This window comes from Vidua chalybeata, chromosome 2 (genome assembly GCF_026979565.1).
Source record: "Vidua chalybeata isolate OUT-0048 chromosome 2, bVidCha1 merged haplotype, whole genome shotgun sequence".
NCBI lineage: Eukaryota > Metazoa > Chordata > Aves > Passeriformes > Viduidae > Vidua > Vidua chalybeata.
Window position 1 is genome coordinate 75098156 of NC_071531.1, and position 60948 is coordinate 75159103.

Genomic DNA, 60948 nt, shown 5'->3' on the forward strand with positions numbered 1-60948 from the left:
CCATTCCAATCATTTGGCTGAATCAGCCCATTTCCCTGACCATAGTGTTTTTATCAGATGCTGTGCAGGGACAGTTGTGCCAACATTGCTGATTTGGAAGAACTCTTCCCTTCATCCCCCTGTCCCATTCCACACACTTCTTCTAACAGCAATCCAAGTCAAAGAACTCTGGGCCCTCAGAAAGAATGGGATATTTTCTGAAAAAGGGAAATAGATGTGCTAAAAGGAGGTTGACTGGGTTAAATATTGTGCATGAAGTGATGGTACAAGTGAGGCTGAGGAAAAGGAAGGGAAATAAGAGACATTCGCATGGAAGGAAAGTGTTCACTGCCAGCAGAAATATGTCAAAGGAGCCCTTTGTTTAAAGGCATGAAGAGGCTATGCAGTCATAAGACCCCTGTTACTAAAGAGAATTTGTTTTATTTTGTTTTTATTTTGTTATCAGGGTTGGTTAAAACCAACAAGGAAGGGTTTAGCATGAAAAAGAAGGTTTTCTGCTGGTTTTTTCAAGACCTTTCTGGAGCTGAGCCATGCTTTGTTGTGCTCAGTTTTCCCCATGAGTGCACGCTTTTCTTTACAGGAATATAGCACTTCCTGAACTCCCACCATTCCCATAATGTTCTCACAGTCACGTTCCCCTTTTCGTGTTTTTGGATCTCTCACTTGGAGAGTAGCAATCAATGGCAGGGAGGGTCACACGTTTCTAGGCTTGAGTCCAAGTTTCCAGCAAATGACTTGAACAGAGGTGGAGCAGTTAGGAAAGGTCCCTCGGAGAGTGATGCTTCAACAACAACAGCATTTTGCTGGGAAATCAAAGGTGTGAGACTCAAGTTGAAATACAGTCTAGTGAACCCCACTGAGCATGTACTTAGCTGTAAAGCAAAGGAGCCAAAGGTGTTATGTTGCCTATCCAGCATCTCCAGATGCACTTGGCTACTGTTTTTCCTTAAGGACATATCCTTGGAAGTTGTATTTGAGAAAGACATATGAGAGCACAAGTGAGGTCTGCTGATCTAATAGGAATGGATGCACTAACCTGAAGGTAGAGACAGAAATAACAAAGAAGTGGTTAACTGTTGGAACACATGAACGTTTTCTTTTGGAAATTTAAAGTTGATATTTTCTCTGAAAATCTGCTTAGGCCAATTACAATTTACTGGGCTCAGTTCAGAAGTAAGGCAGGATATACCATTGCCTAAGGAATTCCTCTGAGATGAGCAGCACAGGAACAGGCAGCTCAGGACAGTGGTGGAGTCACTAGTCCTTAAAGGGCATGAAGATGTGACATTTGGGGACATGGTTTAGTGGTGGGCTTAACAGTGTTCAGTTAATGGTTGGACTCCATCTTCTTAAAAGTATTTTCCAACATTAATGGTTCTGTGTTTCCATGAACAGGTAGAAAACCAGGGTTTGATTTCTTTTCCCTGGTGTTTCACAATAAAGAACTAGGGAAGTGCCTGATCTCACTTACCCAAAGGATGGGAACTGCCAGAGGATGGGAATGGATCTAGATGTCTAGCTGATCCTGAGTGAAGATGATCATGAGGATAAAAGGAGCACCACAGTTAGTTCTTTCTTGTAGATAATACAGGATCCATGCTGCTTGTTTTTTGGTTTTGTTTGGGTTTTTTTTTGGGGGGTTTTTTTGGGTTTTTTTGGGGTTTTTTTTTTTTTTTTTTGGTTTTTTTTTTTTTTGGTTTTTTTGTTTTTGGTTTTTTTTTTGGTTTGTTTTTTTGTTTTATTTTTTAAAAAAAGAAGGCAGTTAAGTTGCCAATCTTTTAACATAAATTTCATCTGACCATGCCAAGCAGCCATCACGGTTAAAACCTAATACAGCTCCAAGTTCTTCCCACTGTACTTGCAACAAGCAACTCTCTCACATCCCAGGGATGTGGCTACTCTGAGCCAGCACAATTCACAGTCAGTCAGGGTTTGATTTTGCAAATCCTTCTCTAACCAAAGCTTTCACACACAATGAATCCTTTGACCTCTCAGGGCTTGATGACGTGTGTCCCGGGAATTTTGATGCCTCAGCCCCTGACCTGCCAAAAGTATGGGAAAGCAAATGCTGCCCTCAAGGGCATTTCTATATAGGAAGACCAAGGGACCTTGAATGCTAGAAGAGGGCCACGATTTTAACGCTGTGAATGAAGTCTCTGTCGACCATCAGCAAAGAGCACTCTGACACTTCAGGGCTTTGCTGTCGTCAGTGTAAAATTAACAGCTTCGTCAGACAGATAGCGTATATTTGTCCCTTTTCATTTCCTTTTTTCCCCCTCTGAGTCCTCACTGAGATTTCACTAAAGCAATGTTAAACCAGGGGTGTTAGTTTGCAAGGCTGAAATAAGGTATTTGCTGTAACCTTGGCTGCCGGGCTGAAAGACACTGTGAGCATATTGTCAGAGAAATACTACATGGACTGTGGAAATTATGATTTTTCCTCTGGAAGCTGTTCTTTGTTTGCATGAGGACTTCTGGAAAGTATGTGTCTTTAATGAGCATAAATCAGGTTGGAATCTCCACATTTCACAGTGCCATGGGCAGCCTGTCTGCTGTGTGACTGATGCTTAAGAAAAGGGAAAGATGCCTGTGGGTACATTCCCACTGACTCCAAACTGGAAGCTGAGGAGGTTTAAGACCTGAGGGCATGAATGCATTGGGGCCATATTCAGGGCACACATTTTGGAAACTGGATATTCTTGACAGCCAGGGATGATGCAGACCAGACTATCTCTGTCTGCCAACTGGGGTGAAGTTAATACCTACCTGAACACCTGAAAAGGCATTCATAGTGTATTTCCACAGGCTTGTATCCACCCCTGCTTGGAGCATCAGGTTGGACTGGAACCTCCTGAGGTTCCTTGCAGCCCAAATTCTCCTATAATACTGAGGAAGGTGAGACCTTCAAGCTGAATTTCTCCCCTTCCCACAATTGGATTTAGGCATGTCCTGAAGACACCAGAAAGGGTGTCATCCACTATCAGCCTTATACAGTGAGGCAGCAAACCTGCACAGGAGCTTATTGCTAATGGTGGCTACAGAGAGGCATGAGATGACAGCTCTTCACGGCCCCCAAGGGAGTTTGGGTCATGTACTGTACATCAGCGTTGTACAGACATGAAGACAAATCCCTTCTGCACTCCTCAGGCTGCTGAGTCCACAGATGTGGGCTCCTGAAGCATCAGAACATGTGGGAACATCATCTGATGTTTCATTTAGGTTACCTTTTTGCTAAAACTTAGTTTAATTATCTTGAAAACAGGATGCAGTTATTTTGTAAAATATTCCTTCTGATATGTCTCATTTTCCTTCAAAAACACAAGTGTTTTACAGCTAAAGATACTCTGTAGGTCCATAGTTAATTCCTGGTAATTAAAGAGCTCTCTATGTTGTCATCAATAATTGAAAATGTGCTAATAATTTTTAAATTGAAGTTTTGTCTGAATTTCCCCTTGGCTTTCCAAAGGAGCAGAACCCTGGTGATACACTTTTGGTGAACTGTCCTGACAAGGCAACTGATGATTAAACAAATAGGACTTCCCAGAATGACCTTTGCAGAGGAAAAAGTCCTTGTCCCACCACTTCATCAGCAGAGCTGCCTAGCAGAAAAAACCCAGCATGCTCAGACCACTTGGAGCTTTGCAGCCTTGAGCAAAATGCTATATTTACAACCACTTTATTGTCATCTGAATCTCTGCAATACAATTGTTTGATACTCAGACATGTCATTGACCTGGCATTTATTACTTTGTAGTCAGTAGAAAGTAACTGGCGGTTCTCAGCAAAGGGAACTGGCTGCTATGCGTGACAGGCAGCTGATAAAACTGAATTTTGCTATTAGTTCAGAGATAACTCCTTTGATTACCCAAAACCCTCTGCTTTTTGACCTCTTCTCAGCTAAGGATTGGGCTATTGCTCAGTGAGACTATCACAAATTAACCTTTAATTTGCTCAGATCTCACCAAGGTACAATGTGCCTAGATGCCACCAAGAGTCATGCAAAATGAATGGGAATGTCGGTGAGAGCTTATGTGCCCCAAGCCAGGTCACCCAACCTGGAACTGGAAGGGAATACTTGGAAGTCATAGAGTCATAAAATGGTAGAATGGTTTAGGTTGGAAGGGACCATCTATTTCTAATCCCCCTGCCATGGGCAGGGTTGCCACCCACTAGATCAGGTTGACCAGGACACCCTCCAACCTGAGCTTGAACCCTTGGGGCAGCCGCAAGCTCACTGGGCAATCTGTGCCAGTGCCTCACCACCTTCACACTAAAGAATTTCCTCTTAACATCTAATCTAAATCTCCCCTCTTTCAGTTTAAAACCATCCCCCCTTCTCCAATCACTTTCTGGACATGTAAAAGTCACTCTCCATCTTTTATATATGCCCTCCCTTAGGTACTGGAACATTCCAGAATGTATCCCTTGAGCCTTCTCTTCTCCAGGCTAAATAACCCCAACCCCCTCAGCTTGTCTTCACTGGACATGACTCCCGCATCCCATCAAGCCCCAGTGTGCCACAGTTCATGTTTTAAAGTCTATCTCTTTGCTCTTTTCATGCAGAGTAGGACATTTTGGTGACTTGTCATCTAAATCCCACTTGGCATCTTGACAATTGAGGTCACAAATGCAAGGGCTGAAGATTGACAGAGGTTAACCTAGGTTGTCCTAACAGAGTTGAAGGCACGCAAACGACATGAAACACCAAATCAGCTGAATTGGAACGGGTTTGCAACATGAGCATCGCTTTATTACCCAGCTGATATAGCTGACACTGCCAGATATGGGGTGCACCAGCTACTTTAAGGCTAAAGTGAGAGCAGCAAACTTTGAAAAAAAAGTGTTTTGCATTTAATCAGAGTCAAATTAAACTACCTCCTACCTGTAGGCACCTATAGGGTAGAGGTGAAATTAATGAAGAGAAAAAGGTGCTTATTTCCAAGAGATAGAAAGGGTACATGGAGAGGAAAGCTGAGATTGTGCTGGCAAGTCAGCTTAAAAATGCCTGTTGGACTGGTAGAGTAGCTGGTGTTGCATAAAGCAGCATGATTGTACAAGACATATTTTCAGTGGAAATCTCAAAACCAAATCTTGCTTACTCATTACTTTATTTCTGTCATAAAAAACTTCTTGTTTGCCAGAGAGCCGAGGGTGTGACGCCAGCACTTTCTTATCAAAGAGTTTTATTAACTAGTCAAAATATTCTGTATATCTCTGCACCTACCTTTTTTTACCCCTTCCCTCATGACTACCCAGGTATTTGCCTGACCTTTATTCTTCTCTTACATAAGTACTTTGCAAGCGTTTACAAACTCACTGATAGTAAAATTTTATCTTGGCAGAGTGAGCACAGCAGTGATTTCACATTCTGCTTTTATCAGCTGACTTCAGTCTAGAAACTTCGCAGCTTGGGGTTAATCGTATATCTCATGAACTTCGTAATCTACAGGCCATGGGTCAGGAAAGTTCACCACCATTTTTATCGGTGTGGGTAAATGCAAAGTTCACTATTGGAAAAAAAAGCCAGCACTGAAATACAGCACATACAATAAAACAAGGCTCCTGAAACAGGTTCCTTCAGAACTGCTTAGCTACAGAGGGGGATGGAAAGGGTAGGAAGCATTTTCACACCAGGTCTTCTGATTTTACCCTGTGTCTAATGAGCCTGTAGGATTCATATCCACAGGAATCATTCAAGGATAACTACTACACCGGTATGACTAACAGGGTTCAAAGTAGGATTAGGCATTTTAAGGGAATGAGAAATGACAGAACTACAAGATTTTAATAGGGCAAAATGAAATTATACCAGAATGGTTTCAAAGGGAAAGGTGAGAGATTGAGATTATATATTAGGAACAAATTCTTTACTATAAGGGTGGTGAGGCACCAAACCATTCCATGATTGTATGAAAGTGTGAGATCAGAGATGTGCAGAAAAAAAATGTGATGGCCAAAATTTCATAAGCACCATAGGTGTTGGTACACTTTGGTCACCAGTAGCAGCCTCTTTGCCGCAGGATCTGCTCTCTGGGTAGACTGTTCTGGCAATACACTCCAACTGAGATCTTTGGAATAGCCAAAAGAGTGAGGAGGATCTTTTCCTGTGACTATTTATTCATGCACATTCCAAGATGTGAAGGTCCTGACCTATCATTGCTACCTTGAAGGTGTTCACGACATACCCCTAACCCCAATAATGGTACTTAAGAGGAAACCCCAGAGACAATCTGTACTATCTGCATTGATCTCCATGACTGCAGAAGACCACACATCTTCTCTGGGAGATGGGGCTCCATTCCCAGCCCTGCCACAAGTCTCATCTTGCCCATGGGCCTCTCATTTGCCACCAAGGCCTCCAGACATTTTCCATGCTACAAATAATAACTCAGCTCCATGCTTGCAGATGCAGACTTTCTTACTAGACCAAGTGGTGTGTGAATTACCAGTGCACCTGCAAAGATGTGTAATCACCCCAGAGTAATTTTTCTTGAGGGCATTCAGGGAAGGAAAGCATGGTTCCACCTAAAGTTTCCCCGCTTTCGGCAAATTCCCACATATTTCAAAGGGAGGAAAAAGAAATCAAAATGAGAGATTAATATTTGCTTAATGAATCTGCAGAAGTACATTTCTTTGTGGGAAACTTATTAAAAGTCCCTTCCTCGTGGATATGTGGCTGGTAAGTGGGTACTTTGTCAAGTCTGAAAGGAAAAATAACCCAGATCGGAAGTCTAATCACATTAAAACCACATGTGCAGCATATGTCAGCAGTTACAGAGAGCTTTAGAAAAAACAGCTATGAAACCTCAGCTTCCGACTTCAAAGGGGTTTGAAAAGAGCCAAAATGTTGATCACTAAATTTTTTCCCATTAGGGAAAAGTCATGAGGATTTGTGTGTGTGAGTATGTGCATGTGCACATGTGTGTGTGTGTGTGTGTGTGTGTGTGTGTGTGTCCATCATTGGGAATGGTTTTGCTACAGAAAACTAACTAGAGGTTCCTACCATAACAAAAAATCCTCCCAGAGCTGGCTTCCTCCCTGGGACCCTACAGAATCTCAGCACACACTGAGTCAGTTTTTTTCACAAGCCAGGGCTCTGTCTTAAAGCACAGTTCTGCCTCTGAAAAATGGCTTTATTCAACAACAGCACCATGGGGCTCTGTGTTTCCTGCCTCCCCTGTTTTCAATACGAAATACACATTGTTTCCTCTCACAAGGGTAAATGGTCTTTCCATCAGCTGCTGAGACCAAAGACTCATTGTGAGTTGGAGGAGTTAACACAGACACTTTCCCCTTTCATCTACAATCATCTCTCAAAACACTTCAGCATGTAGGTTGGTGGTAACGCCCCCTTCCTGGCCTTGATCCTCTTCTTTACTGCTATGGAGTACCTTTAATGAAGGAATGCATGAGTTCCCAGCACAAACTGGAGTTGTTGTACTGGGTCCTGCAGAAACAGGGGTGAAATCCCTAAGCCAAATACTTGGAGACCTAAAGGCAGAGTGGGGGCAAACACTCCTTAGCTCATGGCTTAGCTGTCATCACATGCCAGCCGTGTCTGCACTCCAAGCAGTCCTTGGCGATAAGGGTCAGGCTTAAATCCTCCATGGAAGCCTGTGGATTGCTAAAGCAGACTTGCCACTTCTGAGGCCCCAAGCAGGAGAAGGTGCATGAGGCGATCCCAGCTTCCCCATCAGCTACAAGCTTTCCCAGGGAGAAGAAAAATCCCCTTTCCAATAGGGTTTGGAGATAACAGAGATGTGAGAGACATGGGAAGGTGCCAGCACAGAGGTGTTAACAGCCCAGCAGGATGCAGCTCTTTGGGAAAACTGGTCCTACCAGGGTGGTGCAATCCCCTTAGTTCACACACAACCCTTTTTCCTCCCACCTGCTTCCACTATGAGGCTCCACTGGGCCAGTTGCATATGTCTGTGAACTGGAAAATAGCAATTAGAAACTTCTTGAAAAAGAGCTGGTGGAGAAATCAATGCAGGTACATAGTGCTTCTATGAAGCAGGCTGCCTGTGTGTGTGTGGGTGTGTGGATTCTACATCACAGAGCTGTGGCAAAGGACAGATTTGGGGGGTCACACTGGAGCAGACAGGATGGACAGGCAACAGAAACTTGCCTCCTAAGCAGTCCCACTGAAATACTTGATGGATACAATTCAAGATGGGGTTCCTTAGTACTCTGTACTGGCAAAGGGGTGCAAGGAAAGGCCATCTTCTCTCTCAGGGGACAGGGCCTGGGAAAAGAGGTTCTGTCCTTTCTCGTGTGGCAGTTCTCCAGCAAGGTCCATGCACCATTCTCTCCTCATTCAATGGCTGTCAAATATGAAACTCCCTGATGTCCCAGATAGTTTCCCTCAATGCACACCTTTTAAATCCCTACACAGCACACACCACAGGAGAACCCCATCTGATCCTTGCTTCACCTGGCCCCCAGCTTTGTTCCTCTCTAACACTGACCTCCAGCACACAGACCTAAAATATCATGAACTACTTCAGCCCAAAATAAGGACTTAGTGATGTAGGATTTTTTCTGCTGCTGTTTTCAAAGCTCTTGGGAAAGCCTTCAAGTTGAGAAGCTACATAGAAGTGTCCCTGACATGTACTACCTCACCAAAAATATTTGTAAATTCAAGCTGGTGGGAAATCTGAAGTGCTAACTCATTCAGTAAACTACATGACATTTTGTTTAGAGATCCATTTTCTTGATCATCTGCAAACATTTGCCTTACACTAGGAAAATGAAGGATATATCAACCATTGAAAACCACTGAAAAATAATTTTAAAAAAACTCTTGAGGACCCTTATGACAAGAAAGACATTGAGGTGTTGAAGTGTGTCCAGAGAAGGGCAACAGAAATGAGGAAGGGTCGGGAGCACAAGTTTGATGAGGAAAAGCTGAGAGAGTTGGGAGTCTTTAGCCTGGAGAAAATGAGGCTCAGGGGAACCTTATTGCTCTCTACAACTGCCTGAAAGGTGGGTGTACCCAGGTGGGGGTCAGTCTTTTTTTCCAAGTTACAAGTGATAGGACAAGAGGAAATGGCCTTAAGTCGTACCAGGCGAGGTTTAGATTAGCTACTAGGAAAAAATTATTCCCCAGAAGGGTTGCCAAGCACCAGAGGCGTTGATGGAATCACCATGTCTGGAGGTGTAGGTGTGGCACTTGGGAACATGGTTTAGTGGCGGTCTTGGCAGTGCTGGGTTAGTGGTTGGACTCATGACCAACCTCTTTTCCAACCTGATCAATGACATGATTCTATGGTTCAAGATCTTGGTGAAGCTTAAAAAAATAGTATCTTCTTTTCACATTCCTGTTTTTGTAAAGAAAAGCTGTAACCTGATTCATGAGCTCAATGCACTTGGGAGCTGAATACACTTCAGTTTTGGATGTGGTCTGCAAGATTGCAGAAAGAAATTTGAACCAGCCAAGGAAAATGAGTTATGGTTGTGACTCACATGAATTCTAGAAAATTATTTTGCTTGTTTAGCCTAGAGAAATAAGAGCAGATAACACCATACAATCACTTCATGTGCAGGACTGTGAGCAGAGGGAGAAGGGCTGTGCAGGTTTAGCAGTGGTGGATCGAGCAAGGAAGGGGAGATTGAATTTAGCTGGATATTAGGAACAATTTCCTGAGAGTGAAGACAATTAGGCAGTGGAACTGTTTTGCCTAGTGAGGTAATTACTGCACAAACACTAGATGGACGTAAGCCAAGATTAGATAAGTATAGTGGAAAATGTAGTACAAGGTCTCTCCTGATGAGCCCAGAGGGGCTTGCTTTGCTGGCCGTGTGCCCAGCCAAGCAGTTGCAGCAAACTTTCCCTGAAGAGTTCTTGAGACAACAGGGGCTTTACTGGGACAGGGACTGCAGGACCAGAGCTGGCCTTTTCGTTAGGGCAGAGGGCAACAGAGAGCAATGCATCAACCCCACCTGCCATAAAAGCCCACAAAATATCTGAGGAAGTTAAAAAATGAAAGTTGAAGCAAAAAAAAAAAAAAATCTAAATAGCAAGTTTTGTGAGGGAGTATGAGAGTATGAGCCTTTGTTAGGCTTTGTAAAGCCCCTTTTTGTTTCATATGGGGCTCGGATGTTTCTGCACTTGTTGGTTCATGTTGGTTTTTTTCTCTTTTCACTGACACATGCCGAGTGTTTGCTGAGTCTGGAGCTGGGACAGCTTCCAGAGAAAAGAGGCAGATTTTTGGAAGAGTCACAGGGCTGAGAGCAGAACACTTAAAATTTTGGACTCCGTTAGTATCTCTCAGAAGGAGGAAACAGCTGAGTCTTCTCCAAATTATATTTTCCTCAGCTATGACAATATAGGGTAACTCCTTCCCCTGTAACTAGGGTGAGGAGATGGGAGAAAGACCCTGACAGACAAGGCTTCATCTCAGCAGAAGATTGTACCCCACCCATGGCGCTGTACCATGGCTGAAGTCTGGAAGCAAAAGGCAATGTGGGGAAAGGAGCAAGCAAGTCATTTTGGGCTGAAAGAAGCACAGAGTGATACTCTTGGGGTACCCATGAAATCCATCTGGATACCACACCAAGGTAATCTAACCCTGGGGCTAAGCTCATTTTCACATGTCATTGAGAAGTCCCAGGAGGGCAACAGGCATTCCTCCCCTTCAAGGACTACTCTCTTATGGGAGCATTCCTGGACCATACCCTGATATAATACAGTTAGAGGTTATCCCAGCTCAAAAACTGTCTCTGTAAGACAGAGGAGATCATGAATGTATAGGACACCCACCCATACACCCCCAAAAATGGAAGCAGAGCAATGCTCAGTGTCAGCCCTGGGTTTTATTTGCCAACTATTTACTTAATGCAGTAAGTTGTCAGGTATTTCACAGTGGAAATTAGGCCACTTAGTGAAAATGCTGTGTTGTCCAGAGATGCTTAATAACAGCATATTTGCCCACTATATTGGTAATAAACCCCTTGATTTATTTACCTGCCTCATTAAATACGTGTGACCCTTCTTGGAGAGGGAAGAGAGGCAACTATTGCCCACCACTGTCACCACTATCACTTCTCTGTTTAGGAAAATTCCTCCTGAGTGGAAAAAGCAAGAGCTGAGCAAACAGGTTAAAGAATGCTGAGTGGGCCAGGAGTCAGGGAACCCTGCTTCATCATGCCTTCATCTCTTGTACAGTACCATCCCAAGATTTGCACATGGGTATTGTTCAACCTGTAGGCTGGAGCTGCAACTGGGCAACCTTCAGGTTAGAGTCTTAGAATCATTTAGGAAGGAAAAGACCTCCAAGGCAATCAAGTTCAACTATAAACCAGCACTGCCAAGCCCACCACTAAACCCTGTCCCCAACTACCACATCTACATGCATTTGAACACTTTCAGGGATGGTGACTCCCCCACTTTTCCGGGTAGCCTGTTCCAATTCCTGACGACATCTTGGGGAGGAATTTTTTCCTAATATCCAATGTAAACTGCCCTGGTACAACTTGAAGCCACTTCTTCTGGTCCTGTCACCTGTTACTTGGGAGAAGAGACCTAACCCCCACCTGGCTACAACCTTCCTTCAGGGAGGTGAAGCTTACAGAAATCTAATGTCCCTTCACTCCAGCAGGGCTGGTTACAGCAGCAACAGCATGTTGACCATGTCTAATTCCAGAGGATGCTCTTTCCCACAGTCCTGACACTCCATTACCTTCTACCTTCAAGCTCAGACAATGATTAAGAACTCCTGTCATTGCCTATGGTGCAATCACACCAAAGTGCCTGGGATGTCAAATTGCTCCTCCAAGCAGGATAGAGCACTATTTAGAGCAGTTAGCACCAAGCATCTAATGTGCAGTGTTGCCCTCAGAATGCAATACAGCTTCATCACTGCTGTCTCTTCTGCTCCTAACTAAGGCCTGTTCAGACATTTCAGGGATATTTTTACCATGATCACAAATTTCTTTCCTGGCTAGTAGCCCCTTTTGACCTTCTTCATGTAAAGCAGATGTTTCCTACTCCAGTGCATTAGTCCCAGATGCTTCAGGGGCTGGATTCATTCATTTTGTCTGTGCTGGCTTTCTGTTGATGTACATCTCTTGAAACCAGTGATGTTACTCCTCTTTAAAGTGTTTAAACAAGGCTTATGTGACTCCTATGAAGTTAAATCAGGTTGAACAGCCCAGTGTAAAATACCAGGAAAATTGGAGCTCAGCTCACAATCTCTCGAAACCCACACGGAACCTCATTTCCATGCCCTGGTATCCCCTTCCTGGGACTCTGCCATTCCCAGTCTGGGGTACCCAGGAGAGGCACTGCATGAAAGGTGAAAGATCCAAGGGACCTCTCCAGTCACCCCCTTTCCACGCACCCTGTATTTCTCCCGTGCCCCATCTCACCATGCAACTCATCCTACAAGGAAAAAAGGGACCTGCAGGGCCTGAGATTGTTCTTTAATCATTACCTCACTAACTTGTGTTTTATTTCACTCATATGACACCCATAATTTAAGTCTAGACCTAATAAACTCCTCTGGAACACGGTGATGCCACGGCCAGGCACAGTGAAGGCAAAAATGGGAAGCAAAGTTCATGCGTGCTTGAAACCATTGCAAAATGTCCTGAAACTGCTTATATAAGAAAGTAAGAGCTGCCTGTTCATTGTGGTCGTCGTTCGTCGCCACTGTCTCAGCTCTTGCCAATTTACAACCCAGGGAGACCAGATCAGGTGGGTTCAGGCAATTCATGATGTGAACTTTACCTAAGCAAATACAGGCTGGGATGAATAATTAACAGAAAGCTGTAATATTGAACTGTCCTATGAAAGGTGAAAGGGGCAGAGAGAATAATGAGAAAATGTCAGTCTTTTAAAAAAGCAGCATTTTTTCTGACCTTCACTCTAAGCCTGGACTCGACCTGTTCTGCTCTTCTCTGATCCAAGCAAAAGCTCTCCTTCAAGGATAAAATATGAGGAGAGACAGAAGAGGTGTTTCTTAGAGAAGAGCTTTGCAGGACATCCACTGTGGTCAGCATATAGCCAGGTTTCCCCTGTGCAAAGAGGCACAAAAAGGAGGTGTAAAGATTCTCAAAACTGAATTAGGCACCCAAGTTCACATTTACCAACTTCTGGTGGGGCTGAATCCTTTCTTCATTCCTCTAGAGAGCTTTTTACCTGAGCTGAAGTTCCTGTTAAGGTACAACCAGGAGGTACCTTCTGAAGTCAGCTCTGAAAGGCTATTGGCATGAGAAAAATGCTTGAGCCAAAACCACCAAGCTGAATATTCTCCTATTCTGTGCATTGTGTCTTTGCTCAGTTAACTCAGAGCCATGGTTGTCTCCCCAGCAGCAGGAGAGGTGTCTATTTACTAATTCAGAACAGCCTGAGCACTCCTGGTGAGGTGCTTGCTATGTTTTGGAGAGCCCCAAAACTTCCACAGGTGTTCATGATAGGAGACTGCTGTAGTTGAAGGAGGCACCTACCCACCCAGTTTGGCTCTAAATAGTGCTCAGATGGATGGGACTTTGAGCGATCTGGTCCATTGGAATGAGTCTCTGGTAATGGCAGGGGTTTCAGAATGAAATGATCTTGAAGATCCCTTCCAGCTCAGGCCATTCTATGATTCCACAGTTCTATGATTCTATGGCTCTATGACACAAGAGCTCATGACCTACTATCAGCCAAACCATCCAAAGGTGAGCATGTTTCCCATCTTTGGCTTCAAGGCCTGTGTCCCAAGGCCTGAGAACAGGCAGGTTTTGACTTGATGTCATCTGCAAATTTCCTGATAGTGGACTTGATCCCATCATCCATGTCATCAATAAAAACATTGAACAGAACTGGCCCCAGCACAAAGGGGCAAGTCCACCACTGAGGGACACCACTGGTGACTGTCCCCAGCTGGATGCAGCACCGTTCACCATCACTCTCTGGGCCCGGCCATCCAGCCAGTTCCTAACCCAGCGAAGAGTGCTCCTGTCCAAGCCGTGGGCTGCCAGCTTTTCCAGGAGTGTGCTGTGGGAGACAGTGTCACAGGCCTTGCTGAAGTCCAGGTACACAACATCCACAGCCTTTCCTGCATCCACCAGGCGGGTCACTTGGTCATAAAAGGAGATCAGGTTGGTCAAACACAACCTTCCCCTCCTAAACCCGTGCTGCCTGGGTCCGACACCCTGGCCATCCTGTAAGTTACGTGTGATGACACTCAGTATAAACTGTTCCATCACCTTACTGGGTACTGAGGTCAGGCTAACAGGCCTATAACTACCATGATCCTCCTTCCCACCCTTTTTGTGAATGGGTGTCACACTGGCCAGCTTCCAGTCCTCTGGAATCTCACCAGTGAGCCAGGACTGTTGGTAAATGATGGAGAGTGGCTTTGCAAGCTCATCTGCCAGCTCCCTCATCACCCTGGGATGGATCCCATCTGGGCCCATAGGTTATGGACATCCAAGTGTCTCAGCAGTTCTCTGACTGCCTCCTCATGGATAACAGGAGGCCCATTCTGCTCCCTGATACCATCTACCAACTCAGGAGCACAGTCATCCTGAGGACAACCTGTTTTTTCTGTTGAAATTCGATGTAAAGAAGGTGTTAAGTACCTCTGCCTTTTCCTCATATTTAGTTACTAAATTCCCTGCCACATCTACTAGAGATGGAGGTTGTCCTTGTCCTTCCTTTTGCGATTAATGTATTTATAAAAATATTTTTAATTGTCCTTACAAAAGTGGTCAGATTGAGTTCTAACTGGGCTTTTGCCTATCTATTTTTTTTCCTACATGACCTAGCAACTCCCTTAAACATTTCCTGAGATACCTGACCCTCCTTCCAAAGGTGATACACCCTCCTTTTTATCCTTAGTTCCTTCAAAAGCTTCTTGCCCATCCAGGCTAGTGGTTTTCCTTGACAGCTCATCTTTCAGCACATAGGGACAGTCTGTTCCTGTGCCTTCAAGATTTCTGTTTTGAAGCACACCCATTCTTCCTGGACTCCTTTGTTTTTAAGGGCAGCTTCCCAAGGTATTCTCCAAATAAGTCTCTTAAACAGGCCAAAGTCTGTCCTCTAGAATTCCAGTATGGAAGTTTTATTGATGTCCCTCCTTGTTTCACCAAATATTGAAAACTCTATATGATTTCATGACTTGACAATGAAAAGTAAAAAGCAATCAAAATACAGGAAGCAAATGAGAACTCTATACTTTCTTTGCAATGTTTTACCAAAGAGGCATATTTAACCTATTTATCTCCTTATTTCAGACAGACACTATGGGCTGGGAACCCTACACCTGCTCTAGCATTTGATGGTATATGTTTTCAGCTTGGGTACTTGAGTCTGTTTCACCACCTGAAAAAGGCAGCTTTCCTTTTGGAATGGAAGGGATCAGCCATGGCTCTTCTCAGATTTAAGAACCTAAGAATTGCAAATATTTTCTATAAAGAAAAGCAAAACCCCTGTGTAAGAATTTTCCAGTGTTTGTCTTAACACTTCTACACATGTGGAGCTGTACAGATTAGTGAAGGGTTTTGATCTTGTTTTACTCAGAGTCTGGGTGACGCAGTCAGAAGTAATAAAATCACAACTGCTTATGCTCTCTCTCTTTTCCTCCCTCCCTGCCTTCATCCATCCACCTCCGTTTCTACCTATCACTTGTGCTGTTCTTGCATTAACTGAATCCTTTCCCATAAATTCAGTGGCAATGGAGAGGTTCCCAGTGAGTGTCCTGGAGTTATTGGAAGGATTGATAGGATTAAAATACCTCCTGTGGTCACGTTCAGAGCTTGTTCATTAATTTTGTTCATTTCTTGTTAGGTTTTTCTTCCTAAAATCAGCCTACAGAGTGCATTCATGTTTTACAGATAATATATATCCATTCTTAGATTCATACAGACACCAGGAGGATTTTATCTAAGATCCTAAAGCAAACTCCTTGATGCTGGTCAGATGAAACTGTGTCTGGTGGGAAGTCTCCCCACTCTTGTGTTTGAGGACCTCCCACTTCTCTCTTTGATGTTATTCCCTGGGGAATTTCCACTGCTCTTCCTATTTTCTTAAGGTCTGAATTTCTCAAATTTCAGTTTGGCAAACTAAACCAAGAGAAAGAGCTTGCTGAGATTGGTATCAGTTTACACAAAGGTGCCAGGGTAAAAAACACACAATGTTTGAGTATTGAAAACAGTGAGGACTGGTGTATAAGAGGTATCAGGGCAGGGTCTAGTAAGGAAAGATGAACATCAGGGTTTTTTTTTCTTTCTGTCACTTAGAAATAGCACTTGAAGGAATCAGTGAGAGGTGATGTGACCTAAAATGTGTGTGCAGAGAGTTGCACCAAACTTGGAAATAGAGCTGAGCAGGCTCTGAGATGCCCAAGTCTGGTAGAGATGAGCTCTGGCCGGGCTCTGTTGGTAACCAGTGCTTGGCTCTGGAGCTTTGTTTTAGAGTGGGATCCAGTTCTTCCTTAGGACTGCAAGAAAGGATGGGAACCAATAGAGAGACCTTCTAACAGCTGCCCTCCTATTCCAGCTAATCCCTCCTCTATTTCCATCCTTTTGGCACTGAAGGTCTTTGCATTTCAGATCTTACTAAATATGAGCAAAGGGGCGAGAAGGCAGAGGAGAACAATGGTGGGAATGGTGTCAGTATTGGTGCAGTAGGGAGGAAGGAGGAATCTTGAACAGCTAAAGCTCTTTTTCCCTTCTGCTTCTGGACTTGACAGGAGCATCTGGATTGAATCAGATATAACCCCTGTCCATCTGGGCTTTTCTTCATGCATGTCTCCAAAATACCAATACACAGATCTGACTTGCCTCCAGGGTGCCAGGGATTTGGTATGGATATGCTTTGTTCCTGCTTTTTTCTCTGGGATGTGATGAGGGAAGGTTAGTAAGAACATAAAGCACAGGAGGGGGGTAAGAAGAAAAGAGAACAGTGAGTGTTAGAGGAGATGCAAGGAATTCTTTGTAAATGGCAGAATTTTGTGGCTGCAAAAGCAAAATGTCTTTGTGTGCATTGGCCTCGAAAACAAAAATATGTGTGACTGTTTCTCATTTATTCTTGATTTGGTATCTAGTGGCAGCTCTGGCTCTGTGAAAAGCTGGGAGCAATGTTCCTGCTCCTGGTATATGAAGATGAACTTGTGGTTGAGGGCCAGGCCAAGGAATTTGGCTCTTCTGCCAGGCCCTGAAGCAGACTGCCTGCCTCAGACACACAGCACCGCAGTGAGAATCCCTGTGCCTCAAATGTTTAACCATACTGGGGCATCTGGCTCCAAAGGGATTGAGGAGAGGGAAGGGGCAGCTTGCCCCTGCTAGTCTGGAAAATATTGAGTAGTGGATTGAAAAAAACATTTTCCTGGTGAGTTGGACCCTTTAATGATGAGGATTCACAGCACCTTTGGATCAAAATCTTCACCAGCATATATACTGACTTTGGGCATCATTAAATTTAAGAGAAGACTCTCTCTCCACTCTCTTTATGAAGGTAAGAGCCTAAGTTCAGTCAAACACATCAGACACCTAATTCTCTTAGGCTCACCCGTCATTTCCTAGACCCCAACCAGGCTTTCCTGGCCACATCCTAGTGCTCCAAAGCTGAAGAGATCTGGTAGGGATTCTGATAGATGCTGTATTGTACTTCATATATGTATTGATGAGTCAACTTTTGTCACATTAATGCTTGCAAAGGTCTTGAGACCCTTGGGTATGAAAAGGATTTGGGGATCAGGCAATCACACACATTGCAGCTATCAGTTTGCTGAGCAGGGAATGGATTTAAGCCCACATTTAAGGGAATTCTAGGCTTTAATGCATTCTGAAAGCATCCCAGCTTGCTGATTTTATGTAGTTCTGCTGTAACAGTATCGGCTGGGATATTGTTCTCTGCATTAGTCAGGACAAAACTTAGGAGATCCCCATATCTGCAGAGTACTACAGGATGGTATTTTTGTTTTGGTTTCTGTTTCAATTCCTCAGTCTTTACACAAGTTGTTACATGAGGGCTGCAAGCTGCAGGCTGCCTACCTTCCTCTCTTGCTAAAAGCACCCCTGGTTACTTCAGGTAAAGCTTTCCTTCTATACATTCTTGCTTTATTCCATGTCAGCAGCTGGGTTAATTTTGAAGCGTTTGATCTGCATGGGGGTGAAAGAACACAGCCACGCAGCCAGCGAGATTTCTGAGCATGGCAAGACAAAGCAATCTCTTCTTTCTGTATGCCTTCCTTGGATTTATTGTCTGCATCAGCCAGGCTCCTGGTTCCAGCTGCAAGTTTTTATTATTCCAAGAATAATCGTTTGGCTAACAGAGACCTCTCCCTGCAGACAGAGGGAAGGATCAACCCAAATTGATATTTCAGATGGAAGTTTGCTTGGAGCAGCTCACAATAGCACAGAGAAAGCAAAAGAAGCACCTACCTTATTTTCCCCTGGTTGGCCTTTCTCCTCTCTCTCTCTCTTCCCCCTCCACCACCTTGAAAAACAAAGAAAAATAAGTGCAGAACTATATGACTGGAAGAAAAGCAGCGTAAAGACAGACTATCAGGTTCCCTAAAGTGCAGATTCAAATCCAGTGGCTTATAGCATATTTGGGTCAGCTCCTTTGGAAGAAATGGAGAAGACACACAAAGGAGGCACCTACAGCATCAATTTACTCATCCACTCATGGGTTATTGTGAGTCCTGAAATGGCAGATTGGCTTCTCACTTATTGAGCTGAAGCATCAGAAAAGGAGGCCTGAAAATGGCCTTTTTGCCCCAATTTCTCACCCATCAGATGGGATTCATCACCAACAGAGCAGTGGGCACAGGAGATAGGAAGGGTACCATTTACTCTGGCAGTCAGGCAATATGGGAGATGACAACTGTCCTGGGTATGGAAACATTACTTGGTTTTGTTTGTCTTTCTCTAAATATTTGGTTTTACTGACGAGATGAATTCCCTTTGGGCAAGGTTAGCATTAATCCAGAGCAGCAGTGCTTCCCTCCAGAGGACACAGCGAGGCTTCTGCCATTGTCCTGGGGAGCAGAATATATGACCAAAGCACAATGCCTGTCAGCCCCAAACAGGTTGCTCTGCTGACAAAACCACCCAAAACTTCACTTTTCCAAGAGCAGTCTATAGTGTTGAAGTCCCCAGTGCTCAGTCCTGGTTATGGTTGCTAATATGAACTCTACACTTAACCCACAGGCCCCAGTTTCTCTCCACAAGGCATCCAGATGCATTCCTAAGCTCCACACACTCCACTTTTCCAGTCACAACTGCATGACTCAGTGCTGCGCAGCAGTTTTCATTTCCAAAGCATTTTGCAAACATGAGCTGACTAAGGCTTGCCAGCAGACCCCATTCCTTGCCAATTGTATTGAAAGGGCCTCTGAGGAGAATGGCTACAGCTCAGCCCAGAGGTGCAATTTCATTTTCAATTGTATAAGCATTTGGGGGGAGGTTGAGAGACGAAAAAAGTTGTTGTTCAGTTGCCACTGAGATTTTATGCTTATTTCATTGCCGTGTTTACTTAGGAATGAAACAACATCCTAGGTGCTGATAACAAGCTCACCTCAGAGCATGGGACTTCTGGGCCTTGAGGGAAGACAATAAAGGTGATAGTTAATGTCTCTTCAGTGTTAAAATCTGTGACTACGAGAAAGATGATACGCTGGTTCTAAAACTGTATGCCATCTTCCTCTTCCCACTTCTTCCCCTAAGGCTGGAGGGAATTACAGCAGGGGTTGAGTTTGCACAGATCAAAAACTCTGGCTGCAATAAATTTAAACAAAAAGTAAGTTCTGGTCTGTCAGTCTTTTCATGCCATAGGCTTCTCCTCTCATATTACACCACCTGGAGCCCTTCTTCGTGCTGCAGTTGGGGGTGGCATCACAGAAGTGATGTACTGGGAACAGGATAACATGGGAAAAGCATCTCCACTACATGCCTTCACAGTTATTCCACTGAATCACAGAACTGTTTGGGTTGGAAGGGACCTTCAAGTTCATCTAATCCCCAGCAGGGACACCTTCCACTACACCTGAGCTCCATTCAAGTTGGCCTTAAACATTTCCAGAGACGGGGCAGCCACAGCTTCTCTGAGAAACCTGTGCCAGTGCCTCATCACTCTCACAGGGAAGAATTTCTTTCTAATATCTAATCTAAACCTACTCTCTGTGAGGTTAAAGCCTTTCCCCCTTGTCAAAAGTCCCTCTCCAGCTCTCTTGTAGCACCTTTAGGTACTGGAAGGGCTTCTAAAGTCTCCCCACTGCCATCTCTTCTCCAGGCTAAACAACTCCAACTTTCTCAGTCTGACTCCCTGGGAGAGGTGCTCCAGCCCTCTGAACATCTTCCTGGCATCCTTTGGACTTGCTCCAGCAGGTCCAAGTCCTTCTTATACTGAGGGACACAGCAGGATGCAGCACTCCAGAGCAGAGTAGAGGGGGAAAATCATCTCCCTCAACCTGCTGGCCACACTTCTTTTGATGCTGCTCAGGATACAGCTAATTTTAGTCTTCTAACTAGTAGTGAATTTCCTAGATGTAATTACACTGAACTTGCATAAAGCTTGTCCCATGGTGTGATATAAGCGTTTTAGAAAATTTAAATTGTGGATCAGTCCTAGGAGTTCTGAGGTGGAGATAGGAGAGTTAAATACTCAAGTCCCAGGGAAAGAAATTCTTGGACTTTAGACCAATTACTTTGCATTTCTGCAAAGAGCTGGAATTTTCCAAACCTTGGAATTTGTATATCAACATCTGTTTAACTAGGAGACAGGCCAGATGCCCATAAACCTCTTTGAAAGCTTCTACTTTTGATGTTATGCTTTATTACTTTTAACATATTTTGAAGGAAAATGGAAAAGTGTCACTGAAGTCCCTTCTTGTGGAATGCATGAACCTTCCTTGTCAACCTCACCATCCCAGACAACACACATCAGCATTAAGTGTTGAGCTACCAGTGCCTTGCATATGGAAGTCCAAATGGTCGGATGCCATTAGGGCCTTGAGTTCTCTCCTGCATCTGTTGGGATGGCTCAGTTTTAGGATCTGTGAACTGCAGCTCAGGAAAATGGAAGTGTTTGTTTAAAACACTCATACAAGATGTAAATTCATCTAAGAGAAAAACTGTTTTTTCAGAGAAGACTTGGCCTGGGGAAGAGCTAGTCTAAGCAAACCATGGACTGGTCTGTACCATCTTGCAGTCCAAGCCAAAAAAAAATCTGTATCTTGGCTTTGCAGGACATGGCTTAGAAGCACAAGTCACTCAAGGTTATAAGCAGAAAAGAACACTCAAGAAAATCACCAGAAGAGGAAATCATATGTTGGCATCTTCCCAGTCTGACCATGGTTTTACTGATTGTTACGTGCTATAGAGTTGCTTTGGCATTTTGATAAATGCCATTGATTTTCCTAAATGCAGACTCCAAGCAATGCATCTTTGAGAATAGTCTATCAGTTTCTCTCATAACTATTGACTAACATAGCAGTACTGAGTGTTACTGTAAGAGGCTGTGAGTCAGGAGTGGAAGTGCCTTAGAAGAAATGCTCTGCTATAGTCAGTCCCATATTTGTGAGCTTCATAATAAGTGAAATTATATTGCTTTAATGATGCAGCAGGTAAACTTAATGATTATCCTAGATAATCATTTAAGGTAGATCCTTTCAGCTCTGGGATCTCTGAATCATTGGCTATGGTTGGTTAAGAAAAAACATTAGCTACAGATGGTTTCATCCTTTGTTGTCCTATTTCAGCCCTAGTTAGTCCCACAGCAGGAATATTTTAGCTGTAAAGGAGGGAAGGGGATTTTCAATCAATATACACATTGGCATTAGCAGTTCACAAAAGAGAACTAACTCTAATCGCAGAAAGATCACAGATGATCTAGATTTGCACCACTCGCTTTTGATGTACTTCTCTTGAGAAACACCATTTGCACATTGATTTTTCTACACTGAATGTGATGAAAGATGGACAACATGCTCTGCTTGTCACATTTCAACTCTTTCCTCCATACAGTGTTTTCAGGTGGGCTTCAGTTATTCAGAAATGCCATCAGGAATCACTGGTCTTTGTGGTTTGCTGTGCACATTGAACTCTACAGTCTGGGATCCCAAGGAGTATCTGCCTGCCAGGATAACAGTTGGGGCTAATAGGAAATTCCCAGTGAAATTCTTAGGGAATTAATAAAATCATAGAATGGTTTGACTCGGAAACGCATCTTGAAGAGCACCTAGTTCCAACCCCCTAGCACTAGCGCAGGTTGCTCAGAGCCCCATCCAGACTGGACTTGAACATTTCCATGGATGTGGGAATCACCCTGAACTTACTCATTTGCACCATGCAAAAGGAGTACCAAAGACCACCATTCTGGCCACGTCTCATATGGTTTTGCCGTGGTTTAAATGACAAAACTAGGAGTAATGCAATGGTGATTTGGGTTTGGTTGTTTCTGGGAGAATTCTACAATGAGCTACTAAAAATTTTTATTGAGTGTCCATTCTAAATGAAAACTCTTGATGTCTTGGGATGGTAACAGAAGAAGGTTAATTTAAGCTGATGACATCATTCTTTGAGGCAGCTGACCTCCCTGTTGCTCCTTGGTGAGGCACATAAATGTCTCTGTGGCACGTGAGGGTGCACCACAACCTGAGGAGCTTTGGTCTGCACAGTCAATAGGGCTGCAAAGGGATTCAGTTGCCTCTAAACCCCAGCACCTTTGTTTGGTTAGCTGGATCTAGACTACATTGATGGGGCTGCTTAGAGGCTGAGCTAGTGCAAATGAAAACAACAACAGCCTTTTGAGGTGGTATTGGGTGTCTGACACATCCTTGTGGTGCCAGGTGACATGATACAAGACCTATTCGCTGCTGTGCACTACGGGAGTGGCAGCTGTAGGACAGCAGGAAAGCCCAGCCAGCATCTCACATAGCACTGGATGGTTGTACCTGGGCAGCAACTGTGTTTCTGTTCCCTGCTTTGGGAGCTCAGATGTACATCTCACACACAAACACCTAATACAGACAATCTAAATGTAGGCACCTTAATTTCAAACTCAACCCAATCATTTTATAGCCTTTCTGTTCAGTGTGTTTTCTACCTCAGGATATTTCAATAAACATTTTGCTACATATCTTAAAAATTAGAGGAAGACAGGTTGCTTCTGTGCTAGGATACAGATGCTTAGTGTCTCCATATGTAGGTGATGGATGGCAATGACCCAAAAATGTTACATCAAATATTACTAAATAAATTTAACATATTTGTTTAAGCAAAAAAAATTAACAAACAAAACAAATCAAATCAAATCAAATCAAATCAAATCAAATCAAAACAGCTGTATCATCTGCTAAAGAAATTCACTTCAACATATCTGAATAGTGTATGTAAGTAGAGGAAAAGTTAGATTTTTAAGTCAAAACAATCTAAACTTCATTTGTTGAAGGCAAGCTATGAAGGTGGCACCCATGCCACCAAGTCCTGCAAAGGATCGTGAGGCTTTCACATATACCAAACAGGCATCACCAGGTATTATATCCATAACTTGTTGCAGGAGAAATTTTGCAATTCAATCTGACTGATGACCCAAACACATGGAAACAGTCATGGAGGTTGGGGTGGCTGAAGATACCACATGGCTTCTGAGATGGGCACCTGGACCTCCCTCTCACCCCAGACCAGTGAGCACCACAGCTGAGCAATAAATCCACAGCTGCCAAACCAGACACCCTGGACACAGAGGTAATTCAGATATCATACTTATTTCTGGGGTTGTTTGTTTGTTTGTTTGTTTTTCCAGATGAGTAATATTGCCTTTGTGAGCAAAAAGTGTAAGGATTTCTGTGAACAGGAAACTCATGCCTGACAGGATCATCACAGCAATATTTACTGCAGCCTTCAGTGATCTCTGCCTGGCTATGATTTGCTGTTTTGCACCAAAATAAGTTGCAGGGAAGCAAAAATATAAATTTTATCAATATGGTGTCTGAAACAAGGCCTTAGCTCATGAAGCAGTTGTGAAGGTTAAAGTTGGAAACATAGAGGAGGAAAACAGAAATAAGCAAAAGAACATGCTGGGCCATATGGGAGGAGGTGGACAGGTAAGAAGCAGAAGCAGTTGATGTGGGGTGCATAGTCTGGTCACTGGTGGCATTTGGGTCCCTCATGGACTTGCACAGGGTCACCAGCTGGTTACACACTGAAACAGATGGACCACATGATTATCTGGAAAAGGCACAACAGAGTCACTGCTGGATGTGAAAGTCTATAGCGATGCTGAAGGGCAGCAGCGATCATGAATTACTTATTGAAAAGATGACGAATGCATTAAAGCCCAAGGGAAAGACGGGTGACACTGGAGTTAAATTTGATCCTGCAAAGTTAAAAGGCAAGTCTTTGAGAGAGACAGAGGAGGTAATGCTTGGGGAGCATTTCAGGCCATTAGTGCTGAACGATAAAGAATTCTCAGTAGAGACCAGATGGGAAATATTTAAGGAAGCAATAGAGAGCACAGTAGGGAACTTATTGGGAGGCCTAAGCAAACAAGGAGGAGCTGGACAAACATCAAAACAAAAGCATTAGAGGGAAAATGCAAACAGAGCCAAGGATTATGGGAGAGTGGAAACAAAAGCACAAAACAAAGCAGAGGAAAATTTCCAAAGGCAAGTAAACCGCTTTAGGTTATTGAGAAGCACCAGGAAAACAAGGTGTGAAATTGAGATGGAAAAAGATTGTGTTCAATGGGAGCAACAGAGCACCAAGAGGAATCCTCATGGCCTACCAGAAAAGGTAAGAGAGAAGGTGGAGCCATGGAAAGAGCAAGTGGCTGAACACTCTTATCACCATCCCTGGAGGGATTTAAAAGATATTTAGATGTGGCTTTTAGGGATATGGTTTAGTGATGAGCTTGGCAGCGCCAGATTAAGTTGGCCTCAATCACCTTAGAGGACTTTTCCAACTAAAGGATTCTATAATTTACCCAGATACAATCGCCCCAGACCAAGAGTTTGGCTTGTAAGAAAAAGAATGGCATCAATTCTGAGCTGATGACTGTACACAGCCCTTCCATCCTTTTAGCAACATATGTTGCCACAGAACTGTTAGAGATCACCCTACAACTAAGGAAAATAGGAGGGTTCAAAACTAATGCACGTTACTGCCACCAGTGGAACTACAAAGACATATATTAAAGCGCAGTGGGGAAAGTCCAATGGATGCAATTGAGGAATGGTTAAAGCAAATTGCATAGGAAGCAAACGGTGAAAAATGCTGAAGTGTGGGAAAGGATTAGATTAAATATCCATGCTCTGACTATGAGTACAAAATGAATAAGGATGGTGATTAAAGGTGCTTTTGATGATCTTTATTTTGCGAGATGCACCATGGAAAGTAAGAAAATCAGACATTTTCCAGCTAAAAGCATTGCAACTACAGTTGCTCTGTGGAGCAGTAAGAGTAAGGAGGAAGTTAAGTAATGGCTTCAAGTCAGAAGGCTGCTAAGGTTTCCTCATCTTCCCACATTGTGTAGTAACAACCCAAACTGAGATGAATCTCATGACAATGGGTGTTACACCATTAAGATCCTTATCTTATTGAAATGACACCAAGCAATTACACAAGTTTGCAATAATCGCTGAAGTGACTGCTGCAGGAGTAAAGACAGCAATTGGAGAGAGAAAAATGCAAGAAAATACCTAAAAGATTAATTTGTATTTCTCAGGCAGCACATACATACCTGATATCTTCCTCCAGAAAAGGTTTTTAAAGGCATATTCCTTCGGTAATGCTGCTATGTAGAAAACCACAGGCTCAGAGACTCAAGTGTCTTCATGGAGGTGTATCAGCCTGAGATACCTACAGCACTGCCCTGGGCAGCTGGATCACCTGCCCTCAGAGAAGCATGTATCAAACAGAAGGAGCCATGGATGTCTTTGGGCAAAAGCAGATGCAGAGCAGAGCCATTTTAAAGTTATAGGCAGATCCAGAAGAAAATCATTGTATTGTTCCGGGGAAAAGTTAATCTGTCAAGACACATGAGCTTTGTTGGCAGTACAACCTCATTACAGCTGGCACAGACAAACACAGTTTTAGATTAGCAGGAATAATAATCACAAGCCCCACTGGCGCAGCAAAGTGGCACTTCAGGTGTCTATATGTCATTCACAGTGCTGCTTCCTGGAAATGGGCCTCCCTGTAAAACAGAGCTGCCTTATATTCCTCAGCTTTTATCTTGGGATAACTCAGACACTTCCACTACTGCCAGAAGGGAAATGCAGCTTTTCTCTCCCGTGGAGACCACTCTTTGCTGTGCAGCTCCCTGGAACACTCTGAGTCATCAGTATGCTTCAGAGGAAAACAGGGGGCTTAGGGTTTGGAATTTGAGATTTGGGTAGACAGTGATCTCCTGGGGAGCTTTGCTGCAGGCAGGAGGGCAGAGAAAGAGTAACAGGAAGTGAAGGATGGAGATGAAACTGACCAAATAGGTAGGGTTTTGCCACAGATATGAAATATGGTAATCCTCAAAAAATCAGCAAAACCTTCTGGGCCATTATATCTATGCTTTGCTAGCTTAATCCCACAACCTGAGACAGAAGACACATTTCCAGCTGTAAAACCTTTCTGCCCCATCATATCCAGTTGTGTGGAACTTTATCTTGTGTTACAGAGGCAGGTTTCATCCTTCCATGGTCAGTGTTTGCATCCCCATACATTTAGAAAGAGCAACTCTGTCTTCATTCAGTTTTTCTGTTTGGCAAGCAAAGTCAAGAGTCACACCTTTGACCTACACATTTACCTCTTGAGGCAGAGTGGATGAATAAAAGGAAGGCAACACATGGAGCTCAGTGCTCAGGAGGGAAAACAAGAGGACCATTGTTTGCTGCACCATGAAACCAGCTTCTCATTGCTGGACTTCCTCAGGTCACCCTTGTCAAGGCTGATGTTAAGTCAGGATTGAAGCGATACGCGGAATAAATAAATAGACTCCACAACCTGGGGTAGTTATGAAGTGGGTATGTATGTCAGCGCCCGACACAAGTGAGATAGCTCTCCAAAACTTGTGTCCCGAGCTTCAGTCTGACCCACACCTTTATTCACAAAGATGTTCCATATGCAATACATTGCACAACTTTTCCATGCATCTTCAACCCCCGGCCCTGCCTGTCCTCACCTCTCATGCTAAATAGGTCCACACCCTTCTGGGCACGCGTGGTTTGCTGTGGTGGTCGCACGGGGGGGGGGGGGGGGGGTCTCAGGGGTCTTCTGAGGCTGAAGATTTTAGTCTTCCTCATTACTGAACTTTTGAACTTTTCCTCTCTGCACGTGCGCTTTTGGTCCTTTGGTGCTTACCTGTGTATGTCTGACAGTCTTGATAGGCTTAGAGACAGAGAGGCTTCTTTATCTGGGTTCTTTGCCTCCCTGGGTATTGTTCTTTTATGCAAGAAGCTTCAGAAATTTGCATTTTCTTATGCCCTTTGAACCATGGCAGAGGTTTCTTAAGTAAAAGGTTAAAATTCAACACAGAACCCTACAAGCTAAAATATAAATGCTTAATTCATTTTGTTAACTTAAATGGACTCCAAAAATCTCTCTTTCAGGATGATGTCAGGGGCTTCAACAAGCCCTTTTCCTCTACATCCTCTTCCCATCCAAAGATGTGTGGGCCTGTTCCTGCTCTTCACAGAAGGCACCATTACTTATTAATCCAGCTATCATGTCAGTGGGGGCTTCTGCTGCTCTTGTCTCTTGCAGCAGAAATGAAGTCTGTTTGCTGATGAAGGACTGCAAGGCTGGAGACAGGCTCTGGTAGCAGCTAATGCCATCCCACACATTCTTCTGTGAGAAAGACCAGCTTCTGAATTTATCATTAAATCTTGGGCTTTCTCTGAAGCTCACTCTTTGTAATACCATAGAATCATAGAATGGGGAGGGTTGAAAGGCACCTTTAAGATCATCTTGCTTCAACCCCCCTGCCATGTGGGGACACCTTCCACTGAACCAGGTTGCTCCAATCCCCATGGCATCTTGGCCTTAAACACTTTCAGGGGATGGGGCATCCACATCTTCTCTGGGCAGCCTTTGTCAGTGCCTCACCTCCCTCACCATAACAAATTTCTTATATAACTAATATCTAAACTAAACCCAACCTCATTCAATTTAAGGATGAAGTAAATCTTCCAAGCATTGCTGACAAGTGTCTGCTTGTTTCATTACAACTCCATCCTTGGTTCACAAGGTTTCTGGTATTGATGCGCATACATTTTGGAGCATGAACAAACAGCCAATGGATCAATGTTCGCTGGGACAAACTTGCTGAGATGAAATACTGGCTTCATTTGTTAAACTTTAATGATTGACCTGCTTGGCAAAGCTACGAATGAAATAACTCCCATTTCTCCAGGCAAGTTTATCTATTGGGTAATTACACTTTGAGCTCAATGAACATTGTTTCTTTAAAAGCATTTCCTTACCACTCAGTTAAAAGTACCTGTAATTAAACCTCAGAGGAACACATCGCAGATTTAAGGTCTGAAGTTTGAATGACAGTTTCCCACAGCAGCTTCTTCCTGCATGGAGATGCCAACTCATGGAGTCGGCATTTGTATGTCCTTTGGGGAACGGGGCAATCAGAGGAGACTGCAGCCTAAACAGAGTATCTATTAAAGCAGGAAAAGATGCATATGTCATCTTGTCTGAGATACATACCATGCTCGGTTACCATGGCAATGGACATTATAGGGAGCTTCAAGGGAGGGGAAGAGTGATTAGTGGACAGAAAAGGGGGAAGACTGTGCTGTGCCCGCTCCGGGTGTTTTCATTAAGATTATAAGAAGCAGGATCTAGATATTAGACAGTAGGTGTTCGCATTCTCATCCTAGTCTAACTTTAAAAGTATAAGGGACAGGGCCATCCCTTGTTTCCCTCAGCAGGCAACTCCACCAGATGAAAGATTTTCCCAGTATCTGGCCTCCTGTTGTCTCTATTTCCCACTCTATAGTGCTTAATCTTCTCAATTGACAAGCTGAAGCGTACCAAATCAATATTTTCTTTTGAAATTTGGCTGTTTAAAGGCTAACTTCATCGAGTAATGATTTTGTGCTTTGGGCTAAAAGCTTGCTTTGAAGGCTTCATTGCACAGGTGAATTATTCCTTTCAAATTAAAAGAAAAAAATTCATAATCATTTTAGATGAGACTAGAGAAAGTAGAAGAATAGAAAAAAATGCTGCCTTTTATTGGGACTGTAGTTAATTCTGTCTTTTAGCCTGGTTTGTGAACAAAATGATGCCTATGTGGTCTTTTGCCTAGCATTTAAACATCAACATTTTTAAGCATGTTGGCCATTATCACCCACTTTCAGAAAATGGTCATTTCCACTCTCTGGGGGTAGGAAGTTCCTACAAGTTTCATTAATATCATCAACCAGGGAAAAGGAGAATTCAAGGCAAATTAAAGGAGAATTAAATGCAAATTAATCTATCTTGATGGGTCCCTTAATGGAAAGGCAATTTCTTATTCATCCTTCATGGCAGCAGCCAACTAATCAGCCAGAAAACACCTACTGGTCCACCAGCCAGTACTCAGGGCCCTACTAGCATGGCTGTAGGCTGCTCTTTCCTGACCAAAACTGTAGGGGACACTGGGAGAACTGCAGGATGCAAATGTTCATGGGACCAGGAAACCAGGTTTCATTGCTCATGCAGCAAGACAAATATGTCAACAGATTTCTCCAACAACAGCATTCAAAAAACAAAATCATCTAAATCTCATCTATCGTTTCCTTTTTTTCCACAATACATGTTGCTGCAGGGCTTGTTTCAGCAATGGACTTGCACCCACACATTTAACAAAGGCCATGGGTGCTTAGTGAAACCCATGATCCTCTAGATGTGAAGTCAATGGAGCTTTAACAAATCAAAATATTATGTGGGTTTAAGAGCTTTCTGGGATGAAAGCTGGACTTTGGAGACTTGAAGCAAAGAACTCCAAAGGTCTCTTCCAGCCTAAAGTTTTCTTTAAGTTTGGATCTTAAGATCTGTGTCTGTTGTCTGTATGCACAGTACACAGCTCTTACCTTATTCCTCCTTGGTCCTCACCTTGTCAATGTAAATTAGCCTTATTTTACAGACCAGAATTCTAGGGAATTTTTAACTCTCTTTTTTTTTCTGGATAAAGGACCTCAACCCATGCAGCAATAACATCTTTGGGGATGAGATGTCCAAAGCATCTTGCAGCATCAAGTTGGGTGCAAATTTCCTGAATGCACCACTCAGACTCTTTCAGTGTGAATTGGTGGATTAAATATGGGCCAGACAGGCTGGCTTTGACTTCAAAGATTTCCACCTTCTCAAAGGGATTCTGATTCTATCCATTTTATATGGGAAATAGAGACAAAGAAATCTCTGAGTATTTAGGATCTGAAGACATGGAACTGAATAAAAATCTCAACAGGGTGTTAGAAAGATGCAAACAGCCCTTCAATTTACAGTTACAAGTTGATTTCTTTATACCAAATTGAAGCAGTTCCAAAAAACTGAGAAGAAAAACAAATATAAAAATCCCTGGGCTTTCTTTCTTTCCTTGTGTGACCTTATGAACCTTCATGACTCCAGGTAGCATTCGACATAGCTGAGGATGTGACCTTTCAGTAGCAGAATGAACTCAATCTACCAATACCTTTACAACAGGTCTTGAAAGTATGATAGGGTTTTTCCCCTTGTTGGCCCCAGAGCTAAACCATGGATCATAGTAGAAAAATCTCAGGATACATTGATTTGAACCAAGCAAACCTAAATATTTATTAATTGAAGAGCTAAATATTGACTTCATGTCAAAGTGAAGTAAATATCTGCAACGAGAGTCTCAACATTTATAAAAAAGAAACAAAAATTCTAGTGAGCAGCTTGCTAGGAAACAACCACCCAAGAGCAGCTAATACCAGCAGATGGACAAAAGCCCACACTTCTCTTGGGTGGGCTATTTAGGCTCCACAATATCTGAAAAGAAGATGCTTGGCCCCAGTGTGGTAACAAAACCATCATAAGTGCCCAAACGTCCTCCACTGTCCATGGAGAGAGAAATCTAGTACAAGGGCATGCAGTGAGAGGACAAGAGGGAATGGTTTTAAACTGAAAGAGGGTAGGTTTAGAATAAATATTAGGAAGAAATTCTTTACTATGGTCAGGAACAGGCACAGTTTGCCCCAAGAAGCTGTGACTGTCCCATGCTTGAAAATGTTCAAGGAGACGGAGAGGGCTGGCCTACTTTCCTGATGCTGAATTTTAATCAAAATGCATAAAAGGAGGTCTTCTCAGCTCAAGGGAGTTGAAATCCATAGACCCCACTAGCCAAAGCAGTGTCAAATCCACCAGGCTGTGGAGCAACTGGGGTGAGGGGGCCAGGGGATAAACAATGAGGATGAGGGTCTCTTCTGTACCTCTTGGTCAAGCTAAGTCACCAGGGACTAAGGGGAGCAAAATTCAAGAGGCCAGGCAGTAAGAATGAGTAAGAGGAACCTTGACCCTTGCCAACAGCCATGGAGCTTCTACCAAGAGGAGCTGGCTTCTGCCTCTTTTCCCAAATATGTGTATTTTTCCTACCGGCTCTCAATCAATTCAGATATAATCAACATAGCGAGCAAAGAGGGGTCAATTTTCCATACCAGTCCATTGGTCAATACAGACCAAGCAAGTTGATTGCAGTTAATTACTGATGATGGGCTCACATCCACAGGACATGGTCCAATGACAAAGGGGGAGGATGGACCTACAGAAAAACCTGTCATTTTGATCAAGGCTGTACAACTAGAGTGCAAAGTGTATCCAAGACTTCCACACTCTTCTGAATGAAATAAAAACCACAGCTGCAAGTGGTTGTTTGTTTGTCTTACTTGTTACAGGAGTTTTAAAAATCTTTCCTTCTAATTCTGAGTTACTACAGGACTCCCATAAGGATGGGAAACATTCCCAGGGCAGACAGGTAGACCTCCCTGTTTCATTTTTTCCCACTGGGAACTGATGATGTTGTTTGCTGCTGTTGTCAACAGTGTTTTATTTAAACCTCTTGCAATAACTGAACTCTTTCACAAGTAATCCTGCTGGCTGCTGCTGTGGGTTCTTCCTTCTGAGAAATCACATCAATGGCAGTCGAGCCTGGACAGCTTCCTAAGCCATCTCTTCCATCTCTACCACAAAGGAGAGAGTTCATGAGCAATCCCTTGCACAGTAGCCAGGGAAGGTTTCCTCCTCTGCAGGAGTACTCTCATGTGGGAGAAAAGATCAGAGTAGCGGATTGCCAGCCACTGATCTAGCTTTGTGGCTTTTCCCAACAGTTTGGTGCATGAAAAACCTCCTTTCCTGGGATTGCATAATTAGAGGAAGGGAAATGAGATCTCAGGGAGGGACTCAGAGATCATGGGGCAAAACTCCAACTCTAGCTCTTCTTACTAATCCGGTTTATGTCATCCTCATTCTCACTTTAACTTCTTTTCTCTAACAAGTCTGAATGAATTAGGATTCATTCAGGAGAAATGAATTCAGGAGAAAGTCAGAGTGACTCAGACATCTCTCCTTTAGCATAAGAATTCTCTGGATTTTAACAAGTCCAACCAGCCATGATGCTATCAGACATTGAGAAACACAGAACTGAGCTGGTGTCTTCTGGCAACAGAAGATCTGAGGAAAGTTCAGCATGGTCCTGGAAGAACCTAACTGGGAGATGTCCTATGGTTCCCAGACCTGCTAGGGTCTCTGCACCAGCAGTACAGGAGGGCTGTTGGAGAGACAAAACTGAAATTCCATTTCCATCTTTCACCCTTCCCTGGTGTCCCGAGCAGTGAACTGTTTGAGACACATGGAGATATTTGTCCGAACACAGAATGGCTGGTTTTGTGTGGGAATGTTCAGTCCATGGGACTACACATTTCTGGGGAAACCCTGTTTTATCTTTACAAAAATAAACTCTCATGTGGCAAAGAAATAGAAATAGTGATGGTGAGAAACATGACTTTAAGACTAAATGTGCTCTAGAAATGGTGTTATCATGATAGTTAACTCTTTGGTCTGCTGGAGGGTGCTGGAGGGCCATAAAGTTGCTCAGAGGGCTGGAGCATCTCTGCTGTGGAGACAGGCTGAGGAAGCTGGGCATGCTTAACCTGGAGAACAGAAGACTCCAAGGAGCTCTTAGAGCACCTTCAAGTGCTCTAAAGGGGCTACAAAAGAGGGAGAGGGACTTTTGACAAGGCCTTGTAGTCACAGAACAAGGGGGAATGGCTTCCCACTGTTTGACAGGGGGGAGGTGTAGATTAGAATTTAGGAAGAAATTGTTGTGAGGATGGTGAGACACTGGTACTGTTGTTGGTTGAAGTAGCTAAGAATCAGATGGATGCATAAATAAATTTGTGTTAGCATCACATCAAGTCTAATCCCTATCCCCAGATCATCCAGAACTGCCAGCCCTTGTCATGACTTTGGTTAACTACATCAAACTGGGCCTGTATTATATCTACATATATAATATATAGATATTATGCATTAGCTGGATCTCGGCCAATGGATTTAATTCCTAATTTCTTCACCTTTGAACTGGCATTTTGTTTTACTGAGGCCAACTTTGACATGGCAAAAGCCTAGAATAAAGCATGGAGAAAAAATGAACAAAATGGAAAATTAAACAAAAGTTTCCAGCTCAACAACTTCCCCTACTCACAGCTATAAAAACTGAACAGTGTAAAGGCCCTACTGAATGGATCCTTACAAGAGACTGTTCATATCTGGAGATATCACTGAGACATAATTTACATGGAAAATTACAATCCAGACTAGGGGGTTTTCCCATGGTTTTCCCCAAAAAGCATTTGGCTCAGCTGAATCCTGAGCACACGTTTCCTCTCTCTGGCTCCCTGGGGCTGGTCCTTGGCAGAGCTCTCAAAGTCTGATGGTGATTCCCGAAAAGCAACTCCCGAGACAGGGGCAGAGTGAGCATATATCCTGGATAAACCACACTCAGAAGTGCAAGGGTGGAGAGGAACAACTGTGACATCTTCCTGATGCCCCCAGTACCTCCTGCCTCGAGCCTCAGCCCCTCTGACCAGAGCTGTATTTGCTGGGCAGGGAGGTCACCCAGCAAATCTTCATGCAGTGATGTTCTCGGAGAAAGCAGCTGCACGGATCAAAAACAAACCGAACCCTTTTCACCACTTTTTCATCACAAAGAGATGCTAAATACAAATCTCAGTACCAGGCTTGCTTGAAGGTTCTGGTCTGAGCAAACCCTGATCATCAATAAGTGGGGTATTTCGGTGCTACTAAAAGCAAACAACAGGATGCCTGATTGTACTTTCTTAACTTAAACTTTTTAAGAAACAAGCAATCACACATCTTAAGACCTGGCACAGGCCAGTCTTACAAAAAGGGTGCAAAATCCTGAATATGAGAAACTGCAGCAAGCTATAGGATATGTTCTCTGTGACCCATGGACCCTTGCAGTCCCTTTTGCCTTTTCCAGTGTCATGGCACAATGACATGAGGCACTTGACCCTGAGGTAAGCTCAGTTGGTTTGAGCCTGGTGCTAAGGTTGTGGGTTCAATCCCTGTGTGGGCAATTCACCTTAGAGCTGGACTTGATGATCCTTGTGAGTTCCTTCCAACTCAGAATATTCTGTGAATCTGTGACTTCTGATTCTCTTTCCGGTACCACCATCATGACTAAAGCCACCACTGGGCCACTATATCTAATAGCCAAGAAATTCTGATGCAGGGCTTCTCACTCACAACCCCAGACACTGCCTATCCTCCAGTGATGGGGTTCAGACTCTCTGTACCCCACACTGTGGATTAATATTTGGTTTTGTTTGGTTTTTTGAGGTTTTTTTTTTGTTTTGGGGTTTTTTTTTGGGTTGTTTTGTTTTGTTTTGTTTTGAGTTTTCTGTTTTTTTGTTTTTTTTTTTTTTCTTTATTTATTTCAAGGGTTGGACCATGCAATTTGTAAGCCCCAGTCTCCTGCCTGCTGGCATTGCTCAAACGTTGGTGTTGCCTTGTCCTACCTACACCCTGGGGTGCCAGAGCTGACCTTGGCGCTAAAGGCCTGGAAAACTGAATGAAGGCAGTGTTCAGGAATAGAACTCACGTCTGCAAATACAGCCCTGCAGAGGTCAGAGCTGGAAACACGGATGTGCTGAAAGGGCAGCTCCGGTGTGATCCCTAAGAAAGCAAAGGAACGACAAGGAATTTTAGCCAGCGGGGATGCAAGGCAGCAGGAAGGGGGACACTGTGTGTGTGTGCAAAGCCAGCTCTACACCTCCCCTCGCCTCTTCCCCTGTTAAGGGGGGTCTGCCAGCTCAGGAGTGGCACAGTCTAGCGCAAGTCCTGCCTCCTGCCTCCTTCCTCCTCCTCCTTCGCCTCCTCCTCCTCCCAGATGTTCCCTTGTGTGCAGCCATCTGTTGAGCTCCCTCCTCCCTCCTCCTGCGGGGAAGGGGGCAGCCAGCTTGCTCGGCCAGCTGCACGCCTCGGACGAGAAGGAGGAGGGAGAAGGAGGAGAGAAGAAGGGGATAGCCGGCCCCAAGCCCTGCTGCTGCCGGCTCCCGGCGGCGCCCGCTCCCGCTGTGGGAAGCGGCGCTGCGCGGCCGCCCCTCCGTGGGAACCGACCCCGGTCGCGGTGAGTCCCTCCCTCTGCCCCCATCCTCTTCCTGACCCCCACATCCCCTCTCTGACCCCCACACCTTCCTTGCGCCCTCCATCCCCTCCCTGGCCCCTGCATACCTCTCTGCACCACCCCCCCCAAACTTCCCCGTGTGTGCAGAACCGTGGGGCTCATCTTTGGGGACGGGGGAAGCTGTACCGCGATGGGCTGAGCCCTCCCTGCCGCCTGCCCGGGGATGCGCAGGGCCAAAGCCGGGGGTCTCTGCTGCGGAGCCCTCCCCAGCCTCAGAGTGCGGAAACTTTTTTCGGTGTGATGAGTTTTTCTTCGCGAGGGGGTTCAGCGGCCGGGGGTGCAGGGTAGGGGGAAGGACAGAGGTCTCGGGTGGAAGTAAACTACTTTTTTCCCCACCTCTGGTTTTACCAGAGGGGGAACTTTGAGATGCGGTGGGTGCGTACGAGCCACCAGCTCTGCTCCCCTCCCGGGATGAAGCGTCTCTAGCTGGAATCCCTTCTCTTCGCCTTCCCCCAGTGGAATGGTGGTTTCTAGAGGTCTTGGGATCGCCACGGCTGCAGAGTAATCCGAGCAGCAGCTGGAGGCTCCGCACCGCCTCCCGTGCCCGGCTTCGGAGCTTTGATTTCACACAGGGCTCCGTCTCCCCTCCTCTCCCTCCTCCTCCTCCTCTACGGGCCCTCCCCTCAACTCTCGGGAGCGAAGAGAAGCTTTTTAGTGGGTTTCTGGTGCTGGGAGGCTCGCAGGGTTTGGAAGCTTATTCAAGGTAAGGAGAGAAAGGAGAAGGAAAGCTTAGAGGGGTCGGCTGGATGGGGTGTAGAAGCTGGAAGGTGCAGGGCGGGGGGGTCCTTTCCCCCCGGGTTGCATTGATAAAGGCATGGCAAAGGCATTCCTGACTGGGAATTTCCCATCTGTGAGTAGATTAAGCTGACGGGGAAGGTGTGTTTGGGAAGGGGAGAGAGGAAGCCGAGCAAAATTTATTCATTCTCTCATTGAAAAAAAAAAAAAAAAAAAAAAGAAAAAAAAAAAGAAGGAAAAAAGAAAGAATGAAAGAAGCTGCTGGGTGTGACTTCTGAAGCAGGAGGTCAGAAAGCATGGGGTTCCCCTGATAGGGCACACACTCTGTAAACTTTTAGGCAGCTCCCAGGAAACTTGTTATTAATGCTGCAGTCATTAAAAGGCGCAGCCCACGGCAGATTTATTAGCTCAGTAAACCACAACACGTGCCAAGCTCTCTGGAAACAAAAGGGTCTGTCAACTTCACTCCTCTTGCTTGGGATTTGGGAAGCCTGGGCGGAGAGCGGTGGGGATGGAGCTGGTGGCTTTTGTCGCGGGGAAGTGGCATCGCCTCCGTTAACCGACGCTCGCCAGCACGGTTCGAGAATGCAATTCCGTGGCAGCGAAGGCATCGGAGCACGGCTGCAAGGAAAGCACAGCGAACCCTGCTGAGCTCACGGTGCTCGTCGCGGCAGTGGGACGAGCAGCCCCTGGTCTCCCGAATGGAAAGCTTTCCCCGTGTGCCTGCCATGATAAATCAGTTGCCGTCCTCCTGAATAACAGCATTCACTGAAGTTACAGTGGGAAACTTGTCTGGCTGGACACTGTGCCATTGCTGTGCGGAGAGCAGCCGGTGCCGATCGCTGGCGTCGCGCTGAAATATCGCATTGATTGCCGCTCCAAAGCTCGGCTGGCAGCACCGGGCTATTGCAGCCGTGAGGAGCAGGGCGAACACCGGGAGAAGAGGCGCCGGGGAAAGGCAGCGTTGGACCATCTCGCCGATCTCTCCGGGAATAAGAAGCACGCTGGATGTGTTAGATGCTGAAAGGAGCGGAGGAAGCTGGCACGTCCCTGGGAGGATTTGCAGGCTGAACTTGGCTGGGGGCTCGCTGTCGGCAGCCAGGCGCTCACAGGCAAAGCGGGTCAGTGTGTGCCATCGCCCTGGCGCGGGGCCTGGCTCTCGTCCCACCGTGACCCAAGGGAGCCACTCCCAGCCCCTGGCCCGGAGAGGACGGGGGAGGTGCCTGCTCACATGCGGGTTATAAATGGCCCGACGAGGAGCCAGCACTTCCCTGCTCCGGAGGCGGTGGGTGCGCGGGGTGAGCGGTGCCTGACACTGGGGCAGGCAGGAGGCTGGGCGGCAGCACTCAGACGGATTTTCCCTTGCGGCATCCTGGAGCAGGGCAGACGTTGCTGATTTGTGAATGAATTTGAGCAGCTGCTGTCAGAGGCAATGGGGAGCAATAACAAAATGCCTGGAGGGAGCAAGGACGTGACAGACATCCCAGGGGTCATTAATTTCTGAACACAGGCTGGACTGGTAGGAAAGGCTGCACGGTTGGGATGAGGGTCTCCTGCACCCCTATTCTTTAAAACTAAGTGCAAGGAATAAACCAGCATTGACTGGATGAGAGAAAATTGGGAGAAAAGGGGAAAAAAAATGCAGAAGTTTTTAGGGGATTTTGTGGATTTTTTTTTTCTTTTTTTTTTTTTCTTTATATAGGGAAAAGCATCTTGTGCTCCCTCAGGCAGCCACCCAGTGAGCACCAGTGAGTGTCACCCCTGTGCAAGCCCGAGCTTGGAATAAAAGGTGAGCCACCGTCTTCCAGAGGTTTAGAGTTTTCCCTCCATCCCTAACTGCTTTTTTTTTATCCTCTTACAGTCTCTCCTCCTTCCTCCTCCTCCTTCTCCTCTTTTGTTAGCTGGTTGGTGGGGAGAAGCAGAGACTGGAGGGTGGGATGAGACAAGGCATCCTTGTCCAGCAGGCCTCCTGACCCCTGGCACCCCCAAGCTCTGCACGGTAGCTGCAGCACTGGCTGCCTTGGCAGGCTATCAAAAGAAACTTCCAAACACGGAGATGTTGAGGGCTGGGAAGAGATAAAGGCTGGCTTGAGCAAGCTGTTTCTTGTCTTAAAACTTGGCACCTGGACCTATTGAGGCAAATGTATGAATGGCTCAGCCATTCATTACAAGGAAATCTTTCTTGGGGGGGGGGGGGGGTGTTAATTTCCTGGGAGTTTCTATTGTATTCATGGTGTGCAGCAGGGGTGAAGGAAATATGTGCTCTGGGGATCACCCCAGCCTTCCCATCTGCTTGCAGACCCTGCAAGAGATTAAACCACCCTGCCTGCCTTAGCATGGGACATCCCTGAGTTGCATTAACCAGGCTGGAAATCTCCTGTCAGAGCAGTGGCAAACTGGAAAAAAGCACTTTATCTTCACCATAGCAGACAGAGGGCTACGTGCTGTGGGTAATGTTTGAGTGCCGGTGTCTGCAGGGTTCCTTTTCCTTCCCCTTTCTCCCTTCCTCATTCTTTTTGCAGTCTATGTCTCTGTGATGGTGATTCCTCTCCTTTCCCCTGATTCTTGCCAGCAGCTCAAACCCAGGGGTGGGGAGAGAAATCACGTAATTGTTTGGGTTGGACCTTAAAGATCATCCAATTTCAACACCCTGGCTATAGGCAGGGACACTTTCCACTAGACCAGCTTATTCAAAGCCCCATCCAACCTGGCCTTGAACACTTTCAGGGATGGGGACTGTATTTTCAAGGATTTTTTTTTTTTTTTTAAACTTCAAATAAGATAATCCTCCTCAGGAAAAATTAAGTCTTGAACTCCTGTTGTGATTGATGGGTCAAACCAGATGTGTCTGAGGTGACACATGTGCAGGGGGCTTGTTTCACCTGTCTCCAAGTGGGGCAGGACATGTCCCTGACCCCAAAAGTGCCTGTTTTCCCCCCATCCTTGAGAAGGATATGTCTGTAGCAGTTGGCTTGGTGAGGCCAAACTTCACAGAGCAGGACAGGGGAGATCTTTTCTCCAAAGCAATTTAATCCTACTGCAGAAGTTCAGTTTGTATCTGTCCAGGACAAAAGCATTGCAACTTCTTGCAAGCAATCTCCAATTCAAAGAATTATAGAATCATAGGGTAACTGAACCTGGCCAGTCTCATCCATCCTCTTCTGTCTCCCCTGGCCTGACTGCCCATTTTGCAGAGGGCAAAGCAGGGTTGCTGTCCCTAGAGTGTCCAGGAAGGCAGGAGCTGGACTTGGTGCCCAGGGACTGTGGTAACATTTGGCTAAACCAGTTACAGCAGTGGCAGTGTTGGCTGGGGACTTCTGTGTGGGGTGAGACCCACAGGACTTGTGCTCCCTTCCCAGTTAAACTGGTGGGAATTAAACCTGGGGATGAGGGTGAGTGAACACCTGTCAGACCTAGTACGAGTCAACCTTAAAGTGTCAGGAGGGAAACTGAGGCACTTAAAAGAGGCAGCATAGCATCAGTGGTGAGAAATTGGTCCTGCTGGGGAAACGGCTTTCCCAACCCACTTCAGATGATCTTTCTCCAAAATCCTCCACCAGCTAAGAGGGACTGGAGAATCCTGAGCCAAGGAGGGGAGGAAAAGAGCTGAGGAGATATTGCACATCATGGGGGCAATGAAGCATCATCTGCAGTGGGAATCATGGTGGGGATGACACACTACTGGTAAACCCTTTATCAGCTTTACCTACAACCCTTCTCCTCCCCAAATCCCCCCCTTTCCAAACCTTGTAGGAAACCCACTGGGTCTAGTAAATGTCTCATATGCTTCACTGGGGTGAGGGCATCTCCTGAAGCCCCAGCTGATGCTCCACCAAGCAGTTTCACTGGCATTCATTGTTTGCAGCATCATGATACAAGACTTATAGAATTATTTGGGGGGCGGGGAGGGGGGCAAAGAAAGGCCATGAGGGGATTGAGATGGGAGTCTCCAGCTGTGGTGTTTGCAACAATAATGGCCAGGATTGTGTTTATGATCTCCTCAGTGGAGGGTCTGCAGCTGCACGCTGTGAGCCACAGACAGCAAAGGGGCCCAGAGATTATTGTGCGTGGAAAAAAATCTAACCATAAAAATAAATAAAAAGCCCACAAAGAATCTCTGGGCCAGCTGGAGCAGTGTCACCCAGATTAACTCCCAGTCTCCTCGTTTTGCCATTCCTCACTGAAGTCAGGAGCCCCTCAGGGATGTTAGGAGAAGGGAGATTGGCAGCTTCTGCGTTTCAGAGAGCTAATGCTGCATGGGGTCCTCTTAAATTCCTTCTGTCAGGGCTGAAGGTGTTGCCCAGCCAGGTTGAATTTCTTTTCCCTCTGCCTTCTCTTGATTTTTTCCAGTGCTGGCTGCACCATGACGAAGGCATGCTGTTGGAGGCAGTACTTAAACCTGATCTGCAGCCGTCTCTGTTGTAATGGATTCAATTCTCTTAGAGGTCTTTTCCAACCTTAATGATTCCATGATTCAAGGAAAAAGAGCTGGAAAACCATTAGAGATACAGGATGATGAGGCTGTGATGAGTTGTTTGCTCTTGGTGGGATGTGTCTCACCAGGAAGAGCAGAGGCATCACCCTGGCATGTATCACCTTCTCCTCCCTCCTCTCTCTTGTTTCCTTCCCCCTACCTAGCTCATCTTCTCTGGGGGAACCCATCCACATCTACCCATGCAGCATGGTCTCTCTGCAGCTCAGGCCAGCCCCCTGGGGTGATTGGAAGCAATCCAGATCAGGGATGTGGGGTGCATCCATAGGCATCACGCCTTTCCCTCACTGACCAGAGAGCTGCTGGTAGGTCCTTGCAACCTGCACTTCCCTGGCACAGAACATGCCATCCCAGAGATGTGCATGGCATGCGGCGTTTCCCAGCTGGGCACAGTGGCATGGCTGATCAGCTCATCTAACAGCTAAAACCAAGAAGTATCCGGTGTGGGTAGGATGTTTCCTCTCCCCGTGCTGCACCTCTTAACGTTCCTTGCTGGCATATGGTGTTCATCCTGGAGTGCATTCCTCTGGAATTATATCATGTCTCTGGGAGCTGGAGTGCAGCAAAAAAGTATCATCATAGCAGGAGCCAGCACAGGAGCTGTCTGGGGTTGGCTGTCAGGTGTGCATTGCCAAGGGCTGAGGCTCCAGGAGGAGTTTGCCGGCATCGTTTTCGCTTTCAATAATTGACTAGTTAAGAAAGGAGGAGAGTTTAATCCTCTCAAGGTCACTGCTGTGATTTGGGTAAAGCCTGGGTACTCGCAGGCTACCTTCGTGCCTCGCAGTGGGTTCTTGGGCACTGTAGCTGATGGGGCAAGTAGCTTCACCAGGTCATTCTACAGCAAAATGCACTAGGGCTGGCATAAAACTTTGTGTAAACCTCTCCTTTGGCTATGAAGCACCATGTTGAAGGGCTGGTCTGTTCCTGAGTTTGTGCCAAAATGATGGAGACCTCCCATTCTGGGACATGTCGCTATGATAAAAATTCTATTCAGGCTGAGTTTGAGATGGTTAAGAAAATATTTGTGTTCCTGGCAGAGATGAAGCCTCTCTTATACTCAGCGAGTGCCAGGATGGTGAGGCCTCCTGCTCTTGGAAATGCTCACAGTTAACAAGCAGAGCAGGGAGGACAAGAAATAGGAGTTAGGGGTAAAAGAATTCAGGGTGGTCATGCTGAAAGTGAGCAGGAGAAAGTTCTGTGCTCTTCCATCCCTTGCTGGCACCTGTTTGGCTGATTCTATGCATCCCAGGCTGCTGGGAATCGGTTGTGGCTGCCAAGCTCCCAGTTTGAGTGGTTCTGCAGCTGGAATAGCCAGGAGGCAATGGTGGGGCTGGGATGCTCACATCCTGTCTGCTCCCATAAAACCCTGTGAATGCCTCCTCGTGCTGCACCACTCCAACACCTGCCTTTCCCTGCTCACAGCCACTCAGGAGGCCTGGCAAACAATTTCCTCTTGGGAATGCCCCCTCTGGGCACACACACAGCTTGACTTGAGGCTGGAGAGCAAAATTGCTTTCAAAAGCCACAGGAGACTAATTCCTCCACCTGGAAATAAACTGCTATTAAGCTGACAGCTTTCTGGGCCGAGCAAAGAAGTGCACAAAAAGGAATTTTGTGCAAATCCTGATGCCACGGTGATTTAATTCCTAATTTTTCCTGTGCTGGATGTGGCACCAACATTTTCCCACTTGAGTAAAAATTCCCTGGAGTTGGGCTGATCATCATTCACAAAATGCATCTTTTCAAAGCACAAAGCTTTTAGTGTGGCAGAAATTGTATTTCAGCCACAGATGTAAATGAGCTGGAAGTTACTCTGTGGGCCAGCAGATCTGCCTGCACATGTTTTCCTTTTGTCAGATCCCAAAATACACCACCCTGCACCTTGATTTCCTCCTCCAGGGGGAATGAGGGATGCCTGAGGGGGATGATTGCACAAGAGGAATAAACTACTAGCTGTTTAAGCACTAGGATGATAAATTATCTGTGGCCTCTTGCAAAGCAGGTGGGAATTGTGACATTAACAGTTGTAACAAAGTTTGTTTTAATACGTCTTTATTAAATAATGGATTTTATTTTTACATTAAAAAAAAATAGAGCAGAGACTTTTAGCCAAGCAAGCATTTCAGTGTCTTTTCCCTAGTAACAAGCAATAGCACAAGAGGAAACAGCTTCAAGTTGCACTAGGGGATGTTTATATTGCAAATTAGGGAAAACTTCTTCACCAAAAGGGTTGTCAAGCATTGGAACAGGCTGCCAAGGGAAGTGTTTGACTCACCATCCCTGGAGGTATTTAAAAGATGTGCAGATGTGGCACTTGAGGACATGGTTTAGTAGTGGATTTGGCAGTGCTGGGTTAACAGCTGGATTCAATGATATTCAAAGTCTTTCCTAACCTAAATGATTCTATATTTGAACACAGATCCATAGTGTGGAGCTGTAGGGTTTGGAGGTGCTGGGTTCCCTCTAGGTCGATCCCTCACGTCTTCTCTGCAGCCCTTGTGGTAACTTGAGAGGCTGCTTGGCTTTGCCTTTGGGGTTGTGAAATGCTTTTGATGTTTTTGATGCTTAATTTAGCTTTGCCTTTGCTAATCTTATCTATCCCATCCCCTGTAACATCTACAAAAATCTCCCTAAAGGATGGAGATACATGTTTGAATGCTGGAAAGTCATTGCAGTTTTGGCTCAGCAATTTCTGTCCAGAGAGGAGAAAAGCAAATGGAAATAACCAAGACAGAAAAATTTGAAATGGTATATTGTTTTTTGTTCTTTGCCCCTTCTGGCTGTCCACAACCTTTATTCCATGGGGTTTGGTGAGATTCAAGTCTTGCAAACACAGACTTGATGCAGGGCAGTGGGGCTCTTGTCCAGATCAGGAAGCAGCATCTTGTCTCTGTTTATGCAGTTTCTCTACTCCTCACTGGTTTCCACTTGAACATCAAGCTGTTGACTTTAACTTTTTGAGTGTGACCATCCAGCCACTTCCTTATCCACTGAGTCATCCAACCATCAAATCCATGTTTTCTCCATAGAGATTAAGATGTTGTATGGATTAGTGTCAAATGCTTTGCGCAAGTCCAGGTAGAAAATGTCAGTCGCTCTTCCCTCATCCACCAAGACTGTAACTGTGTCATAGAAAGCTGTGAAATTTGTCCAGCAGGATGTGCACTTAGTGAAGTCATGTTGGCTGTCACCAACCACCTCCTTATTTTCCATGTGCCTTAGCAAAGTTTCCATGAGGATCTGCTCCATTATCTTGCCAGGCAAAATAATTAAAGCACAAAGGAATTCATAGCAAAATCTTTTCTTTCTTTTTCTATTTGCATTCCTTACATTTCATTCTGATTTTTCCCAGGGAGCAGGAACATGGACCAAAAAGCACTCAGGCACCTGCAGGATGCCTTTTCACTCCTGCTTAAGCCCTTGGTGTCTCTTTACATTAAACCATAAGGGCTAAAGTCGCCACCCCAATGGCTGAGCTTTCCCTCATCCAAATGCTTGCATGCACTGGTGAGGGAAATAGAGTTGCAAATCCCTGTATTTATATCCTATTGGAAAATTCAGGATGGCTCTGCTGGTCTAAGCAGCTTTGCAAGTCCCACAGATAAAAAACCATCAGTGTGAAGTGAAGGGTGATAACTTACCCTGTAAAAGTGATTTGTTCAGTGTCTCCTGATGGAGGCCTCCATGAAATCAGGTGCAATTTGGAAGAGCCAAGGGTCTAATTCTCATCCTGCTGAGAGAGTTATACCAAGAGTAACTCCATTGAACTCTCTCAAATCAATCTAACAAATGCAGGATCAAACATAAAAAGCTGATACTTCTTGGATTCCCATTAGCTATCCTCTCCCTAAACCCCAGAAGTCTCAAACACTGAGTATAAAACCAGGACTGTTTGCAAAGTGTGTCCCAAACCAGCAAACAACAAAATGTAACAAGCAGGTCAGAAAACACTGTTCCCATTTACACCAACATTTTTTGTGAGATTTAATAATATTTATCAAGAGCTCTTTGCAGCATTTATGTGGGGAAGCCTTCTGCAGGAAAAGCTGGTCGAAGCAGGCAAAGCAAAAGCCTGAATGACCTTTACTTTCAATAGATTCACATGAAAAAACCCAACAACAAAAAAAAGAGTAACCTTGTCAGCAGCAGTCTCTTTATTATGGGAGGGGTGTGTGTCTGCAGCAAGGGTTTAATGGTCTCTGGCTGTAGTCTGGTTTGAGCTAGTTTTGCTGCCTGCTCAAATTGGCATATGGGATTTGGAGACCCGACCGCGACTGCATCTGTGGCGTCATTTGGGCTCAGCCGGGAGAGTCCACACTGGAAAAGTGTAGCTGCTGCTAGTGCTGCACTTTAGTCGGTAATTATTCTAATTTTACAGAATAATTAATGGGTGGAGAAGGGGAGGAAAGGTCTCTTATGCAATTTTGTTGTCGAGAAGCAGCTCTGGAGCATTCTGGTGCTCTGAAGCTGCTGTCCCAGCTGCCACTTAGCCTCCAAGATATTTAAAAAGAGAAAGAGACAGCAGCAACTTTCTTTTTTTTTTTTTTTTTTTTTCTTCAGTCTGGAGGATTTATGGCCTCTATCATAACTTATACACTTGTTTCACTTTCCAACAATGTTCCTTTTTCCCCTGACCCCAATTACTGCTGGCAGCCAAATGGGCCTGGTAAGCTTTGCTATTAAGACTTTGTTTATTTCTTTACTTGGCTGATACAATAGACAGAAGACAATCCCAAAATTTTCCTCCTGAAATATTGTTGCTAATACAACTCTTCTGTCCTTTGCTAGAACAACAACTCTGTTTGGGACAGGTGGACTTCAGCTCTTCCTTTTCGCCGTTTTTCTTTGAAATTTGCTCTATTTGCTGCTAATGCCGAATTAATATTGGTAATAAATGTAGAATTTACCAGGATCTGTCCACCATGCCTTACAGATTCATGTCATATCTGATATGGTCTAGTTGTGGGTTGCTGTGGAAAAGACAGATTCTGTTTTCCACACTCCTGTGTGAGAGCTCGTAACCCTACGGGTGGTCACCAGAATTTGTTGGAAAACTGACCCAGCAAAGGGGAAGGAGAAAGATAAGAGGGGTTTCTGTTGGATCAGTGAGTCAAACTGGTTTATCCAAGTGCACCTGGTTATTGGGAGGGACTAGGGTTTGGAAGATGCAGCCAAGAATGAGGTAGGAAGCAGTAACCAGGGAGACTGGGCATACTACTCCATCACGGACAAGGGAGAGAGGGACATCTCCAGGGATGTATATGGTCTTAGGTTGCTTTCATCCCCTTCTGGAGCAATTGTATTCTCTTCACCCCACCGTAGAGACAACCTGGTGTTTTGGGGTTTTTTTTGCATTTCTTACCCATGTACCTCAAGCTTCATTGTGTGAATTTGGGCCTTTAGCCCCAAACCCAGCTCCATTTCAGATGATGCTTTGTTCGGAGGCATGTTTGAGGGAGGCTGAGGGAATGAAGAATGAAGAATGGGGCAGCTGTTTCCTGACTCCATCAAACAGCAAACTCTGAAACACCTCCCCTAGTATTATTTCTTTAATTAGTCATTGATTTTTTGCTACGGGGAATTCCAGCTTGGTGGTTGCCAGGGCAACTGGAGGTAGCCTAGGTAGCATCCTCTTAATATCCGCATTCCCAAAGAGGGGGACCAGTCCCCAGGCAATGGGCTTTCATCCAGGGAGGGATGTGTCAGCTGATCTCCCTATTGAGAAAAGTCTTTAAGGAAGAGGAGAAGGAAGAAATCAAATGCAGTGAGAAGCGTGAATTTGCAACAACACAGTAACAAAGCTTTCCTCTCTCCCACCTTACTCCCTGACCATCATCTGAGGCCTGGCATCCCTCTGCAATCTGCTTTTAATGCTGGGGGCTTTTTGGCTGAGCTTTGTGTACTGCATTTCAGCTGTGTCATGATTTGTCTGTACTGCTGGCTGAAGTGATGGATGTTGCAGTGAGAGTCACTGTATCTGCCCACTTCTGGCAATCATTTTTGAGGTTGATCAGGAGGGGAATTCCCATGTCAAAAGGGTTGGAGCAGGTGCATATCAAAGCCCAGCATCAGTTTTCAATCTTCTCTCAATTCATAGAATCATAGAATAGCTTGGATTGGAATAGACCCTTTAAAGGCCACCCAGTCCAACCCCCCACAATAACCAGGAACATCTTCAACTAGTCCAGATTGTTTAGAGCCCCATCCAACCTGGACTTGGATATTTCCAGGGATGGGGCATCTACCACCTCTCTGGGTAACCTGTGCCAGTGTTTTATCACCTTCATCATAGAAGACTACTTCCTTAGATCTAGTCTGAATCACTCCTTGGTTTTAGTTTAAAACCATTACCCCTTGTCTTACCACTACAGGCCCTATTAAAATTCTGTTCCCATTTAAATTAGGGCTTTGGATTTTGTCCTCTTATTTTTGTTCAGATGCTCCATAAGGAGCCAATAGAGGTTTTAGCAGTGCTCAGAAAGTAAAATTTCGCACTGGTGTGTCTTTGGACTTCCTGGTGTATGATTCAGCTCCCACCAGAGCTAAAGCAATTCTATGAGGAAACAAACTGCATTTTTGAAGGAGAAGTTGGGAGGTCCGTTCCATATAGAGACATCAAGTGGGAATAGCCACTGGGTAGAATTTGGGAGAAGAAATACCAGTAGACTGGGCTGATACCAATGTAGATACTTCCCTGTATGTGAGATATTTAACATTTGAGGTTTTGCAGTTTTAGTTTACAATGAACTCCCCACTGCTGTAATTTCCCCTGGTAATAAAACATTTCGGTGCAATCCAAATGCAGCTTCATGAAAAAATAAAAATAGTAGTATTTATTTTAGGAGGGACTGCAGAAGGCAGCAAGCTATGTCTGTCTGCACAGAACCAGAGGGGATCAGCCTTGATGTCATTAGGAAAGGGATATCTGGAAAAGTGTTGGCAGAGAAGAGCCCTCCCCCCTATGTCTTTTCTGCACACATATGTGTTTTCTCAAGAAACAGTTGAGATGGGCTGAGGCTAGGGCTCATCTTACCAATTTTCTGTTGTTTCTATAAAATAATGGACCCCAAAGGGGCCTTTAGCAATGGTTTAGTTGCAGGCAAGTTGGCCAGAGTCCCAGTCTCTGCTTTCTATTTGCAGGAGATCTGGGAGACACTGCCGTACAACTTAAACAGTGACCAGGACAGTACTTTTGCAACACTTTTTCCCCTTTGCGCTTTTTTTGCACGTTGGCAAGTAGTCCCCAGTCAGTCTCCTGGGAATGAGAGCAGGGCCAAGAACACTATGTTGAAAAGGGAGAGAAACTGAATACAAAGGGTGGCTGAGGGAGATGAAGTGTGAATTTCTAGGAAATGGTCTTGGGAAGGTGCAAGGACTGTGGGGAAGGAATCTCAGCCAGATCAAAGGGTGTGTGGGAAACATGATACTGCGAGGAAGTTAATGAAGTGCTTTTAAACAGTGGTGGGAAAGGTGAGAGACCAGGGAGGCTGAAGTGGCAATGGGAACCTTCATTTAAAGGGATTTATTTTTCTTGTTAAATGAGCAGTTGGCACATGAGTGTCTGTTTATGGCCAGCAGCATAGCCAAGGATCAGTGTTGATAGATCTGCTTGTCTGGCTTGGTGAGATATTTTGTTTCCCGCCTTCTGGAGACCTTGTTTGTAAGGCATGGGGAGTCATCACCCATGACTGCAGTGAGGACAATCCTTGCTGCCTCTGCTGACCTGTAGGATGCTGACATGCTCCTATGTACCCTCTCCAGAGATGCAGATCTAAAGATTGTTTTGGCTGTCTCTTGAAACCATGCAGCTGTTTTTGCCCACTGTCATGTGGGTGAGTTGTTAGGATGCCATCTGAAGAGGTTCAGCAAACCTGGAGTGTGCAGATCAGCTCTCTGCTTCTCTTGTATGAGATGATGGAGAGACAGAAATGTCTTGGAGGGAGACAGGTCAAAACCAAAACAGTGGAGAGAACTCCTTGCTTACTGGCATTGTTAATCCCAGAGAATACTTAATGCAATTAGCAGAGGTTCCCCAAAGACTCTATATTAAGCAAATTGTCTCTCTCCACTGTGCAGAGGGCTGGGCCCACCAGAGCAAAGGCTGGGTTAAACTAAACAAGGCTTGGTTCCTCTGCTCTGGTAGGAGCTGCCACCAGGCCAAGGAGGGTTGTTTTTAGCCACCTGATACAAATCCAAACTTCTAAAATTTGCATCTCAAGTCCAAGGAAGGGAGATGTGATATCCATTTGGGCAGTAAGGAGCTGTTCTTTTTTTCCATGGTCCAGTCAAAAGTTTATATGTTTGATAGATCATGCTTTAAGGCAGCCTACTGTTCTTACAGCTCATTTTCAATTTTGCCTCAATTTGGCTATGTGTGTAAAGGCTGCTGACCCAATTTTTTTTCTCCATTAAGTTCCCACTGGGGTTCATAACATGAGAGAAAAGGGTCTTTGGGATATCCATGCTATTTAAGGGTATGCTTAATCTCTCCCTTTGTAAAGAGAAAGGACAAGACTGCATAAATCAAACAGTTACACATCCTTCATAAAGTAATTTCTACAGCAATTAAATGTGCTTTTCTATTTTCTCATTTTCCAGGAGAACAATGCATTTCCTGGCCTGGTTTAATTTGCTGCTTCTCCTTCCTTGCTTTGGTACTACAAAAACCTGCTTCCCTGGCTGCCACTGCGAAGTGGAAACCTTTGGTCTCTTTGACAGCTTTAGCTTGACCAAGGTGGACTGCAGTGGAATAGGCTCACACATTGTTCCTGTCCCAATCCCTCTGGACACCTCCTACTTGGATCTATCATCAAACAAACTGGAAACAATAAATGAATCTATGCTTACTGGCCCTGGATACACTACCCTGGTGAGTCTTGACCTGAGCTACAACAAAATTGCCAAGATTTCCTCCACAACATTCTCCAGGCTTCGGTACCTGGAGTCCTTGGATCTGAGTCATAACTCTCTGGAAGTCCTTCCAGAGGACTGTTTCTCCAGTTCTCCTCTAAGTGACATAGATTTGAGCAATAACAAACTTTTGGATATAGCTATCGACATTTTTGCTTCAAAAGGTCAAGGCAAATCCCTGAATGTGGATCTATCCAATAATATGCTCAGCACAATTACAAGACACCATGAAAAGAGTATTCCCAACATCCAGAATTTAAATCTTTCTGGAAACAGGATAGCATTTGTACCAAACCTTCAAGGCATTCCTCTCCGATATTTAAATCTTGATGGAAACCCTCTGGTTAAGGTTGAGAAAGGAGACTTCATGGGGCTGAAAGACTTGATTCATTTATCCCTCAGTGGCCTGCATGGCTTTAGAGAGTTATCTCCTCATAGCTTCAAGGAACTCCAAACCCTCCAGGTTCTGGATTTATCCAACAATCCCAACTTGAAGTTACTGTCTGCTGAAGTTATCTTTGGTCTGAACTCCCTACAAGAGCTCAACCTCTCTGGGACAGGCATATCATCCTTGCCAAAGACTTTGCTGAAATACCTGCCTTCCATCAAAAGCATAACCTTAGGGAAGGACATACAGTGTCTTAAGACCATCAAAGAAGGACAGTACCACCGACAAATTGGGATGACCAAAAAGGAAGTCCTCAGTTGCCATGACAGCCATGGATCCGTAGCAGCAGCACCTTATGTTTTGTGATGAAAGCTGGGCAGAAGAAGGGGTGGGGCAGGGAGGGTGGGGGGCCATGGGACTTGTACAGGTGTCGGACTGAGGTGGCTTGCAGTGTGCCTTTTGTAAAACTGTCAATAATTTATATATTTGTATTTGCCAATAGTTGTTTGTTTGTGGATTTTATAAACTCTCAAATCTTGATCCGCGTTACCTGCAGGCTCCGGATTTTACCCGGAGCATTGAGGTTCTCACTCATCCCGTTGGCTCAGGAGCGGTGATGCTGGACAACGCGGGGACAAGTCGCTCTGCAGGTCCCAGGGCAGAACACTCAGTCTGGAGCAAACTTCATGCCTCAGACACATTTGTAGGAGCAAAGCTACACCTCTGCAGAGCACACACCAAAATGTACCAGCTCTGTAGCTGCTTGCTTACAAACCCATGCATCATCCTTCTTTTAATTATTACTCCCCAAAATGTGCCTTCTGGATGTTGCCTTCATTAGCAGCACCCTGTTTTCTGTCATGCACTTTCAGTCTTGAAGAAACATTTCCAGACAAACCTGAATACAGGGTGCACCTAATGTGCTGGGTTTTACATGTTATTTGCATAGGTGTGCAACAAACATTGAGTAAGTCAAGACATTTTCCCACCAATTTCTCCTTTTTCCACCCTGTTCCTTTTCATGTCTATTTAACTTAGGTCCAGCTTTGGCAACCTCCTGTCTTTTTAACCTCAATGAGCCATTGGTCCGAGATGATGTACAGCAGAGGAAGGGAAGCAGAAGAGTCTGCTAACAGCCACATCTCACCCAGGAACTAGCCTTTGATGAAGGAGGTTGCAAAGGGAAGAGAACATGTAGCCTAGCTCAGGAAAAAAAAAAAAATGGAAAAGAGTCCCTCCTCCCTTTCTGGGGAAGCTTGGAAGGAAACTTTGACAGGGCTTCTTTCCTGATGACCTTATCAAACCAAGATGCAGTCCTAGAGGATATGAGAGTAAGTTGTTTCCAGGCTGACATTCCTCATCTGAACACAACATCTGCAGCTCATCTGGGCATATGTGAGGCAACTTGCAGTGCCAAAACACTTCTGAGAACATGCCAAGGGAAGAATTAACACTGATGTCAGTGGCCCTGGAGCACTTTGCTTATCGGAGAAAATATCTTTGGTGTTTTTTTTCCAGAGCTGTGGCTTTTCTTTCTCTCACACAGCTCCTTGGTTGCCAAGTGACTCTGATAAACTGAAATCAGATAAAAAGCCTAGTCCTCAAAGTTTTACTGATTTTTTCCCCTCCATTGTTGAAATGCTGGCAAAGGGGAACCCTTCTGGACCCTCTTTTTCTCCAGTCTAGGAGGAAGCGGGAGAAGGCAGCACAACATGACTCAATACCATGTGTGAAGCCTTCAATTTGCTAATTAAGAGCAGTGGAGGTGACTGCTGAGGTCTGGTCCACATCTGGCATGCTCTGTCCGGGGGGATGGGATGTTGTGGATGGGGGTCATGCTCAAGATGATCTGCAGTTTGGTCTCTAAACTCAACCCTGCATCTGGGCCACTTTCAGTGTTTGATTTAGGGAGATCTGTGTAAAGGTGATGCAGATATAAATTCATCTCACAACTGTCCTTGGGAGTGTTGTAAGAAGCTCAGGTTTTGTTCTCATACCCCCAAAATTCTTGGAAAGTGGAAACCCTGTTGCCCATACCCACTGACTCCATAAAACAGTCAACACCTAACTTTGGATACTGAAATTTGGTACTGAAATACTCCGACATTTCCATCTATCTCAATTTCAATAATTTGTTTGGGTAGCTCAGGGTGGGATTTTCACCCCTTCCTTCAGTTTTGGGGATTTTTCCCCTCTACTGAGCCTTTGTGATATTTGACCAGGCTTCACAATCACAGAAAACGCTGATTTTCTTAAAAAGGCAATGGGGCTGCCTATGGGCAGAGATCTGGAGGGGAACAGAAACAAACTGCAGTGCAGGACAGGGGCAGTTTGTGAGGAAAGATGTGGGGGTTTTACTGAATTTTGCCTTTTTAAGAGAATTATTTTCTGCTGGCGGAAAATGTATGTTTTTTAAAGAAAGCTGTTTACTTTTTTTAAGCCTGTACATAGATGAAATATTACAGTTATCACCTACTGTCAAAGTTACTGTCTTTGCAGCACTGTGGTAAATTTAAAACCCAATGTGACAATCGAACTGAAGACTGCAAGATTTCCTTGTGTAATCTCATGCTAGCTGCTAGCTAAACTAGTCTTAGCAAAAGCTGGCAAATACTGTCGCTGTGTTAGTCTGTTTTTTTAAAGAACCTCTGCAGCATTGTAAGGCTTTGTGATTGCTCACAATATAATAAAGTGATTTGGAGGAGAATAAACCCAGATCCCCCAGATTTATTGCTTTAATGCTGAGCGGGTGGCAGACACAGCTTCTCTCCTTCTCTGCCAATCCCCACTGCCCCCATGGGTGCTGCATCTCCAAACTGGGGACAGGATTTGTCCCATGGTGCTTGGCTTACTGTGCTCTTCAGTGATGGAAAGACTTGAGAGCTTCTCTGGTTGACTTGAAGGGAATTAGGAACACATGGCCATGAAGCAGCAGAGAGCATGTGGTGCAAATTCCCTGCTCCAGGACTGCTCCAAAGCTTGTGGAGCAGATGGAGATTTCTTTGTGGATTTGACCAATGTGGGACATGGTCTGCTAGTGTTGAAAGGCTGGATTTGCAGCAGGTGGTGTGATGTGGGGGGATACCACAAGACCATGGAAGTGTTCAAGAATATGTAGATGTGGTGCTTAGGGAGACGGTTTAAGGGTGGACTTGGCAGTGCTGGGTTAAGGGTTGAACATGATGATCTTAGAGGTCTTTTCCATCCCTAAAGTTTCTATGATTCTGTGGGGGTGAAAGGCAGTAAAGGGGTGCAGAAGTGATGCCACAGCACAGAAAGCTGAACACTGCCAGACCACAGAGCTTCTGGCAGTGAGACACACGTAATCCAGTTTCAGCAGCATCCTCTGCAGAGCTGGGGCTGCTGCACAAAGGGCTAAGACCATGCAGAGCCATTGCACCTAAAGAATAAACAGAAACCTCTCCGGAGCAGTCTTCCTGCTCTTAAATAGCAAATTTAATTTTAAAGGCTTATTGGTGATGTGTATAAAAGTGGTGCAATCAGAGACTCACCAAGGAAACTGCCTATAGGAAGTTTTGCAATGTTCCTGTTCCTCCCAAGCCTGAAGGAACAACTGCATCTTCCACCCAAGCAGGCAGACTTGCAGGCTGCCTGGAAGAGGCTGTTGGTTCTTTACCTGTTTCCCGAAAATGCCCCATCCTCCCAGATGGCACACAAGGTAGCCAGATGATAGCCTGGGGTGTGAGATCACCAGGGAAGGCCAAATCCTGCTCATAGAACTGTTATGGAGTGTAGGGGAAAAGCACCACCAGCTGTTAAGAGACGGCTGCTCCTCTGGTATCCACCACAAGGTTATGGCCGTGAGGCTACACCACCACACCCCTTTGGGGTGGAATCACTTCTGCCTAGGGGTGTGGCTCAGTCAAAGAGGTGGAGAATGTCTTCCTCTTCTAGGGAAGGACAATATCCTGGGACCCAAGGGTCTGAAGCTGTATTCTCCCACCTCCTTGTGAATGCCCCACATACATGATGCTCCAGCACTGTGTTAGATCTTGTCTCTCCCAATACTCCTTTGTGCCCTTGCCTTAACATCTTATTTTGCAACTGCTTTTTATTCATTATTTAATTAATGACTTAATTTATCATTTGGATTTTTGCTAATTAAAATATTGTTTTGGTTATTATTTATTTAAATAGCCTTTCCAAAATCCTCTGAATGGGAAGAAACAGGCAAGCCTCTACCGGAAACATGAGCCCTCACATCAGCCATGTGTGTCCCCTCTGCACCAGTGGGGCATGAACACCTGAAACAGCACTGATGTCCCTACAGAGGAAGAAGGGCACACTGGGGCTTGGATGAGTTGAGGAGGCCCTCATTCAAGCTTCCTGTCAGCTTGATAACAGGGTGTGATGGACCTGGTATCAGGCATCCACAGCCACCCATGCCAGGAAAGCAACCTGTGCCAGAAAAGCCATCCATGCCAGGAAGGCCAGCCAGGTTGGTTAGCTGCAAGCTTTGGCAGTCTCCACAACCAGCTCAGCTCTGCAGCTGGATATGTTTGCCCTGGCAAGCAAGATGGGCGTTTTAATTACAGGCTCAACATTTTTAGAAGCAGGAAAACCTCAGCAGAGGCTCGGCAATAAGGCTAGGCTGGGTAAGGGAGGAAGAAGTAGTGAGTGAGCTTGCATTTGCTTGTGGTGTTCTGTCTGCTGAAGAGTTATCAGCATCTCATCCCTCCTTTCCAGCACATGGGGAAAGACAGTGAGGGTCACTTCTTCCATCTGCCTTGTGCCCAGGGCAGCACAGGACAGACATTCTTCTCTTTATTAGAGAACATGCACCTCTCAGTACCCAAAAACTCTCATTTTCTTCTCATCAGTCTGCTGGAACCATTTGTCCTGGCAGTCAGCTGTCAGCCCACAGAAGTCCCTTGCTGACTGATTATGTGGCTGACTTCATAACAGCAGTAGGTGCTGTCCTTCTTAAAAATAGCTGCTCCTCTGTACATTTTCCATTTTACAGAAGGTTTTTATTAACAGCACGTTTGTTTCACACAACCCTGGCTTGGTCAGGCAGGAAAGCACAGATGCATTCTTGCCATGCCAGAAAAAAATGTTGCATGGCTGGGCATAATCCTTCTGCCTGTCCTGGCATCTGCCTCCTAGGGAAGTTTTGGGGCAGCGAAACCCTCTGACCCATGCATGTTTATAGAGTATTACTCCTGCTTCATCACCCTGAGATTTCCTCTTCCTTTCCTTTTTGAGTGGACAAGGAGACCTGGGAACCTGATTAAAAGGTGGAAAATTGGAGCTGAAACTAGGCCATCAGATAAATCCTTTCCTGTAATAAGCAGAGAGTTGGAGTACCAGCCCTTAATCACAGCCTTTGTCTCTCAGCATTTGTATGCCTGTGTGCACCCATCCTCACCGCCAAAACAAACCCACCCCCCTCTTGCCCCATCCCCACCCCTGCACTCACTGCCTTTCATTAATGGGATTAAAATAAAAGTGGTTCATGCTGCCACAGAGGAACACCCTGGAGAAAGCAGCAGCCCGCTGTGCCAGGCACTGTGCATCCCTAGAAAAAGCCCTGCCAGACACAAAGGGGTTTGGGCAGGGGAATGTGCTGCCACCCTACCCAGCTCCACCCCTTCCAGTGGTCTGGCCTCTACTCTGGGTGCACCACAGAAGGGTTAATCAGTCTGGAAAAAATCCTGGTAACTTTCCCACCACCCTGGTGATGTCCTTTAACCCCCCGCTGCCTGTCAGGACCTCTGTGCCACATGCTCCCCTCCTTCCTCTTCCTTGTTAGTAGTAGAAGTGTCACAGGACTTGCTGATAATTGACTGGGGCCGTGCTGGGAATTTGAACCTACATTTCAAAGAGATTGTTATCCTCCTTTTCCAGCTCTTTGAACTGCTTTGCTTTGTTGTAGGTTAAAGGAAACCCACGGTTTCTTCCTCCCAGAGTCTCTTTTGATGGGAGCATGGCACATCAGAGCTGGTGTGTTTTTACCAGCCATGATGTTGGTAGCATGGTGCTGCTAAGTGGCATGTAATGATGCATTTTGGAGCAATCAAGCTGCCCCTTAAATTTAGAGGTGATTAAACACAAAGAAATGGTCCAGAGGTAGGCAAGGGACTAGCAGAAGTATGTGACATCACTGTCCTGACATTATATGGGGGGGTTTCAGCCAGTGGAGAACCTAGAAAGGGACACAGGTTATGGGTTGCTCACCCAGAAACTAGGTTCAAGCCCCTCTACCATGCTGGACTTTCTGGATGGGCTTGGATACACAAATGACAATTTTTATGAGGTGTGTTTGAATGCGTGGTCTAAGTTACCCTGTGACTATAGGACAGTAGAGAAAAGTTGTCCTGACCTTCCTCTACATTACACAAAAACTGGAATTTGTGTAGCCCTTCAAAATATCAAAAAAAAAGATCCAAGATCACAAGTTTTCAGGCAGATAAATGAGTTAAACCATCCCATCAGGCCATGCAGTCACTAAAAAGAATGCCCAGCTTGAAGAGGATGGTTGTCTACAAAATGAGCACCCCAAGTCCCTCTTCACAATAGTAACTCTAAGAGTGATGGCTGCATCCACCTTAGGTTCAAAACAGATGTTCTGAAGGCTCCCAAGTACCTCTCAACATCTTGCCTACTTATAACCTAAAACTTGGCCCTGGCTGGTCTGCTGTGAAGGGCTGTGAGCATGTTGGACTATTAGGTTAGAAATAATCCTGAAAGACAAGCTCTGCATCATCAGACCTGTCACCTGCATTGGTAGCTCCCCACTGACCACGGGGGTCCTCCTTAGGCCTGTGGTAATTCTCAGACCTGTTAATCTGCTGTCTCTGTCAAAGGTAAGAAACTTTTGAAGAGTTTGAAGAGGGCATAGCTTTTCCTGTGAGATTCACTGTGGGAAACAGCTTCTAGTTTGGTGCTTACCTGCATCATTCTTTGCAGGAACACAAGAAGCAAGGCTTTCCCCTATTTTGCTCCTAATCCTAATCACTAGTGTAAAAATTCTTCATTCCCCCCAGAAATATTCATCCACGGAATTTTTCTCATTTAAATTTTTAATGAAGTGATTGTTTGCCTTCCAAAACTCCCCCGCCCAACATCTGCCTGTTTGTCAGAGTACCATCTGGGACCTGCATGCCAGAGACTGCAGAGGTGAAAATCCTCTTGAATAAACAGGAAAGGGGCAGGGCATGGAACATATACCTATGATAACCCATGAGAAATTCCTGGATAATTCATGGTGGCAATCATGTCACAATGCTATTTTTACCACAGTTTGTTAAATGTCCTGTGGCAGCATCCTCAACCTCCCAATGCAAGCACTACACCATGTCTAAATTGGAAATGATCCGGCCCCAGGAGTCTTGCAAACAATATCCAAACAAGATATTGTCACAGAAAATATGAGATGATTAATACTGTGTTTCAGTTAGTTTTCCCTAAAACTCATCACAGTGTTGTACTTGGTCATTTTAGGAACCCACAATGACTCCATCACGTTCATATCTACTTGCCCTGAGACTGCCCTAATGGTATGCCAAACCTTTTGACAAGTCCAGTGGGCTTCTGCCTTTGGAATTGATTTCCCAGCTGGGTTTGAGTTCCACAGTGAGACACCTTTTCAGTCTAAAACATTCCCCATAAGAATATTCTTGTCTCTACTTCTGTTCCTCAGCATGTAGAAATCTACATTCATACTCAAATCCGTGCTCCACAGAAAAAGTGAAGATGCTTTGTGATGCCAGGGACAGAGGTGCTGTTCCAGAAAAAGAACACAACCAGCCTCTCAATAGGTTTGGGGATCATTGTTTTGTGGGGAAAATAGTGCTTTTCTGAGGTGACTCTGCAGATACAGTTTGTGGTGTTTTGGCACCCCAGAAAAGCAGTGGTAGAGTCATAAAATCATAGAATGGTTAGAGTTGGAAGGGGCCTTAAAGATCAACTAGTTGAACCTCCCCTGCCATGGGCAGGGATAATTTCCATTAGACCAGGGTACTCAGAGCCCCATCCAGCCTGGTTTTGAACATTTCCAAGGATGAGATGTCAACAACTTCTCAGGGCAACCTGTGCCAGTGCTTTACATCCTTACATCTTCCCCCTTCCTGAAGCTAAAACTCAGAGCTATAAAGTATGCACTTTTCCAGTATCCCAAAGCAGAGTGGGAGCCCCACAGCTGGCAAGGATCCCATCCTAGTGTCACCAAAGAGATATTAAAATTACAGTAACAGCCCCAGCAGCATAATGGAAATGAGGTGGCAATTCCTTTCTTTTCTCTCTGCAAGCCACAGCAGAGGAGAAAGCCCCCAGGACAATCCTTGTGTCCTTGTGTCCATTTCAGTGTCACAGATCCCTGTATTATCTGCTGCAGAAAAAAAGTTAGTAGCCCAGTCTGAAGCAGCAGTTTCACATGGCAGAGCAGCTATGCAGTTTCCAGCAGAGCTCTGGAGCCAGCCAAGCACCATTAGCCTAGTTTTTCAGTCAAGCAAGGAAGTCCTGGCTCCTGGCAGGCTTATTAGCTTTGGCACTGAGCTCCTCTGACACCCAGCCAAGGCATTCTGGCTGCAGCTGGACCTGCCTGGCTTCTGTCCCACAAGCTTGGGTCTCTCCTCATCACACCTCCCTACATTCTTGGTTCAGTTTGGGAAGTGCAAGACTGTGTGCCTGACCACCTGAGCAACAGGGATGGCTACAGACTTGGGATTGGAGGGGCTGTTCAGACTCCAAACCTCTCATATATTCAAGGATCCCTGAGGTTCAAACAATTCCAAGCAAAATACTTGCTTTTCCAAGAACAGAGATTTTCTTTCCATCTTACAAAGGTGGTGCTGGGCATAAGCAGGGATGAATTTGTTCTATTTGCTGTTATCACTTATCTTCCCTCCTTCAAACTCTCAAGATATGTTTGAAATCCTAAATAAAAGCTGCATGGCTCTTCCCAGGGATTGAGCTAATCTTGGAAGCAGTTGGGAGAAAGGACAAAATCCCTGAAGCTGACAGACTCTGGAGATCCACTACATACTAGATCTTCCCTGATGATTGTGAAACTCTGCATTCAAAATTGATTCACAGAATGATAGAATGATTTGGAATAGACTTTAGAGATCACCTAGTTCCAACTCCCCTGCCATGGGCAGGGACACCTTCCACTAGACCAGGTTTCTCAGAGCCCCATCCAGCTTGGCCCTGAACATTTCCAGGGATGGGGCATCCACAGCTTCTCTGGGCAACTTGGGCTACTGCCACAGCAGCCTTATAACAAAAAAAGTCTCCTTGTGTCTAATCTGAATCTACCCCCCAGCCTCTAATCTGAATCTTCCCTAGCCTCATCCTGAGCAGGCGACTTCTCATCTTTACCCCCGCCAATGTGGTAACGAGGCCACGAAATTAATGAGACAAGTAACAATGCTGAGCTTCAGCTATGTGTGAACTGCTGAGCTCCTGCTGAAGTCTGGTTCCCTCATTAACCACCTTCCAGCCCCAGGCACAGCCTGGGATGCAGCAGATAGTGTTTTTATCAGCTTTGCAGAAATTAACTGGGGGATCTGCCCTTCTCGCATGCACCTGCCACATGCTGCAGGTAAAACAGGGAGCAGACAGCATGCACAGAAAACAAAGGGGATGCTCTGTTGGGAAAAGATAACAGAAATTGCTGCATGATAGTGATCTTGGTCACAAGTTGCCCTGTCACCAGGTAAATAGTGCTGGCAAGAGACAGAGCTTCTGCTGATCTCCCTGTACTGGGACAGGCAAAAGTGAGATTCTGGAGGGAATTAGGGTCTGGTTAGTGTGGCAGCCTCTGGATCTATCCCCATCACAGCCATGGCAGCAGAAGTGGTGCTGCCACACACGGAACTGCTAAGAGGGACGTCAGGGTGAAACAGTTTGTCACTGCTTGTTCAGAAGTTGCATGCATTCAGAGGGGAAAATAAATTATTAGATATCACTTCTTTTCATAAATAGTGAGACTTCTTCTGTCCTAGAGATGACTTTGCTAGGAAACCATGACACTGCACCTCCTCATGGTGGTGGGTGCCACTTTGCTGCCAGGAGGAGAGTGCAATGTTAGCATCACCAGGGATGCAAGTCATTGCAAAATACAGAGCATGGCAAGTCTCTGGGAATTCCCGAAGCAAAAGCCTGGAGATCTCATATGAGCGTTTGCATATCACTTGGTCAGGCAGTGCCTGTCAATTTCCTGTGATATCTATATTGACATAAGTCAGCCAGACCTCCAGAAATGTAGCACAGCCACCAAATTCATCCATGCAAAGACATGGCACTGCACCAGAGACAAACATATCTATCAGAGCTAAAGGCAACAACACTGGGAAATGAAGGGGATCATCCACATTCTTTCCACCCCAACAACAGGAAAAAGCCCTTTCCTTCTGATCTTTCTTGTCCAAGGAGGACTGATTTTGCTGGGGATGGGGAGTGAGCCGTAATGAAGATTCAGCCTTTGCCTCAGGTTAACTTCTTTCTGGCAGAAAAGTTTAGGTGAGCATGTGTGTAAACTGCTTTAAAACCAAGCTCATTCCATAGATCCTTGTTGGGGCAAGGCAGTCTGGCTCAGGCTCTGAAAGCTCCAAGCCTGAGGTTCAGAGGCATCTTTTAAAATATTTCATACATACAAAGGGAGCATAAGGTCAGGATTGGGCTGATCACTGGATGTGCCCAGCAGGATCACAGGGAGTCACTCCGAAATCCCTGACAGACCTCTCTAGTCCCTGTTTGGAAGAAAGCAGCATCACAAGGTGGATGGAGCTGAGAGCTAATGATCTGCAGCAAGGG

General features: G+C 45.2%; 1 protein-coding gene and 1 long non-coding RNA gene across 16 annotated transcripts; one reads left to right on the forward strand and one right to left on the reverse strand.

Annotated features, from left to right (window-relative positions):
* Positions 1–12402: 12402 nt before the first annotated feature.
* On the reverse strand, positions 12403–13555 carry LOC128783891 (uncharacterized). Of its 2 annotated transcripts, none has more exons than XR_008429263.1 (3): positions 13142–13555; positions 12862–13017; positions 12403–12730 (listed from the first exon to the last, which is right to left on the reverse strand). It is a non-coding gene; the product is annotated as an uncharacterized LOC128783891 (long non-coding RNA). The 2 variants fall into 2 exon arrangements; XR_008429264.1 differs by having other exon boundaries at positions 12403–12745.
* Positions 13556–13694: 139 nt separating this feature from the next.
* On the forward strand, positions 13695–50707 carry TSKU (tsukushi, small leucine rich proteoglycan). Of its 14 annotated transcripts, XM_053935696.1 has the most exons (4): positions 13695–14019; positions 23492–23679; positions 38082–38168; positions 49470–50707. In XM_053935696.1, the coding sequence occupies exon 4, from the start codon at positions 49477–49479 to the stop codon at positions 50533–50535; it is 1059 nt and encodes a 352-aa protein (XP_053791671.1). In that variant the 5' UTR covers positions 13695–14019; positions 23492–23679; positions 38082–38168; positions 49470–49476; the 3' UTR covers positions 50536–50707. The 14 variants fall into 14 exon arrangements, 7 of the variants coding, with proteins under 7 accessions (XP_053791671.1, XP_053791678.1, XP_053791673.1 ...); XR_008429413.1 differs by lacking the exons at positions 38082–38168; positions 49470–50707 and adding an exon at positions 23738–23882 and having other exon boundaries at positions 23492–23618; XR_008429412.1 differs by lacking the exons at positions 23492–23679; positions 38082–38168; positions 49470–50707 and adding exons at positions 17034–18019; positions 19473–19701.
* The last annotated feature ends 10241 nt before the right edge of the window (positions 50708–60948 follow it).

Bases quoted from the DNA above. Each gene is read 5' to 3' on its own strand.
- TSKU (XM_053935696.1), top strand. From the start codon at position 49,477: ATGCATTTCCTGGCCTGGTTTAATTTGCTGCTTCTCCTTCCTTGCTTT.